At 41.7% G+C, this 72,089-nt stretch overlaps 2 protein-coding genes across 2 annotated transcripts; one reads left to right on the forward strand and one right to left on the reverse strand.

Annotated features, from left to right (window-relative positions):
* The first annotated feature begins 8,486 nt into the window (after positions 1-8,486).
* LOC129677269 (F-box-like/WD repeat-containing protein TBL1X) lies at positions 8,487-37,236 on the forward strand. Its single transcript, XM_055607922.1, has 15 exons — positions 8,487-8,575; positions 19,606-19,719; positions 22,101-22,246; positions 24,949-25,207; positions 26,573-26,705; positions 27,061-27,202; positions 27,480-27,543; positions 27,647-27,744; positions 28,723-28,783; positions 29,275-29,396; positions 31,932-32,006; positions 32,429-32,556; positions 32,843-33,008; positions 36,161-36,262; positions 37,118-37,236. The coding sequence occupies exons 2-15, from the start codon at positions 19,662-19,664 to the stop codon at positions 37,142-37,144; spliced, it is 1,581 nt and encodes a 526-aa protein (XP_055463897.1). The 5' UTR covers positions 8,487-8,575; positions 19,606-19,661; the 3' UTR covers positions 37,145-37,236.
* Positions 37,237-49,577: 12,341 nt separating this feature from the next.
* Positions 49,578-50,216, reverse strand: LOC129677267 (claudin-34-like). The gene has a single exon (XM_055607921.1). It carries the CDS (start codon positions 50,214-50,216, stop codon positions 49,578-49,580), a length of 639 nt encoding a protein of 212 aa, XP_055463896.1.
* Positions 50,217-72,089: the final 21,873 nt, after the last annotated feature.

A 72,089-nucleotide genomic window follows, 5' to 3' on the forward strand; every position in this document is an offset into this window, starting at 1 on the left:
CCTAGCCTATAAGGACTTATCAGGACTGGCTGCATTGTCCTCCTCTGTGGACTGGTAAGGCTGCTCCCCTCCCCAACTCAGGGTGAGGTGATCAAAGAGCCAGCAACAGAGTTAATGTCACAGAGAACCCCTGTTACCCTTACTAGGGAACCTTATTGGAGACTGATCTGCCATGGCCTACATCTGTGCAGTGGTTCTAGGTTATCTCCATGTATGGTCTTTGGTTGAAGTATCAGTCTCAGAAAAGACCCCTGTGCCCAGATTTTTTGGTTCTGTTCTCCTTGTGGAGCTCCAGTCCCCCCCCCCCCCCCAGGTCTTTCTATCTCCCCCTTCTTTCATAAGATTCCCTGCACTCTTCCCAAAGTTTGGCTATGAATCTCAGCATCTGTTTCAATACCCTGCTGGGTAGAGTCTTTCAGAGGCCCTCTGTGGTAGGCTCCTGTCCTGTTCCCTGTTTTCTCCATTTTCCAAGGTCTATCCCATTTGCCTTTCTGAATGAGAATTGAGTATCTTACCCAGGGTCCTCCTTCTTACTTAGCTTCTTTAGTTGTACACCCATCAGAATGGCTAAGATGAATAACTCAAGTGACAACACATGCTGGAGAGGATGTGGACAAAGAGGAACCCTCCTCCCTTGCTGGTGGGAATGTAAACTTGTACAACCACTTTGGAAATCAATCTGGCACTTTCTTAGACAATTAGGAATAGTGCTACCTCAAGATCCAGCTATGCCTCTCTTAGGCATATATCCAAAATATGCTCAAGTATACAACATGGACATTTACTCAACTTTATTCATAATAACTAAAATCTGAAAACAACCCAGATGTCCTTCAGCTGAGGAATGAATACAGAAATTGTGGTATATTTCCACAATGGAATACTACTCTGCAATTCAAAACAAGGAAATTATGAAATTTGCCTGATTTCATCTTGAGTGAGGTATCTCAAAAGCAGAAAGACACATATGGTAAATACTCACTGATAAGTGGATATTAGATATATAATATAGGATAAACATACTAAAATCTGTACAACTATTTTCTTTGTTTATGAATACTAACCCAAATTGGAAGACAATGCTGGGAAATTCTGCATTTATGTTTTCATATGTTTTAAACTTGGCATTGACTTTTTATACCATGTAGACTTGGTTACCAAGAAAGTATTTGTTCATTTGTAGGTAATATGTAGAACATTGAACACTTGTGGCAAGTACTATCAGCAGCAGTTGGTTGAGTACCTGCTAACTCCAGAAAGCTTAAATATTTTTCAAAATCTTTATTTTTATTTGTTTGGATGTTTTTTGCTTCTCCTTTACATATATTTTGAGCACTACAGACATGCCAGTAACTTGAAGTTACTCATAGTTGTGAACCATCATATAGGTTCTATGAATCAAACCTAAGTCCTGTGGAAAAACAGCCAGTGCTCTTAACTGCTGAGCCATCCCTCCAGTCCCCATTTTCCCTATATCTGAAATATATATCAAACATTGCTCAAGCCCTGTCATATTCTGTAGAGTTTCTTTCACATGTTAAGGGAAAATTGATATCATAAGTTAAGAATGCCATCTGCAGATAACGTGATTAAAATGTTACCTCTGCCTCCTAAAACACTCAGACTCCACTTCAGCTTGTGGACATAGAACGGCACTATTTTTATAATTTTACCTATACTAATTTTAAATTAAATTTTCTTCAATGTTCCTTGGCTTAAATTTATAGCTATTTATTATGTTTATGCTGTATAGGCTCAGTTTTTAAAGGACATTAAGTTTAGGCCCTCCGAATTTGTGTACAAAATTAAAGTTTTTGTTAAGAAAGGCAGTGCCATAAATATGTTATGAACTGCAGTGTTTTTCCCAGGTACACAGACTTCTGCTCTTACAGAAACAGCATGGTTTAATTGTGAAAAGCAAAGAGTTTGTATTTTCCTTCATAATTCTCCAGGATGCTAATATCATGTTAGTGTATCTTATGGATGTCTGATCTTAAAAGTTGGTTGAGTTTCTTCTCTCTCCCTCATTTTCATGTGCATTGTATGTGTGTGTATATGCATGTTTGACTGTATGTGTGGAGCACCACGGTAGATGCCAGCAATTATCCTTGATTTCTCCTTGACTGTACTAACTGAAGTGGGGTCTCAAATCAAATCACTGATGCAGCCTGTCTTGCTAACCAGCTTGCCCTGGGAAATCTCAGGATGGAATTATTACAGGTAGGGATCCAAAGTCAAATCCTCACACTTGCCTGACAAGTGCTTTGAATACTGAGCTATCTCCCAAGATCTGACATCAGTTTAATAATAATAATAATAATAATAATAATAATAATAATAATAATACGTTGGCTTAGGAATAAGACAGAATTTCCAAACATTTCTGAATTGCCCTTAAATATTTTGTGCTATGTATTTATACAAAGTGACATTCTTGGCACTGCGGATAATAAATTCAGACTATTGATCAACTGTGAAAACCACTGAAAATACTCTACATCCTACCACATCATAATTCTTTATGTAAAAACAAGCACATCCATCTCATTAGCTTGCAAATCTGCTTTCATGTAAATGACAAAGTTATACCAAAAAACTGTTTTGAATTTTTTTTATAATTTATCATCAGTAAATGTCTTAAATTTCCTATATATGCAGAATTCTGTATATATACTTGGGCAAAAATGTTTCATAAGTAGAAAAACAACAAAAGAAGCCTTGGTTTCAGCAGTGTTTTTTTTCCATTATTGTACATAATTGTCCCATATTTATATGGATTTCTGAAGATACAATATTCAAGGAATCCCTTCCTTTTTTTTTCTTCCTTTGAGACAGGGTTTCTCTGTGTAACCTTGGCTGTCCTGGACTCACTCTGTAGACCAGGCTGGCCTTGAACTTAGAGATCCACCTGTCCACCTCCCTGAGTGCTGGGATTAAAGGTGTGTGTCACCATACCAGGCAGATCCCTTTAAAAAAATTTAATTTATATATTCACTTAACACCCTGATTGTAGGCCCTTTCTTCCTTTCTTCTTCTCCCCTCCCTCCACTTGTCCTCAGAAAAGGGGAGCCCCCCAACCCATCCCAGCACATCAAGTCATATCAGGACTGAGCTCATGGTCTGAAGGAAGAGTAATCAAATTTCAAAAACAAAACAAAAAGGTAATACGAGGAAACAATTCAGATACTGTCATTTTCACCTTCCTGTGCCCATTGTCATATTTTTAAGAGTAAAAAGAAAAGTGAGGGTGGTGACCTGATTTTAATTCCCAGTGGATAAAGGTTCATGGAGACCTGCCCTACTTCTTGGCACTATTATTATACTTATTTTTTAAGCCATTAGCATCTTGGCATACTTTTGTTGCAGTCAAATACTGTCATAAAATTTCAGGCTTGCAGAGCCTATTGGGAATTACATATTGGTTCCCCCACACACACTTTAGAGAATGTGTGGACTTTGAAAGTGTGTATGCATGTGTACTTTTGTTCCTGTTTCAAAAATTAAGTCTTTCTTACTCTTCTGGGGCTCACCTCCACCGGTTCTCTCCTAACATTGCCTGATTGCCCCTAGGTGGGAAATCACTCAACACTAACAACATGGTGCATGGCCATCAAAAGAAATAGTTAGATCCTTGCTGAGGAAGAGTTTTGGAAATACAGTCACTGAGAGGAGCCAGACACAGATGGCCACTGTGTGATGCATATTTATGAACTGTGCTGAGTAGGCAAATCCAACTAGCAGTTCTGATACTCCCAAGAGGAGGAGTGGAATTAATTGTGAATGGACGGAAAGTTTCCCTTTAGTATGATGAAAGTGTTTTGTGGGTGGTAGTTCCTTAAGATGTCATGGTACTAAATACCACCAAAGTGGACATTTTCAAAGTAATTAATTTTATTTCACTTCAGCTAAAATCAAAAAACAGTCTTAAGGATTCTGGAGTATATATTTAGTGATGTGGAGCTTGAATTGGGATGTTCATGTTGTATTGTGGTAAATGAATCTTGAAGGAACTATTTCCTCTTGTGAGGAAAATATTTTTAAATTTGACATAATTTTTAAAGAGAACTCTTTAAATGACTAACACCCTTCTTACAGGCTAAGAAGCAATCCTCTAAAAATGACTGCCTTTGCAGAACACACTTTTAGATATCGTTTACTGCTTATCTATATTATTTCTTAGAGGCATATTAAAAGTTCTGTGAGATCAAACATGGCTCAGGGGACGAACCACTTACTGTAAAAGCATGAGGACCATGCTTTGGGACCCGAGAACCTACTTAAAAGTCTAACTATAAGCCTTGCATAGGAGGCAAGAGGGTCCCTGGAGCAAGTTATCTGGTTAGATTAGCTCAACAGATGCGCTCTTAGTTCAGTAAGGGACTGCCTCAGTAAATAAGGTGCAGAGTAATCAAGAAAGTCACTCAGTGTCACCTTCTGGCGTAGGCACAAGGCACATGTATGTGAATGCACGCACACACGCACACAAGTGCAAGTGCTAAAAAATTTATGCTTGGGCTTTCGCTGGACTAAGTGTTTTGGGGCATGGCCTTAATCCCGTAGCTTGCTGTGCATTCAGTACCTTCACCTGAAATCCCGGGAGCAGCCTATGATCCCCGTGGTCCCAGAGTTCACTCTTAATCTCAGCACTGACTTGTAATCCCAGGTACTCTTTGGAGCACTCATTTGTGATCTCAGCTCTTGCCCACAACCCTTGCACTCATGTTTAGTCCTAGCCCATTCATTCACTTGTGGTTCCAGAGTTGGCATCTGGTCCCAGGGCTTATCAAAAAGCCCCTATAGTCCTAGTGTTTGCCTGTAGCCCTAGTATCAAGAGCTTGAGACAGCACGATTGTTAATTCAAGGCCAGCCTGTAACATGTGAGATCCCTGACTCAAAACAACTAACTGAATTAAAATTAAAATTCTTTAAAGTATTTTTTTCAGTTGTATACAGCTGTTCTGAAGCACTGTAAAGTTATGAAAAAGGTTTAGAGCAAAGTGAGAATGGAGAAACCTACCCGCTTGACTTTAGAATGGACCTTAACAGAGGGTATTCTTAAGTTTGGACATTTGGCTACATCTGTGTGTCTTCTCAACAGTAATTACATGAAGAGTTAGAGCATAGAAAAATAGGTGAATGCTGGCTTACGAGCACTCAAATGGGACATTAATGTACTGAGATTTAACATCAGGGGTGTTAGAAGAAATACCTACTTTAAATCCTGTAGCCCAAGCATTGAGAAAGCTGAAGCAGAAGGGTATCATTTTCAAGGCAAGTCTGCATCATTAATTTAATGAGATGCTGTCTCAAAAGAAAAGTGGAACGTAGTAGGGATGTTGCTTAGTGGTAGAGAACTTGTTGAGCATGTGCAAGTTCTTGGATTTCGACCCACACAGGAAGAATCCCAAAGAAATCTTTCTGAACTCTAGTATCCTTGTGAAAATATTTTACTTCCTTCTGGTATTTTGCAATAAAGACAGACAGGAAGAAAACAAATGTGGCAGGGTGATTGTGTAATTGCTGTGTTAATGTGTGTTATCAGCTACCGCAGTGCTCTGTGACCATAAATGGTCTATCCACCCTCCCACTCTCCCTCCCCCTTCCCTTTACATTACATTTACTGTACGTATGTGCAGTCTAGAATGCAAAAATCAATGTGGGATGGCATTCTTCCTATTGGCAAGATACATAAAAATTCATGCTTTGGATAACATGACAGAAGGAAATGAAGGGTAAGATAACTTATACCTCAAGAATTCTGTGTTCAACTTACGGAATCAGCTAAATAGTAAAAATACAGTGATTCTCTTAGTTATTTTTCTATTATTCTAATAAAAAGCCATGACCAAGGCAAACATACTGAGCCTAGAGCTCAGTGATTGCCTGGACTGTTTGGCCAGTGAGCTCCAGTGATCTTGTCTTTACCCAGCAGCACTGGGGTTACAGATGTTCACTGCCATGCCCAGGTTTTATATGGGTTCTGGGGATCTGGATTCAGGTCCTCATGCTTACAAAGCAAACACTTTACTCACTGAGCCATCTCCCTAGCCTGAGAATATGAACTATGGTTGATGGTTTTGTTGTAGGTACTAATCATGGGGAAATCAGTCTAAAGTAGCTATTAGAAGGATTGGATTCTCATTTTAATTTATTGTTTTCGGCAAAAAACTAATTATTTTTGGTAGGTTGTATAACCAAAAGAATTTTACTAAGCAAAGTCATAAATTCCCCTTTGTGTTTCTCTCTCTCTCTCTCTCTCTCTCTCTCTCTCTCTCTCTCTCTCTCTCTGTGTGTGTGTGTGTGTGTGTGTGTGTGTGTGTGTGTGTGTTGATCACACACAGATGATAAAGTCAATTAGGCTCACAGAGTTTCACAACATATATAAAAGATAGTCTTCAGTTTTGAAACTCTGATTTGTGAGTTACCATCTGTTTTGGATCAAGGAAAATAGAAATTTAGTTCTAAAGTTTTTTCTGAACAGCTTGTAATAGGAACTGTTAGTATATTAATTGCTTATTGAATATGATGGGGTTTAATCTTTTAATTTACAGGCAATTTGGAGCTTATTGTGGTAACAGCTGCTTATATTTTGATACTTTTTGGCATTTAGCTATTTCATCATAAGACTTATCCTCCCCCAACCTCATAATTTACAGCTTACCCTGAGCAGACATTTGCTTCCCCTTCAGCTTTTCTTGAAGAGTTTTGTCCTTTTTCCATCACATTTTTTCCTTTAAAGATTAATTTTGTTTGATGTATATGAGTGTTTGCCTGAATGTACATAGTATAGGTATCAAGTACCTGACATACCTGAGGAAGCCAGTGTTCTCAGGAAAGAGAGTTACAGATAGTTCATTGGAGCTGTCAAGTGGGTGCTGAGACCTGACCTCAGTCCTCTGAGCATGCAGTATGCAGCACAGTACTAACGATGGAGCCATCTCTCTAGCCCCTCTTTCTCAATGGATTTTTTTTAATAACAAAATTTGGTTTTGTTTTATAAGAATATTCCTTTGTGCATTTTTTTCTGATTTAGTACCTTTTAATTTCCATTCAGAGATTTTTGTAGGTGAATTTTGTATGAGACTTGTTTTTATTTTTAAAATCCTTATGATTTCCTCCTTCCTTTCTTTTTAATATGTATGAATGAAACTTGTAGGCCTGTGAACTTGTCTGTCAAAATTCTTTCATTTTCTTCTTTTAAACAACAGAACTATGAACATGACTCTGTAGGAATGATTTGCTTGAATTTCTTGAAAACAGTTTATGATGGTAATAAGCAGCACTTTCCCTTACAACTTCACTGCTGGCTTTGAGTTACAATTAACCCTCACCTTTTAGCTGTTGCTCAAGATGAAAAAGAACTTGAGAGACAGGAGTTCAGTTTCCTTGATTCTTGCATTTTTTCTGATTGTTTTGGATAATTTAAACTGTAGGAAGGAAGCTGTATTCATTCACAGTTAAAGAAATTTTGCAAGGATAGAGTATATCTCTTCAGGCATCTGCTCGTTAGATGATTTATATTCCTAGTTAATGAAAAAGTAACAAATAAAAATACCATTTATGTGTATATGTGTTTCTGCATATATGGGTGTGGGTGCTTGCTAGCACATGCTTCATACCTATAGCTGCCAGAGAGTATCAGATCTCCTGCAACTGTAGTTACAGACAATTATGAGCCACCTCACCATCTGGGTGTTGGGAACTGGACCCAAGGACTTTTCAGGAGTAGCTAGTGCTCTTAACCACTGAACCATCTTTGCAGCCCCTTCAAGCAATTTTTTGATATGATTTAAAGGAAGATGGTTTCATGAGCTAGGAGCTTAGATTCTTCAAAATCACTTCAGGATCCTGCAAGATATTTGGGAGGATAAAGGTACCCATCAGCCAGCTTGTTGGCTAGCCTCAGTTTTATCCCAGTGACACATATAGCAGGAGAGAACTGACATTACTTAAGGATACCTTTATTTTTTAAAGGAGCCAAAGATGTGATACACTTTGCTGTCATACTAACAAGCTGATAGATGTACTGTCAATATTAAACATGAGTGTCTGAGTTGTCCCTGAATTTCATTGCATTGTCTTTACGTGAGGGTGTGCACACATACATTGTAAGTTGCATAAAGCACTGTCCTAAGAACTAAGGTGTCTCCTAGGACATTATTGTTAAGTAATAGCAGTAGCAGAATCTGTGCTAGTAGTGATTTTATCAAGTCAGAATTGCTACATGCATAATAAATACACGCATAAAATAGCCTGGCCAGCTATTTTAATCCTTGTTCCATTTTCTATTCTTTGCATCCAGAACCTGTATCTTCATCTAAAAGGTGAAGACAAAAATGATGAATGAATAAAATGTGTAAAATTTGCCTCAGTATGAGAAAGATCCCTAAGGGAACAGGAAGGGTGAGGTGTGGGTATGCCCTCATGGATTTTTTTTTTTTTTATGACATTCGTTTGCAAATCTTTCTGTTTCTTTGCAGGGTGGTCCTGGTCTTTGTGGGCATTTCTCAAGGTCTGTGATCAGATGCTGGGTAGCCCACTGCTCCAGAAGTCTACACATGCACTCACTGTGACGGTAAGTAGGCCTCCTTCCATAGGGTCCCTTCACCTTGTGCCTACAGTTCATTTGAGAAGTACGCCTGCATTCTGCAAAGCTCTGCACTTGTTTCCCAAAGTATATATTAATAAAGAAGTTTCAGGTACTACTGCTGAAATTGAACTAGGGAGGGAAGAATAGAAGGAACATCAGTAACATACTAGAGCTTCCATGGTTACGTCCCACCTTTTGTGACCCTTTAACAGTTTTGAATCTTGGCTTAGCTAAAATAAACTTCTCCAAGTGTTACTATGAGGAGACAACACTTTCAAAAATCAATCTTTCTTGTCAATATCATGAGCTACAAGTAAGCTGCAACTTTTATTAGAATGGGGAATGGGAGTATAACTTTTATTTGTATCCCATATGTGAATTCTCTACTTCATTAGTTTATGAATATGATTTGTGTATGTCTGCAGATTGACTTGCTGGCTGACTTTGAAATTTTGTAGGAAGTCATGAAGATTACTCTTCAGAAATCTAGTCACCAGCTAGTATTTACTAGACAACAGACAGTGGTGTGTTCGAAAACTGATCATTTGAAATGTGCATCCAAAATAGAGCTAATAATGTGAATTGAAGTTCTTACCTTGGAGTTAGGGGTGCAGCTCATCTCTAGGGCATATGCTTATCATGCATTTAGCCTCAAGTTTCATCCTGAACACTGTAATGAAATAATAAGCCAGCAAGCAAATAAATAATGGTTGGTTTTGATTTTAGTTTTGTTTTATTTGCATATTTTATATATTCGTCTGTATTTTAATGTCTCTTTTATAACTGATCCACTTCTAAAATCCCACAGAGCTTTCCAATTTTTAAAACACAAACTGGGACACTTATTGCCCAGTGAGATGGCCCACTTGGTAAAATACTTTCCTTGCAAACAAGCATAAGGACCTAAGTTCAGATCTCAGAACCCATGTAAATCCATGTTAGGCAGCTGTGTCGGTAACTCCACATGAAGTTGATCTCTGACCTTGTGTTTTTATACACAGATTTACATGTGCACTGCACACACACACACCTTTTCGAAATTCTTGCTATATCAGTTTTAGAGGATAAACCTCTTCTGGAAGACTCAGGCTTGAGTCCCAGCACCCACATAGCAGCTCACAACCATCTTCAACTCCAGTTCCTGGGAATCTGATATTCTTTTCTTGTGGGCACCAGGCACACATGTGGCTTATAGACATACATACAGGCAAAACACCCCTACACATAAAATAGTAAGATTTAAAAAATTTGAAGATCCCCAAATATTTATAGACACAGTAGCTGCTTTAAAAACAATAAAGAGTTCTTCACTATTCCATATCTGAAATGATAATGTGGCCCAGAAACTCTACCCCAAAATAAATACACCAAAAAAAAAACAAACCATGTCCTGATTACTTGCTATCAGGACATCATTTTCCAGAGCAGAAAAAAAGATGCCCATCACTGATAACAGAGAAGTAAGTCCAAAACTTCCTAAAATGTGGTGGTTCTTGTTCTAGTAAAAGCAATTGTTTTCTGTTGTAGAAATGGAAAAACCTGCTTTAGACTAGGAAAGACCCAGAGAGATTAGGAGGTCACTGTACTGGTCTGTTTTTTGTTACTAAAAGGAAATGTGTATGGCTGTCTATTTACTAAAATATTAGAAGTTTGTTTAGCTCACAGTTTGGGAATCTGAAAGTTCAAACAGTGTATATATGTCTGCCTCATGTGTGGGCCGCTGTAACTGTATTGTCTTTGTGGTCATCACATCATGCTGGTAGAAATTCATGCAAGAGGGATTATGTCAAAAGATCAGGAGATAGAGAGGAAAGGGGCCAATCTGTGAACTCAGGAACCCTTGCTGTTCAAATGTGTACAACCACACTGTTCTCAGCATCTAAGTACTTGGGGGCACACTCAAACCGTTGTATTCAGTCCATAGTGGCAAGCAAGCATCTTTCAGTGGTTTGTGTTCTGTGGGCCAGGGAATCTATGTTGAAGTCACTGGAATTTGTTGAATGCCAAAGATCGTGTGTATAAAAGTGTGGTGATGGACTATGGAGTTGCTAGCTTCAAACTGGTGGAGCACAATGGTTTCTCACCGGTTGTAGCTGTTTTGAATTGGAGATTAAAATCTCCACTCTCAGAGACATGCTCCTCAAAACCCTTGATATGAATACCTTTCAACTAAGAATGCTCTGCCTTCTGGTATCAGTACTGAGATCGATGAACTCTGCTCACTGGTGCTATTGCCTTTAATTTTTTTTTGTTAATTACACTGTATTCACTTTGTATCCCCCCTGTAGCTCCCTCCCTCCTCCAGTCCCAATCCTTCCCTTCCTCCCTCCTCTGCATGCATGCCCCTCCCCAAGTCCACTGATAGGGGAGGTCTTCTTTTCCTTCCTTCTGATCCTAGTCAATTAGGTCTCATCAGGATTGGCTCCATTGTCTTCTTCTGTGGCCTGGTAAGGCTGCTCCCCACCTCAAGGGGAGGTGATCAAAGAGCAGACCTATCAGTTCAAGTCAGAGACAGTCCCTGTTCCCATTACTATGGAATCCACTTGGAGACAGAACTGCTATGGGCTACATCTATGCAGGGGTTTCAGGCCATCAGAAGAAGGAGAAAAAAACAGGGAACAAGCTAGGAACCTGCCACAGAGGACCTCTGAAAAGCTCTGCCCTGCAGACTGTCAAAGCAGATGCTGAGACTTATGGCCAACCTTTGGGCAGAGTGCAGGGAATCTTATGTAAGAAGTGGGAAATAGTAAGACCTGGAGAGGACAGGAACTCCACAAGGAGAGCAGCAGAACCAGAAAATTTGAACACAGGGGTCTTTCCTGAGACTGATACTCCAACCAAGGACTATTCATGGAGATAACCTACTGCCTTTTTACTTTACATTTCAGATATTACTAATCTTGGGGTTAGGCAGATGGCTCAGATGTTAAAGTGCATATCATAAGGACCTGATTGGACTCCTAATACTCAAAAGAGTTGGGTGCACTGAATACTGAATACAGTGGTTTGAGTGTGCCCCCCAAATATTCAGATACTGGGAGCAGTATAGCAGTAGACATTTAAGAGGCAAGACCTATTGAGATCACAGAATAACCCCTCCCTTCTCCCCCTCTGTCTCCTGCTCTTGTGATGGTCTTGTGTGCCCACTTGTAAACCTTGTGCTGGGGCAAGGAAGGACTGGTAGATTCCAGAGTCTCACTGACCAGCCAGTGTACCCCAAATGGCAACGTTCTGGTTCAGTGAGACAACCTGTGCCAAAAATTAAGGCAGAGAACAATAGAGACTGTTATCTATTCTCTACGTCTGGCTTCCAAATGTGCACACACATATGTGCCTACACACATCCTCCACACAAGGTAATATTAGTCTTTAGCCAGCTATAGTGATGTACTCCTTTAACCCCGGAACCCAGGAAGCTGAGGTAGAAAATTGTTGGTTTAAGGTCAGTCTAGTGTATATAAACAAGACCCTGTCTCAAGAAACAAACAAGCAATAAAACAAAACCACAAAAATGTTATCAGTTTTTTGACTGTGGAATTTAAACTACAAAACACTTAATCACAAAACTTAGTGCCTGTATGTGCAGGTATAAAAAAGAGTCCCTTCAGATGTTGTGATGTGAATGTCCTCAACCAGTTCATGTGCTTGAACAGTTGGTCTCCAGATGGTAATACTGTTTTGAGATGTTGTGGGCACTTTAGGAAGTAAGGCTAAGGTAGAGGGTGTAGGTCATTGGAGTCAAGCCTCAACAGTTGCAGCTGAGCCTGGTTCACAGACAAGCTTAGGCCTGTCTGTTGTTATCATCGAAGGCACCGGATTTGCCATTCTTGGAGGACAGGAATCAGTGTTTGGAAGAGATTTAAGAATATCTTGCTGCTTGGCTTATGCACATCCTTCACTAGTGTGAAGTGGGCTTCCATAGCAGATGCCTGCTCTTCCTAGGTAAACATGTCCGAGAATGTTTCCTTCTGGGCCTGCCTCCTGCATGACTTTTGTGTAACATTAGTATATTTCATGGGTATGCACATGGGGTCTAGTGGAAAATATTGGGAGGGAAATTTTTAATTAACCCAGGAAGACAGCCAGGCACAATACAAGCCTTTTGGTGGAAATAATCTTAATGTGAAAAGCAGAGTTCTTTTTTAACAGAAGACTCTTTCTCTCCTTTCCCAACCCTGTACTTAGTCATTGCCAAATTTTAATTATATTTTAATAAATATAAAACAGTTCATGTTTATAATAGAAAATAAAAAATGCAAGAAGCACACACAGATTTAAATTCAAAATAAGTTTATCCCTATTGAGCACGTTTTGAATAAAGAAGAGGGTATAAACACACAAAATGTAGTTCCATCCACACACCTCTTTTTCTCTATTTACGCATGGATGATGGGCTGTGCACCCATGTCTGGGGTTGTGCTAGCCCATACAGGCAGGCTCATGTAGAGGCCAGAGATGCATGTCAGCTGCTCTATTGTTTCTATATATTATTCTTTGAGACAGTCAGTCTCTCACTCAACTTGAAGTTTGATGCTTTGCCAAGGCCTGCTGACCATCAATTCCCAGGGTCTGCCTTTCTCTGTCTCATAGCAGTGAGGTTACATTATATTGCACCGGCATGCCAAACTTTTACATGGGTCTGGGGGTCTGATCCAAGGTCCTCATGTTTGCATAAAGGCACTTTCCCTACTGAGCCATCTCCCCAAACCATATCTGCTTTTTCTACACAATACTATCACAGGCACTTTCTCCTAAATATTGTCTTAATGGCTATATCTTATTCCACTGTGTGTTATTTCTTTAAACCTTTCCTCATTTGCATATTTTCCACAGTTGGGATCAAACTATAAAATGTACCTTGACCACCTTTTTGGTTTTGTGTATATCTTTCCCTTCACCCATTGTTAATCAAAGGAACATCTACAGTAGAGCAAGAAAGACATAGAGAGAGGAGCTCATGGGTTAGTCTGTTGTTGTCTGCCATGAGGAAATTTCCAAGGCTGATTACTTATTAGTGAAAAGAGATTGTCTTAAAGCAGCTACCAACTATGAAATGAAAATGAACTTAAAGATGTTAGGGAGAAAGAAGCCAGGGCATTAAAGAGCTGTTGGGACTAATACAGCAGAGAAAACTGGCACTGACAAAACATTATTTGATATTCATACATGCATGCAATGTGTGTGGATTCTGTGCCCTTGATGGAAGGGGTACTTTGAAACCATTTTCTGATCTCTGGTTGCCTGTCTTGGGTCTTCATGGAAATAGGACCCTGAGTCCTGCGTCTCAGTATATAAATTCCTTTGTACAGCAGATTTTTCCAGCATAAAAGCAGCAGGCTAATAGCAAAAGTGAGACACTTTCTTACTTCCCTGAGAAATACAGGCAGCCTGTTATGACCGTCAAAGTTCTCTGAATCATGGGACAAACTGAAAGGAGAATTTTTGCCATAAAATGACGTGTCCGCTGTATTACCCACACTAAAATGTGAGCACCATGCACCATCCTGTCCACTGCAGAACAAAATTGCCCTCTTGTGGCAAGTACTGAATTCGTTCTCTGTGTCTTACAGCAGCACTATCTCTCTGAGCCAGGGAAGTCTTAGGTTTCCATTTTAATGGTACTACATGGCAATTTAGATCTTGTTGATTTTGAACAACCTTCTTGTTTCCCAAGAATAAATGCTATTGAATACTGTAAGCACACCTGAAACCTGATAATAAATAAATCACTTAACCATCTGTGAATACTGAATCTTGACCTATCTTGTGAAGGAAAGGAACTTCTGCAACCTGGAAGTCTGGAAAAGAAGCCAAACAAAAACATTATGTTCTCTTAATTTCTTGAGCTCTCTAAACCAAATTGATATTTCTGTTGATACTTATCTCTAGTGCAGGAGGTTCAGTGACGTCTTATGCAATTTTCTTTTTTCTTTTGTTTTGCAGGGCAGGGAAAAAGAGAGAGGGAATTGATTTAGTTGTGGCTTCAAATCCACATGGAATTAAGTTACTTTTATTATTCTCTTTCCTTACAATCCCAACTCGCCTGAGCATATCTATGAACTTAACAGTGTTCTATTTTGTTTGTAACCAAGAGAGTTGCAGAAAATTTAGCTGATGTTTAGGGTGTTACCCTACTAACTGGTCAAGTGTTAAAGGAGAGCTAGGTATCCATTTGTAAGTGGCCAGAGACAAAATGGCCACTATGAACTGCTGCTTTCTTTGATGGGCTTTGTCAACTTCATCTTTCCTGAGTGACAATCACTGGTGTGAACTATTACTAGGAAACAGAGCCTGAGTCTATGGGCTCTATGACTGTGGTGTTTTTCTTATTCACACAGCTCCTTTGGCTAATTTTAGCAACATTTTCAGAGTTATTAGATAATAATATTGGCTAATATAAGTGGATTATCTATCACATACCCTGTATCCCTAAGGCTCAGAAAATATTGTAAAAGAAGAAATGCAAAGATGGTCAATTCCAGTAATTGGGGGACTGCTGCAAAATAGTATCTTCTGGGCATGACATGACCTTTGAACTCACAAATTCACAATAGTTGTTGCTTGTGAAACATTAAGTCAGTTACCATTCCATCATGGATGGGAGAGGAACTCACAAGGCCCCACCCCTAGGTGAGGAGCTACTGACAGTTGATGGCTACTAGAGGAGGTTGTCCATGCTTCAGTAGATGGCCCCATACCCATGTAAAGATGGACTCTGGGTTATAAAAACAGGACATGAGGCTCTAGAGATGGCTCAGCAGTTAAAAGTTCTGGCTGCTCTTTCAGGGGGCCTGGGTCTAATTCTCACCACACATGCAGCATCCCTTAACTGTCTGTAACTTGAATCACAGGTAACCCGGAGTCTATGGACACTGGAATCTACGGACACTGACATACATACATACTGGCATACATTCTAGACATTAGTGAAAAGGGGGAATATGGGGAATAGAGAGGGATTAGCAGTTAAGAGCATTTCTTGCTTTTTAACTTCCTGAGTTATTTATATATTCTGGATATTAACCCTCTGTCAGATTTAGGGTTGGTGAAAACCTTTTACCAGTCTGTAGGCAGTAGTTTTGTTCTGACTACAGTGTCCCTTGCTTTACAGAAGCTTTTCAGTTTCATGAGGTCCTTTTATTGATTGTTGATCTTAGAGCCTGTTCTATTGGTGTTCTGTTCAGAAAGTTGTCTCCTACGCCAATGAGTTCAGTCCTCATTGAGAAAGGAAAACAGGGTGGACATCAGAAGAGGGAGAAAACAGGAAACAGGACAGGAGCCTACTACAGAGGGCCTCTGAAAGACTCTACCCAGCAGGGTATCAAAGCAAATGCTGAGACTCATAGCCAAACATGGAGCAGAGTGCAGGGAATCTTATAAAAGAAGGGGGGGCGGTAGAAAGACCTGGAGGGAACAGGAGCTCCACAAGGAGAGCAACAGAACCAAAAAATATGGGCACAGGGGTCTTTTCTGAGACTGATAATCCAACTCAGGACCATGCATGGAGATAACCTAGAACCCCTGCACAGATGTAGCCCATAGACTCAGTGTCCAAGTGGATACCCTAGTAAGAGGAACAGGGACTGTCTCTGGCATGAACTCGGTGGCTGGCTCTTTGATCACCTCCCCCTGAAGGAGCACAATGCAGCCAGTCCTAAAGAGACCTGATAAGCTAGTGTCAGAGGGAAGGAAAGGATGACCTCCCCTATTGGTGGACTTGGGAAGGGACATGGAAGGAGATGAGGGAGGGAAGGAGGGATTGGGAGGAGATAAAGGAAGGGGCTATAGCTGGGATGCAAAGTGAATAAACTGTAATTAATAAAAAAATAATTTAAAAAGAATACTTGTTGCTATTACTGAGAACTTAGATTTTATTCTCAGCATCCAAATGGCAGCTCACAAGTCTGTAACTCTAGTTCCAGAGGATATGACATCTTCTTCTGGTCTCTGAAAATGCTGCACACACCTGGTACATATACCTACATGCAGGCAAAACACTCATATACTTGAAATAAAACTAAGTTTTTAAACGCCCCTTTTTTTTAAAAAATAGGAAAAGAGATTGGGATCTTCTGGAGTTGGAGTTTGAGGAAGTTATGAGCTGACTGGAATGGGGGCTAGCACAAGGAGTATGTCACTGAACTGTCTCTGAACTGAAGTCACTGAACTGTCTCTGCATTTCCCTATTTCCTGTTTTTAAGATGAACATTCTTCTGAATCTATTTCAGAGCCTCCCACTTACCATATTCTATGAATGCATAGCTAGCCTGGAGAATAATATTAAAAAGTATAGTTTACTTGTTTTGGTAAGACACATTTTTTTCATATTGTTTCTTTCTGCCACTCTAATAACCCAATATAACTCCTTGTCATAACAAATTGTTGCTAGAAAAATGTTTGCAGCTTTGTAGGATATAGAGAAACCCTGAGACTATAACCCTGTCAGTGTAGCTGAGATTGTCATCATTATGACAGCACTCAGCCTCACCAAGTCTGCAGGTCTGCTCAGGCCCCAGTGTTTTCCTACACACATTTTTTTTTTAGACAGTTTCTCTCTGTAGCCTTGGCTGTCCTGGGCTCACTTTGTAGACCAGGCTGACCTCAAACTCACTGAGATCCTCTTGCCTCTGCCTCCCCACCTGCCGGGAGTGTGCTGCCACACCTACTACATTTTCTAATTTCTTTACGTTATATTTTTGTTAGCTTACATTGTGAATTTATAGCTATTTATGAGTCACTATTTCTTCGCCCTAAGGCTCCAAGTAGAAATTGCAGGTCAAATTTTTGTGACAGTGTTTGCACAAATACATTACTATCACCAAAAAAAGATAAACATTTTTTTTAAATATTTTTATTAGTTTTTTGACATGCAATGTATTTTTATGCGTGCAACATATTTTCTTCTCGTTACTTCATCCGTCTTAACAGAGTGGTATAGCAGTCTGTTTTCATGAGATTTTTCCTGTCCCTTATGTTCCCTGAACCTGTTCACCTGGAACCATGACACAGAAATAATATCAAAGTGACATATATAGCTACTTGGCCCACACCTGCACAGTCTTTGGGGATTTTTATACCCTGTAGGTAGAATGACCTGTAGGTATATGGTAAAGACCCATTTAAACTTCATCAGAAGACACTGTGATGCATTATTTTCCCAGGATCACACTGTCATTCTTCCAAGGAAGGCTTGACATCACTACCTATCTGTTCAGGTAACTTCTGTGTGAGAAAGTGCTGATCCAGCCACATCTGCCCATGTCTGTTCAGGGTTCCATATGTGCAGCCTACCATTTTCATGCACATTCTGAATTATAATGCACTGTGGTTTCACTGAAGTTGGCTGATTGTGTTTTCTTTGACCCTAAATCTGGCTTCTTTGTTATAGTTTACATCATAGTCTATCTTGACCCTAAAATTTATGTCAGCTTTTCTTTTGGAAACCATTTCACCTGGGGCATGTGCAATACACATACACACACACACTCCTGGTTGCATTTCTGTTTCTGTGAGAAGTAACCTTTACAAAACCAGCTTAAGAGAGAGAGGGTTTATTTGACATCTATAATTTCATGATACAGTCCATCATTGGGGAAAAATCAAGACAGGAACTTTAAAAGCTTGTCCACAGGAAAGATCAGAGAGAATTTGAATGGGTGCATGTGCTCAGCTTGCTTTTTCTTTATTCATACCCACAGTTCTACTCACAGTGGTCTGGGCTTTTTCTTACCAATTAAAATTAGCAAGACATTCCTTCTGGGTCTGTGTTAATATTTGTGCCTATGTTCCCACTGAATGCTGGGTGAAGATCTGTGGTTCATACTGTGACTGGAAGCCATGTTGATGTTCATCATCCCAGCTATATCAGAGGGCCTTATTATGTCCATGGCTCTCCTATAGCTGGGGACCAGAAACTACATGGAAGCCCATAATCCATGCTCCCAGGGTCCATAAAGAGCAAATAAGTTACTTCGCATAGATATTTATGACTGCAGACACACAGACGAGAAAGAGGAATATGGAAGACTGCTGTGAGAACCATTACCTCCACCGCACCCCTCCAAAAATAGTAACAGCCTAGACAGGAAGCCATCTGGGAGAACTCTTAGAAACTGTGATAGGATGCCTGGGTGTCGCCCTTCATAGGAAATGACTTCCAGCAGGAAGATTCAGCTCCATTTAAGAAGCGGGCCAGTGAGAATTTGACCACGCCCCCGTGAATCTAGAGATGGCACAAATTGCACATGTTTTGTTTTTGTTTTGTTTTGTTGCTTGGGAGAGGTAACAAGGATGGTGGGGAGGACAGGAAAGAACTAGAAAGTGAATGTGATAGGGGTGTATGATATGAAATCCCTAGAGTCAACAAAAATATTATGTTGGAAAAAAAAAGAGACTCCTTCATAGACATGGCTTATGGCCATGTCTAGATGGTCCTTCATTGAGATTCTTCCTCCCAGGCCACTCTAGATTTTGTCAAGTTGACAATTAAACCAACTATCACATATATGTATTCATATATTTGTGTATGTGCAATTACACCTTTTTTGTATAATACAATCTGATGGTAATTGGTCATCCTGTAGTATGTATATGATGTTGTAATATATAACAGAAAATTCAGTGTTTAGTATTATTATCTGTATATAACTTATAGATTCATTGCGTGTGTTTTGGTGGAAATCAGACAGGGCCATAGGTATGCTAGGTCCTGAACTACAGTGAAATTTTTATATAATAACCTAATTACAAAATACAGTGTGCATCAGATATTAATTTCCATCATGTATATGAAAGCATGAACATTATTTAAATCATCTCAAAGGGGTGTAGCTCAGTAGTGGAACACTTGCCTAACATACACAAGGCCCTGAACCTATCCCTAGCACCCACAACACACACACACACACACACACACACACACACACACACACACACACACCACACACTGCACACATACTCAGAAGGCAAATACACACAATATATTGAAAGCAGTGTTTCTGATGTCTTTCTAACAGAGGGTGGCTGCCACTTGATAGAGACGAAGACCTCATCACCGCAAGGTGAGGCTAAGATGAGCATTACCAGCGACGAGGTGAACTTTCTGGTATATCGCTACCTCCAGGAATCAGGTAACCAGCTTGCTTTTCTGTAGGAAGTTGGTTTTAAATATGCCTTGGGCAGAACACCAGTGCAAGCCAGACTATCGGATCATCAAAAAGACCTAAGGACTCTCTTTGAAAGAGTGTTACAGAGACGGAGAAGTGGTTTGGGTGGATGCTTCATCCTGGGTTGGAGTGGGGTCGTACATGATCTTTCATCTCAGGACAGAAGAAATTAAGAGTCATTGAGCCAGGTATCTTGACACATGACTTTTAATGCTAGCACTTTGGAGAAAGAGACAGATAGATCTCTGAGTTCAAGGCGTCAAAATGTTGCTTCAAGGTATATAGTTAAGAGGCTAGACACATGTCTTTTATTGGCAAAATAAGCCTTGTGGATAGCAGCTGTTATGCTTAGAGAACCTCCGGTGGAACAGAACGCTACTTTGAAATGATCTAATGTGATTTTAATTCTCAAACAAAACACTTTTTTATTCTCACAACTTGAAGATATTTAAAACCTACAGAATGACTAGTGAACCCCATTTTGGTACCAACCCATGTAACTCAAACAACAAGCTACTTCAGTCCAGTTAAAAACCTCCAATGTTCATTTCCCTGGTGGAGAATTGAAGTCTCTGTGACGCTGTTGGCAAGTGTCTCCTTCTGAGGGCTATGTGGGGAGTCAATCCCATGTCCCCCTGGCTTTGGTGACCTATTGGCAACCTTTGACATACCTTGGCTTAAAGCTTTATCACCTTGGTCCCAATGTCCAAATGTCCCCACCTTTCCTTTTACCGGAAAAAAAAAAAAAAGTCATATTGGTCTAGGGTCTCAGCATACTTATTTTAATAGGTTATGACTGCCATAAATCTATTTTCAAATGGTCACTCTCTGAGCTATAATGTGTCCCTACTTTCCAGAATTGCTTTCTTTTGCAATTAGCAAATATCTCAAGCAAATCAAATTAAAGAAGGAAATGTTTGTTTTTGTTTTTTTTTTTTCTGTCTTTCTGAAGTCTTAGTACATGGTTGTTTTGGTTCCATTGTTTTTCGGTGTGTGGTATGAGAGAACATGGTAGGAGTATGTGGTGTGGCAAAGTAGCCCACCTCATGGCATCCAGGAAGCAAAGAGAAAATGATGGAGAGGAGTAGAGTCTCCAATATCTCCTTAGAGGTCACACACTTGATGACCTGACTTCTTCCTATTAGGCCCCACTTCTTTTGTTGTTGTTTTGGTTTTTGTTTGTTTGGTTTGGTTTGTTTTTTCAAGACAGGGTTTCTCTGTGTAGCCTTGGATGTCCTTGGACTCACTTTGTAGACCAGGCTGGCCTGAAACTCAGAGATCTGCCTGCCTTTGCCTCCTGAAGTACTGGGATTACAGGTTTGCGCCACTGAGCCCGCCTTAGGCCCTACTTCTTTTTTCTTTTTTTTTATTAAATTTTTTATTTTTTTATATTAATTACAGTTTATTTACTTTGTATCCCAACTGTATTCCTATCCCTCATTCCCTCCCAATCCCTCCCTCCCTCCCTCATCTCCTCCCTGGCCCTCTCTAAGTCCACTGATAGGGAAGGTCCTCTCCCCTTCCATCTGACCCTAGCTTATCAGATCTCACCAGGACTGGCTGCAGTGTCCTCCTCTGTGGTCTAGCTAGGTTGTTCCTTCCACAGAGGGTGGGGAGATCAAAGAGCCAGCCACTGAGTTCATGTCAGAGACAGTCCCTGGTCCCCTTACTAGGATACCCACTTGGACACTGAGCTACCATGGGCTACATCCAAGCAGGGGTTCCAGGTTATATCCATGCATGGTCCTTGGTTGGAGAATCAGTCTCAGAAAATACCCCTGTGCTCAGATATATTTGGTCCTTTTGGAGCTTCTGTCCTCTCCAGGTCTTACTAACTCCTCCTTTCATATTAGGCCCCACTTCTTAAAGACTCTATATCACCACCCAATTGTGCCACTGACTTGTCACTCAAGCCTCTAAGCATATGGGTCTTTGGAGGACATGTCACAGTCAAATGAGTGCATTCTTCAATGTAAGATATAGTTAACTCCTGTTAAATCCTCTTATGTTGAAAATGCCAGTCAAATTCATTTAAGGCCTGGGTAGATGGTCTGATGGGTAAAATGCTTTCTGTGCAAGTATATGGATCTGAGTTCGATTCCCCACCTCCCAGGTAAAAGGCAGGTTTGCCATCAAAGTGTGTTTCTAATCACATATTGGTGCTCCTTGCTTCTCTGTGTCTCCTGATTTTTCTCCTTGCCTGCTCAACTCTAATTCAGAAGCTGAGCTTCTATTCTACAGCTTTTCCCACACCCCTTGTCACTCACAGCTCCATGTTCACATTTCCAGCCCACACCTCCCTCCCTGCTTGGCTCTCACCTACCTCTGCTTCCCTCTTCCTGCAGGTTTTTCCCACTCTGCCTTCACGTTTGGGATCGAAAGCCACATAAGCCAGTCCAATATCAATGGGACACTAGTGCCACCGGCTGCCCTGATCTCCATTCTTCAGAAGGGACTGCAGTATGTGGAGGCAGAGATCAGCATCAACGAGGTATGTTCATTTCTCAGAATATGGCAGAGTTCTGGCTTCCCTTAGCAGATCTGGAGAATGTGTCTATGATATGATTTCAGTACACAGGTCTGGCATACATACGAAGGTACCTGGGGAAAAGTGGAGCCTACAAACATGACACTACACCATCAGCTAGCTTTTGGTGCCCCCTTGTGTGGGTTTGCAGAATCTCAAGATGTTGGCTGATAAAAAGAACCAATTCATTCTAACAGACTTTCATCTATGCTGGACCAGGGTTTTGCATGAGCAGACAAGCTCTCTTTCTGATTTCCCTGGGCAGATTGGCCAATAAGGGAAATCCTACAGACTACTCATGGAGAATCTCTATTTTCTGTGAAACTGACAAGGGCCATAACCAGAGGGAAATTTGGACAGCAATTATGTTCTCTCTCTCTGCCCCTCCCCCTTCCTCCATGTTTCCTGACTGAGCCTTGGAGCAAGTGGTATAGTTGTCCAGTTTATAGCTTTGCATTCAGTGTTCATTTGTTTTTTTGAATTTTTATCAGTTATAATTCTCTGTAGTGATTACCATCCCCTGGGGGAAAGAAGCTTCCCTGACCAGAGCTAATAAAAGCAATAATCTATGGACTTAAACACAGATATTTAGCATTTGATAAGCACATCATGTCCATTTAGCAAAACCATACAATATCTTCCCCAGCTGCAGGGTTTTGGCCAAGTTTACAATACCAGGTATGAATTCCCACTTGGGAAGCAGTTCTCAAATCCAATCAGAAAGCAGTTCATTACCCTCATAACATCCAGGCCACTGTTGCAGTGGACACATATTCCCTGCCAGGTTGGTGGTATAAAGCATGTAGAGTTCACAGCTGAGTGGCAACTCTTTCTTAGCAGTACTATTGTTTTAGTAGTCAATGGCTTCTAGGAGCAGCTTTAGCTATGCATGCAGGATACCTCTGTTCATACTTTGTTTTGTTTTATTTTTTTTAACTTAGAAAATAATATGTTTCTTTACTGATATGTTTTATACGTACTTCACATGCCACCCCTCTCCTTCCCTGAATGGGATCCCACCATTAGAAATTTTTTATCTTCCAAGAGGCTTTTTGTTTGTCTGGGGTTAGATAATCTTTATCACATGTTTCCAGGCACTGGAAAAAAAAAAAAAGAACTCAGACAATACGTTTTAAATGTGGCAGTTTTTTTAAAAAAATATTATTATTATTATTATGTTGACAGTGACCTCTTTTTTAATTCATTAGTCAACTTTTATTTTGTGTGTACGTATGGGTTGCCTATAGGTGTGTCTGCGCATCATTGAGTTTCTGGTACCTGCAACAGCTAGAACAGGGCATGAAGTTGCCCCAGATTACAGCTGCTTGTGTATACTGGGAACTGAACAAAGCTCATCTAGAAGAGCAGTTAGTGCTCTTACCTGCTGAGACATCTTCCCAGCCATGTGACCATGTTTTGTGACACCATCATCTATTTGCTGTGAGTCTCTATGGAAGAAGGAAATGACATGGAAGGCTCAAGACTTGTCAACCTCAGTCATGCAGGGCCAAAATCCAGGGCCAAGTGGCTGATGGGTGAAACTGTATGTGCTATGTTGAATTATTTTCCACATTGTATTAGAATTTTAAAAAGCCCACCTGGGACAATGTGTTGTTTAGCTAGGATTCAGCTGAAACTTGTGCCTTTCCATTTCTGAGATAATTGAAGTTCAGAGCATATGGGAACATGGTTTTTCATCCAGCAGACAGCCTGGAGGCATGTGGAGATTCATGATTAAAATATTTGGAGTGTTTCCTAAGGAAAGAACTTCCTGTGTTTTTTGTCTTTTTTTTTTTTTTTCCAGAGCTGAGGACCGAACCCAGGGCCTTGCGCTTGCTAGGCAAGCGCTCTACCACTGAGCTAAATCCCCAACCCCCTTCCTGTGTTTTTAAGGATGTGTGGAAATGTGTTCGTGGTAGATGGAAACCAGACAAAGTACAGGTTTTTTAAAATTCATTTTAGAATCAAGTGACCATGTTGCCTAGTTGTATTATGATGATAATTTCATCTCTACACTAAGCCTAGAGGGTCATAGAGCACAGTCAGGTGGACCCGAGTACCAGGAGTTGTATTCTGAATGGTGCAGTTGTCTTTACATTGGGCTCATTCTTTCTTCATTGCTAATAGTGGTCATTGCAGAGATGCCCAATCTGGTGTAGCATCCAGTCCTAATTTCTTTCAGTCTCAGCAATATACCTTTGCGGTTCATGGTTGCCACCAGCCTTAGCACTACACCTTTGTGGAGCAGAGGAGGGATTTCCAGATCACCTAGGGATGATAAGCAGCATGACCTGCTTCCCCACTGGATGACAGTATAAACCCATGTTCCCAGTGTTGACAACATTGAGACTTGCCCTTTAAGGAGGCAATTCTACTCTACTGGTTAAATAACCACTACATTGATGGTAGTAGATTTTGTCATAGTATAAAAGTAAACCTGTTCACATACTCTTAATGCCCAAATTTAGCTAGGCATGTATCATATCTCCACTAAGGAAGATCTTCACTGCTAGCTCCCCATGAACAGTCCTTCTCCTCATCCACTTACCTATCCCTCTTTGCCATCTAACCCTGTCCCACCACAAAATTTCTTGTACTTTATTCCTAGTCCATGCCAACTTCTGGTTAATGGCAGCTGATGGGTAACACGTCCCTTTCTTTCCTAGGATGGCACGGTATTTGATGGGCGTCCTATTGAGTCCCTATCGTTAATTGATGCTGTGATGCCCGATGTGGTCCAGACAAGACAGCAAGCCTTTCGGGAGAAGCTTGCCCAGCAGCAAGCCAATGCAGCAGCTGCGGCGGCGGCTGCAGCCACAGCCACAACCACAGCAGCTACAACACCAGCAGCTGCTGCTCAGCAAAACCCACCAAAGAATGGAGAAGCCACCGTGAATGGGGAAGAGAATGGAGCCCATGCAATAAGTAAGTGAAGAATTTCTGGACTTTAAGAGACATGATTTTGTTTGTGTGTTTTTCCTTTCCGATCTGTGTTTAGTTGAAGGTATGCTTAAAGTGCTGCCTGCTGCCATTCTGTTAAATTGCTTTCTGGGCTTTGCTTCCTATCTGTCCACAAGATCTCCATCTTCTATGATTTCACTCACATCCCTTGGTTTCAGGAAATTTTGCACCTGTGGCTATGTCCACATCACAAGGCAAGCTTCCATAAATATGTTACCCAACATAAAAATACATCATTTGCAGTGCTTTTCAGTCTCACCATCCCACCAGTATCCCATGCTCAGGATCTTAAGATAAACTGTGCTATAAATCAGCAAGTCAAGGTAAAGTTCAAGAGCAGTAGGCTCAGACATGGGCCATTACATTGCTTTTTCTTTGTAAACCCCCATCAGTTTAGCCACTATTAGGTAATTGTCAAGAGCATTTATTTCTAGAGTAGAGTTAGCACAGGTGAAGTGGTGTCCACATCAGCCCTGCACCTGGACAGAGCAGAAGTGAACGTGTGCCTTAAAGTACAGTGGCAGCTCAAACACATAGAGCAGGGTTGTTCTGTGTGCACCCACAGCTCTGGCGGTTGTACATTGTGCTTCCTAAAGGTTTAAGCCCTGGTGCCATCTACTGAGGTTTATGATTTCCACAGCGTCTTGGGCCTGGTGCACCTGGGGTGCTGAACTTGGCCTTCGTGGTCTGCTACTGCAAGGAAGCTTCTCCTTTCTGTTGCAGCAATGGCTGATCAGGCTGTAGACAGAGGACAGCGTTCAGGAGTTGTTTTTCTTTCTCAACCCAGGGTTTGGAGCATTGAACAATGAGATGGCTAAGCCATCTCATTAGCTTTCTTGTGTGAGTCTCTTGAGGGTGGCAGTATGAGATAGCTTTCTGTTCTTGTAATGGCATACCTGAGGCAACTAGTTTAGAAGGAAAAAAGGCTTACTTCAGCTCGTAGGCAATGCATACACGTGGCCATGACCTCGGTGGAAACTTATGGTGGAGGGCCATCCTGGTAGACAAAACAAGTCAGAGCAGACTACAGATGGCTAGCAGTGACTTTCTACTAGGCACCACTTCTTAAAGGTCCCATCACCTGCTTTTGTATCCACATGTGGACAGCAAGCTTCCAGCACACAAACACTTTGGAAACAAATATACAGCATAGTACTGTCAAATCAGAAATACAAAATGTACACCAAACTGCAGAAATTCCCACTTTTGTGCTCATCATGTGTGCCTTTGACACATGACAACAAAGTACTTTTAAAACAGTAGTGCCTAAGGATGCATTTTTTTAAATGGGTTTGGTGAGCCATGTATATTTTCATGTTTGCTTGGTAGATAATCATTCAAAACCAATGGAAATAGATGGAGACGTTGAAATTCCATCAAGTAAAGCCACAGTCCTTCGAGGCCATGAGTCGGAAGTGTTCATTTGTGCCTGGAATCCTGTTAGTGATCTACTTGCTTCTGGGTAAGAATTTGGGTCAGGAATGCACCTGGGTCTGGAGGATGTGAGGAAGCTCACTCTTCCTTAGAGTGCTGCATTGAGAAAAGCACACTTGTTTGTTATATCTTCCCAATGTGTGAAGAATAAGGAACAAGCTGTTTTGTGCATCCTGTACTGTGGGAAAGCCAGTTAGTGGTCTCAGCCATTTCTCTGTTTGGTGGGGAGAAAGGCAGACACATTTCAAGTCAGCAAGCAGAAGGAGGTGGGTGAGGAAGAGGGGTGGAAAAGCAAGGCACATGCTAATGATGTGAGAGCTAGCCATACAACAGTCACATTTTCCTATTGAACCAGAGTCAAATGCTCTATATTGGTTCTGCAGATCTGGAGACTCCACTGCAAGGATATGGAACCTTAATGAGAACAGCAACGGGGGCTCCACACAGCTTGTGCTGAGGCACTGTATACGTGAAGGGGGACACGACGTTCCCAGTAATAAAGATGTCACGTCATTGGACTGGAATGTAAGCAGCTTTTGCCATCCACATGTTCAAATGAAGTGAATGCAAACACAGAGAAACAGTTCTGTTGTCGTATCTTCCACCTTGGGATACTGGTACCAGGGGCTCATGATCAGGTCCCAGTGGGCTGACAGCAGCCTGGGAGTGGGAAGTTGTCCCCATCATCGTGAACTTGTGTTGCCTCTGTGAGAGGGCTGGCTCTGTCATACAGGCCCATGTGGGAAGGAGACCCAGGAAAGCACCCAGATAATAATGCGTATTGTCATTTTCTGTCCGCCAGAGCGATGGGACACTACTGGCAACAGGTTCCTATGATGGTTTTGCAAGAATATGGACAGAAGATGGTAAGTTCTGCATCCCTCATGTTGAGTTCTGAACTTTGTGTGTGATCCTGGAGTAAACAGTTTGTGACTGTGAAGTCACCATGCCTGTGTTTTCCTATCTCAGGTAACCTAGCCAGCACCTTAGGTCAACATAAAGGCCCCATCTTTGCCTTGAAGTGGAACAAAAAGGGGAATTATATTTTGAGTGCTGGTGTAGACAAGGTAAGTATCAACTTTAAATACATACCTTTTTATCTGTGAATGTGGATTTGTTTTTTAGTTTGTTGGCTTCTTTGGCAAAGTAACTCATTTAGCCTGCTTGTATCTTAGGTTTGAACTTACTGCTGACTTTGAACACTCTATCACCCCATAACACATTTACCTCTGTAGACCTTCATGCAGAATGTGCTCTTGGTCCAGTGATGGAAAGAGAAAAGCACTCCAAATGGAGTTTATTAATACAGGAAACATTATACTGTTGTGGGTATTTCTCTGTTGGCTTTCATCCACTGAGCAATTTTTAGTCATAGGCTCTTTTTTTTTTTCACTCCCCTGCCTTTACCTTAGTTCGCCTATTAACCCCTGCTTCCCACTGTAGATGCCAGAATCCTCTGAGACCCAATACAAGTTTCACAGAAACTCATGGAGCTGACCTAGAGTTTGATTTTTCTCAATCCACACCTTGGATTTTGGATTTTAGGGCTGTTCTACCTGTTCTCCCGGTTCATGGAGTGACAGGGGATTGTTGGAAATGTTCATTTCTGCAGCACGTCCTCTGGAACAAGGTTCAAAGGACACATAGATGTGCCTTCTTATCTGTTACTTAATGGTTTTCTGGGTATGGGAGCTGAGGGAAATTTTCCATAAATTTTGGTAGATTTCTCACATACATTGGTGAAGGCTGCTATTTATCAGTTGCTCTCATTAATGTAGCATCCACATTACTGAGTGTGACATGCACATTGTACATGAGAGACTTAGGTCAGAGCTGTAGAAGTGACAACTGTTGTATAAATGTTTTACACTGTTGCATGTATAGGTGATAACAGTTTGGCTATATATAGGCATAAATATGATAATGTTAACTTAATTTCTTAGGAGGAAAGGGGGCAGATTGTCTTTTATGGTACAAAATATCCTTCTAGATAGTTCTTTGAGAATAATAATAACTAACTTTTTCCCTCCGTTTGCAAAACACAGACAACAATAATTTGGGATGCCCATACAGGAGAAGCCAAACAACAGTTTCCTTTTCATTCAGGTGGGTTTGCTCTTGGGGTTATACAGAGGTAGCCCCAGGAATTTCTTAGTTATTTAAGCTTGTGTGATATTATAGAAGAATAGAGATATATCAAGACTTTGGGACTTAGGACTACTGTGAAACAGTATTGGCAATAAGAAAAACAAAACAAAAGCCAGAAAAACAAAAACAGACAAAAAAAACAAACAAACCAAAAACAACAAAAAAAACTTGGTACTTCCCTTTTACACATAACTGGACCTGTCCCTGAGGGCATTTTTTTTTTCATAGAAAGGTGGGGGTCTCCAAAGGCATTTTATGCTTGCAAATTGGAAGGACAGGGTCTTTAAGGTCTTTCAAGGATGTTTTTCATGCTATCAGTACAGCCAATTCACACTGGAGATGTTATTCATGGTCAATAGGCATAACTCCTGGAGATGCTTTTATCTGAATCACTGAGCTCTATATTCCATTAATCAGGCAACTGTCCTCTCTTTCCTCCTGCCTTGCAGCACCTGCCCTTGATGTGGACTGGCAGAACAACACTACCTTTGCCTCATGTAGCACAGACATGTGCATTCATGTATGCAGGCTTGGCTGTGATCGCCCAGTCAAAACCTTCCAAGGACATACTGTAAGTTTCAGTTCAGATGCTCAGGGTTAGGGGTTGTGAGAATGTGGTGTGGGAACCCTCTTTTCAGTGCCAGCATCAAATTAACTGTGTAAGGGAAACTACTACTCATCTTTGCTGCTGAGAATCTGTGACTGCCCTGAGTGGTGGAATTAACCCAGCTATGGTGTCAGTGGTCCTGGGAATACCTCAGAGTAGCTATCAACTAACCTTCTCTTTGTTATGTCCTGTACCTGTTTCTCTAAACCCAGTCTATTTCCCAGCTTTTACTAGGGGCACATGTTTTCAGTTTGATTTCTGTTGTTCCTGCTTAGACTTTACCTTTCTCATACCTTGCCTCCTGGCTCCGTAAATGGTTCTCACTGATGCTGATTACTGGGAAGTGGTCTACCTACATGTATCTGAACCTGATGCTTCTTGAGACCTGTGTGCTGGTTCTGGTTGCTTCCCTGGATGTTTGACTTGAGATGCGGAAAGATGGCAAGAGAGAAAGCTCTGCTCCCAGGAAGGAATTTGTGCCTCCATGGGGAATTGAAGATGGGTCAGCTGGGGACAGACAGGTCATGGAGAGGTCTGCCTGTGAGGTTTTTCTACAGCTGCAGTTGGAGACATGCATACTGCCTCATTTACACTTGGGCTCACAGATAAACGCGCACTGACATGTACACCATCTATGCTGCTCTGTAATCACACCCTTCTTATCCTCTGGTCTGATCACAGAGAACTTTGCTCCTTGTATTCCCAGCTTCTTCCAATTTCACACCCTTCAAAACTTGGTATGCTTACAAAGGGAATCAACCACAGCATTTAGAGGTATGAAATTATTTAGAAAATAATCTGGCATATGAAGTTGTTTGTTAGGCCAAGAGAGCTAGCTTGACAGAGGAGTCAGTTAATGGCAGAAGTATTCCCAAGAGCACTCTGAGGAAGCTCCTAGACAATAAATTTTTCCATCTTTCCCTCTGCCTCTTGCTCCTCATGCTGTCCCTGCATGTGTTCCTTTATATAAATACATCCCCTTCTCCCATCCGAAATAGAAGCCTCTCTCCTTCAGTCTTTGGGTCTCTGGTACTCAAAAACCAAGAAAACCTGGCAGTTTCCTTGTTGTATGGCCCCCAGAATCCAGATGATGAACCCAATGAGTTTTATTGGGGTTACTTACAAGAATTTGGGTGAAAAGTTACTTACAGAAGTAGAAATGACTCAAAGACAGCTGCATCACCAAAGCTCACCCTAAAATGGGTGACAGCTCATGAAAGCTAGAAACCTGGAGCTACCTGCACAGCCATACGCCATTTTCTGTGTGGCTCAGTTGATCAGGCAGCTTGTCTTGTCTTTGTTTCTTCTAGGCAGTTCATCTGGCATATGCTTCTAGGAACCTGTGCTTTTTCTGAGAGTGGTTCAGCAGGCTTTTCTGTTTATACATATAATCCTATGGTGAGAGTTGGGGAGCTAGTGAATCTGGTCAGTTTGAAGGACTTCCTGGAGGTTTTTTGAGTTGCTCACTTCCTGTCTTAATGAGCTTCCTTGTAGTATTTCACCTCACTTACAACTCCCTGAATACATCCTATCTTAAGAAGTTTCCCTTCAAAATGGAAGCTTTTGCTACACAGCAAAAATCCATGGGGGCACGGATTTTATTTCTCGGTTCCTTTTCCTAACTATAGTTCTGACTATCATTTCTCTGCACATATGAATTGCTTGTGTGTGCCTTCGGATGGCTTTTCCTTTTGTCTGTCTCTGCCTTTGTTCTGTCTAAGCCCTTCTATATCTTACCTCACATCCAGCAACTATTTCAACAGAGTAAAGAAAAACTGTTGTATTGAAAGCACATAGGAAAATGATCAAAGTCCACACTTAAAAATAACTAGTTTTAACTGGGCATGGTGGTGCACGCCTGTAATCCCAGTACTCAGGGAGACAAAGGCAGTTGGATCTCTGAGTTCGAGGCCAGCCGGGTCTACAAAGTGAGTTTAGGACAACCAAGACTACACAGAGAAACCTTGTCTCAAAAAAACAAAAAATAAAATAAAATAGAAATACCTAGTTTCAGCTCTGCTTTATGGCATATCCTTGTACTTCTAGTACTGAGGAGGCTGACAAAAATAGTTCTAGTCATCCTGGGATGCATAAAGTGCTTTTGGCTTGCCTGTCTACATAGTGAGACCTTTTCTCAAGCAGCAATAAATAATAACTGATTTAATTTACTCTGCTTATTGTGTGCAAATTCTTCATTTGGCTTCCTTAATAAGAAAAAAAAATTTCCTAAAGGAGTATGGATGAGAGTATGGCTGGTCCTTTGTGATATATTGCAGTGTTTTATTTTTTTGTTTGTTTTTGGTTTTGGTTTTTTTATGAATGAAAAGCAAAATGAGGATCGTGTAACTGTGACTGGGTTCTGGTGCTGTGGTTTCTGAGATCCTGTGAACACTCCAAAGGCCCTCTGTTCTGCAGTGCTTACTACGGTATGGCCACTTAGTAGATGCCTGCCTTACCTACTTAAAGGTTCTGATTCTGAAATTCTGTACTGTCTTGCAGAATGAGGTCAATGCTATCAAATGGGATCCTTCTGGAATGTTGCTAGCCTCCTGCTCTGATGACATGACATTAAAGGTAATGTTGGTGCCTAAAGGGATGAAGTGTTTAACCTTAGACAAGTCCCTGTACTGGCAAACAACCCCACCCTCATCATGTGGAACTTTACTTTAATGCTGTCTTTTCTCCATGACTTTCCTGATTTCTAGAGTGTTTTTTCCCTCCATGGAACTTTGACATATTGGGGCCACGGTTTCTACTGAAAGACCTTGTGGCCTGTCCACCAGCAGCATACTTGTAGACTTAGCTTGACTCTGTGCTTTCACACTTCCTCGCAGTCACTTGCTAATGTGCCTGGTTGACTCCTTGCTGGCTTGTGAGCCTCTCCCAGATCTGCCACCTAAGGAATGCTCCCTTAGGTGCAACAGAATAAATGGTGCTAAACCATTCTCAATTCGGGGCACAGTATTAGCTCACACTGTGACCAATGCCTCTTTCAGATCTGGAGTATGAAGCAGGATGCATGTGTCCATGACCTCCAAGCTCACAGCAAAGAGATATATACCATCAAGTGGAGTCCCACAGGACCAGCCACCAGCAACCCGAACTCCAACATCATGTTAGCAAGGTAAGGCAGGGCAACTTCACAGCTCTGTCTCCTTCCTGAGCACAGCTTCGTTCACTGCTGCCTAGTGAGTAACTCGGCTGGGGAGACTCAGACCTAGAGTCAGCAGTGCCGATGATCTTCCAAACTAAGTTCCCTGTGAAGCCGGGCAAAAAGATAGAAGTATATCTTCCCTCAGTATCCATGGAGATGTTTCCTGAACCTTGTCTGGGTATGAAAATCCAGGAGATCATAGAGATTTTGAATAACCAACCTTTTTCTGTGGTTGTTTTCTCTGTTCTCTTCCTAGTGCTTCATTTGATTCTACGGTTCGACTGTGGGATGTGGAGCGAGGTGTTTGCATCCACACACTGACCAAGCATCAGGAGCCTGTCTATAGTGTAGCATTCAGCCCTGATGGGAAATATTTGGCCAGTGGATCCTTTGACAAGTGTGTCCATATCTGGAATACTCAGGTAATGTCTTGACTTCCTGGCTGAATCCTTCCCGAAAGGCATGTTCTCAGTTCTTTGGCTGTCAGGAGTGCTGGAGAATGAGTTATCTCAGTTAGAGAGTAAGTAGGGCCTCCCCATGGAGACTGTAGATTCTATGTGATCTGCTGTGTGTACCTCAGTGATATGATGCCTTCCCCACCTATAATGCCTGGAGTATGTCCTCTGGATTCTTTCTGACCTCAAGCCAGAACTCTCTAGCTTGTCATCTCATGAGCATTCTCCTTTGTAATATCCACTGTCTTCTGTTGTCTTATCCTGCCAGGGACAAGACCTACATCATACTGAAGAAAAAGCACTACCTAGTTCTGTCACCTTAGAAATGCTGCCCTTTGTAGGAAGGCCCAATAGGTGGCTGTTTATAGAACTTTATTTACACTAAGGGGATACTGGGACTACCAACTTGACCTTCCCCTTGTCCACTGTGGTGCATCTCAGCACGAAGAAATACGAGGCTTGGAATTTTCACATTTGAAAATGTTTTATATTTGTTTAACTCGGGATTTTATGGATATTGGATTGTCATTTCAGCAGGGACTAAAAAGGGAAGGGGTTGGAGTCAATACTGCCACTGTGGGTACCTCTAGCCTTATACAAATGAGTGAATTCTGAATGTCAAGAGGAGAAGTGGATGAGAACTAGTGTGGTAGAATGGGAGGAAGTCATGTACTGGGCTGTTCTTTGTTACTTTGGGGGGACGGCAGGCAAACATTCTGCTTTGAGCTACATCTCAGCCCTTGGTCACCATTCCAATTGAGATAAGTAAGATGAAAATACGTAAGGAGTCAATTTGCTTGACCTCAAGAAAGATTCAGTGCCTCACATTTGTGTAATTCATCTCTTACTCATTTTTGATTGGTTGACATTTAGAAGTATTTGAAAGCTTAAGTTTATGACCCCTTGTGACAAGGGAGGCTGTGAATAAGCCATGTTCCAGGAGTCCACTGAGATCACAGGCTTTTCAGGGACATACTCCAAAAGTTGGCAACATGTTTCTGGGCATGCTGATAGAAGCCTCTCATCCAGGAATTGAAGCCAGCATGGTTTGTGTTATCACGAAGCAAAACTGAACAACAAGTAGAAATATGTGTGGGAAGACTCAAACAGAGAGAACAGATTTTGCTAGTGATAAGCACAATTTGAAGGGGCCAACCAGTTGAAATACAAGTGCCTCAGTAATATCCTTGAGGGAATGGACTCCAGACCCCTGCCCCTGTGGATACCATAATCTGTGGAGCCCAATTCATATCTATAAGATGGCATGGTATGTGTGTAGAATTGACACACATATACTTTTACTAGGTAACTCACAATACCCAGTACAATACAATGTGAATATTATAAGAGTGATGGTTAGACTTTTTGGTTTTCTCCCCCCCACACACACACATACACACTTAGGAATTGAATCTAGGGCCCTAGAATTCTGTGTAGGGCCCAGGTTGGCTTCAAATTTAGAATCCTTCTCCAACTTTTAGAGTATCTGGGATTGCAGACCTGTGTCATTTATAATTGAGTAATTATAGCGGGGAGGGTGCTATAAAGGTCTAAGATTATTGAGTCTATATTGAAGGGATTTATTTGAGACACCGTAGAGCCTGTTTTAATCCTCTTGTTATAAGTGTATCTAATACTGTTAGCTTGCTGTTCTCTATAGTCACAAGGTATACTATACTTTTATTTTTTATGTAAATAGAAATATTTATATAAGTGCATGTTTCTTATGCTTTGCTAATACGTGCTATAGCCTGATAATGGTAAATATATATTTTATAACAAGTAAATATGTGTATGGCAAGGATACGTTATTCCTGTAGGTAAGAACTAATGAGTAGTTGGTGGCCTCTGGGTTTAGTGACTTTGCTAGTCAAGGTTCTCCAGAGGATTACAACTGATAGAATAAATCTGTATCAAAAGGGGATTTGTTAGAATGGCTTACAGGCCATGGTCTGGCTAGTTCATCAGTGTCTGTATGATCACAAAGAAAAGGCCAAGTATCTGAATGTCTTCAGTCTACATTAGGATCCTGAAGGTGTACACTGAACTACTACCAGCCAAGTAATGCCTTAGCAGCAGGATAGATGAACTTGTCAGTGAGACTGAGGGCAAGCAGGACAACAGCAAAACTTCCTTCTGTGTCTTTTTATGTGGGCTGCCACCAGAAAGCATGGCCCAGATGTAGGTTGGGTCTTCTCACTTCAAATGACCCAATCAAGAAAATGTATGTCCCAAATGCTTGGGTTTTAGTTGATCCCAGATTCATGTTGTCAAACAAGCTATCACAGCGACCACTCATACCATGTTTTATAAAGACAGGTTTTATAAAGAAGGTTTATTCAAGTCTTGAGAAACCAAGACTTCCTACGTCTCATGATGCATGTCAGACCAACCACTAACAAATACCATAATATGCATTCATTCATACAAATTACGTATCCAAAATTGATGGGAGTTTTAACTTCATGACATGTTAATACATGTAATTGTCTAATTGCTAGTGGGAGGGGTCCTTATGCTCACTCAAGTGTTCTGAGGAACCAAAAGAATTAGATGATGTTTGATAATAATCAGAACAGGAACTAAGTAGTGGCTAGAGCAGGTGGAAAGACCTCAGCCCAGGAGGCTGATCTACACCCTAGGAAGAAGACAAGAGAGGATGGCTTAGTAAGGTATGTTCATACCCCAGCACCATGGAGGTTTAAGAATATCTTAGCAGAGCCACTGGGGAAAGCAGGGAATGTGACTTAGTGGTAAAGCTCCTGCTTAACACACCATGATAACACAGATTTCAAATCCAGCACTCAAGGGTGGAAAGAAAGAAAAAGGTCATAAGTCAAAAGTCCCTATCTGGCAGGTATGCATCATCTCATGGAAACCCACTGTCTTGTGCTTCCTAGTGCCATAAGGCATTGTTGGGGATAGCCATGGCTTTAACTGAAATGTGGTGGCAGTTCTGTGGGTGGCAGTAGATTGGTGTTTATGGAAATTCCTTTGACTTCAATGTGCTTCAAAGCTTCTCAATCAAATAGATCTTTATGGAGAAAGAGCATCCCTCTTTTATTGCTGTCACTTTGGGGCCTCCTCCGAGTTCTCATGACAGATGTTTTGCTTTACAGAGTGGAAGTCTCGTTCACAGCTACCGAGGCACAGGTGGCATATTTGAGGTGTGCTGGAATGCTCGAGGAGACAAAGTGGGTGCCAGTGCATCTGATGGCTCTGTAAGTGGGTGTCTCTGGTCTGCTGGGAGTGAAGGGAGGGTGCAGGGTAGCTAATTCCTAATCCAACACCAGGTTCTTCCAAAAGCATTGTGAGGCTTCCCTGTCCTGCTGAGCTTCTCCCATAACAGGTGCTTGCCACATATATGTGTGTTTACTTGTATTATAAAGGAGGCTTCTGTTTGGGTTGGAAATAGCCTTGTCTTTGCTGCAGAATATCAGTGAATTTGATTGATCTAAGATGCAATGACTCTGCACACATGTGTACCCCAGGACATAAGAGAGAATCTAGAGACTTAATAGGTTGTGACTACTTTGGTGCAGGGTGCCATTGACATTTCCTGGTGAAGTCCAGGGATGCTCTTCGGCCAAGAAATATCTGGCCACAACTAGCATTAGTATGTAAAGTAAGAAACTTGCTCCTGTTGTGTCAACATGTGCATGTTCTGGCTAAACAGTGCCATTGCAAGACATAGTTTTCATCAGACAGGACTTTTGGTTTCTGTAGCTCTTGTTGTGTTCCACTAGCATATGTCATGTTTAATTTGCCTCTTAACTTGAGGTTTCTTTCTGGCTAATGGACTGAGTCATTGTTGTGACCTGAGATCTGATGACCCAGTTACTCTGTGAGTTCCTGGAATGGTTCTTGGCCTGGCTTTCCCCTGCTCTTTGCTAGAGTTTGTTTTTTCTGATGTTCAGAAACTACCCTGTTTATAGAGTTTTTTCCCTCTCTCTCTCTTTTCTTGACTTTGTTCCATTAAAACTTTACAAGGTGGCTAGGCTGTACCTTGCCAGCATATGTTTGAAGGCACCTGATACTGCCTCTCAGAGTAACAGAAACTTTATCTTTCCTTTCAGGTCTGTGTCTTAGATCTCCGAAAGTAAACACAAAATGTAGAAACAAAACCATTCTAATGGACCAGCAGTGAATGTGTGGGATTGCAGCATCCTTCCTATGATGGGCTCCAAACTGTGTGAACATGACTTGTTCGAGTCTACTTGGAAATCACCTGTCCCTGGCCACAGGATTCTTCCCCCACCCCCTAATCTCCATCCAGAAGTTTAAAACACAAACAAATACAAAGTCATACACATGGTTGTATCACAGGAATATGGTTTCCACCTAGAATGCTCAGCTGGGGAAGGATGAAGCCATCAGCTACATGGTGCATGGTTTGGTTTCCATCCAAAACAGGCTCTAATGACTGAACAGGGAAGGAAGAACATAAAGCTGTGCCAAAAAAAAAAAAAAAAAAAGAAAAGAAAAGGTTAAAGAAAAAAAAAAAACAAAAAATGCTGTGATAAACCAACAGGGAGGAAAAACCTGCCCCTTATGGTGTTTCCCTCCCATCAATTTGGATACTACAGTTGCTCTCCAAAAGACCAGTTTGTACCAATGAAATGTGTGACTTTGTAATCCCAACGCTGTATTTTCTAGAACCTTCTTTGGTGGTTTTTCTATCTGCTAAAATTCTGTGGTCTGGGTCCTCCCACCTCAGATGAAAACTGTTTTTGGCTTAGTCCTTCAGTCCTCCCTTGTTGTTCCCCACCCCTTCCTCTGATGTCCTTGCTCTGGTGTGGTCTCACTTGTAATGAAATCCTGCATAGATATGGCCACATGCGCACAGTGGATCTTTAACGGACAGCACTCTCCCTTCCTCTCGTCCCACCCCTCCCTGTTGCTTACTCTTCCCCTTTCTCATAGTTGCTTCACATTAGGTCCCAAAGGCACTTTCAGAGCATAGTAAAGTGCTTTATGTAAGAAGGCAGGGAGGGGGACTTTTTACAGAAAAAAAAAAAAAAAGACTTATAAGAGAAAGAACCTGGAGTATTTTTTGAAAAAAAAAATATTTTTATGTTAAAAATGACTTTAAAATCCTAAAATGGCCATCAGACATAGAGAGTTTTGTGAAATTCATATTTAAGAGACTAAGAAGATACTGGCAGAGTCTGAGGTGTCTAATTACCCCTTTCCCTTCAGCTTCACACAAGGCAGTTAGGAAAACTGTGGATTTGGGAAGCGTCCTATGGAAGAACAAGGGGATTGTTTTGGCAGCTGGTGGGGAAGAGCCCACTGGTTTGGCACCACGCAGAAATCTGAGCTGTTTGGTGCACATTTACTTCAGCAGCCAGTAGGAACACAGTGAAAAAGCCACCCTGACCAAGTGTGGTTCATGGCACCTGCCAGCTACATCTTTCTCACAACAGTGTAGCTACAGATGGACACTTTATCAAGAGTATGCTTGGTAAATCTTGCAAAATCAACCCAAAGGCCTCAGTGTCACTCAGTCTCATGAAGACAATGAATCTCAAGGGAGACTTTCAATGCTAAAAAGAAATTATGACCCAGGTAGAATGTTACTAATCATTTCTGCCGACTTTCCAATTTCTCTTACAGAAGATTAGGACAAAGCTTTAAAAAAATGAGAAAGAAATAAGAGGGTTTTTTTGGCATTTTGTTTTTTTTAACTATTAAACAACAACAACAACAAAATAAGGCATTGTGTGCCTGGTAAAGTTGCCATCATCGAATCAGGTGGCCTATGTTTGCTTCTTGTCATAACTTGACACCAAGTTGTTTTTTTTAGTTTAGTAATGGGGGACAGACTATAAGGGGGCTGAGCCAAGTCACTGGGGCTGCAAATGGCGGTATGCAGGGTCCAGTCTGCAGCTGAGGCAAGTGTTACTTAGAGGAAAGTATCTATGTTCGGAGCCAAAAATCAGCCAGCAGGGAAGGTTAGGTGCTCCGTACACAACAGACAAAGGTTAGGACCAACAACATGAATCAGATTCCACTTTGATGTGTAAATTATGTGAGCCCTCAAAATCCAAGTGTGGTGGTATTGAGTTGAGCGGTAAGTTTGGACTCTGGCACCTAAACACTTAACAAAGAAAGCCCAAGTTCTGTGGAGAATTTGATCATATTAGATGTCTCTGCGTAAGTGGATATGAAGCTTTCCTGCCCTGAGACTGCTTTAGCTTTAGAATATAATTTTGGAAGTCCAGATAAATCCTATCTTTGTTCCCCAAGTAAAATTCTCTTCATCTCTACAGCAGATTAGCTGTTAAAAGTCAGTCTATTGTACAGTATGACTTCTATTTGACAAGTTCCACATTGCTATATGGTGGTGATGGGTAGATAACACATAAGGGGTTCATCAGACAATCTCTGGGTGTCCAGGCTACACCCTCTAGATGAATCTAAGCCACATAAGACTTACTATTTTGGAATCAATGGCTGTGAGACTAGGACAAAAGTTTCAGTCCATGCAGGAGAAACCTAAAGACCATTCGCTTCCCTGGTCTTGCAGCTAAACATGTATATGAACTTCGCGCTGGCCACACCAGGACCAAGCAGAAGAATGCAGCCCACACCCCTCAAGTCCATCCCCATAAAACAGCTCAGTCTGTAGCTGTTTCTGAAGTGGCCAGCGCTTGGACGCCATCATTTGCCCTGCTGTCATAGACCAGGTGCATCACTTTTGTGGTCAAGGGGTGGCCTGTGTGTAATGCTGTTACCTAACATTGTTTATAACTCCTAATACATTGTGGGGAATGGTTAGTCTTGTGACCAAATTCAACTTTGAAAGCAGTGTAGTCACACAGCAGCCTTTCCAGGTATTTTTCCTTGAGTTTGAAGTAACCACATACCATTCCCAGCACATCCAGGATGCTGCCTTTAGAGGACCGAAGGGCCAGATGGACATTACAAGGTTCAACTCTCTGACCCTACTCAACACCATAGGACTTGACTTTTTGTTCTGTCTGACTAAGAAATAGATCATGGAGCCAAGTGAAGTGCACTTTGTCACATGTAAGGATCTGCTTTGTTCCTTGTTGCTTTTCCCTTTTGAAACCTTTGTTCTACTTTCCGTTTTGTTTCCTGTCAAATGCATAAATGTCTGTTCTGCAACTCACTGAAGTTTTGAATTCTGGCTTGTGCAGTTTTTATTGTCTGTGTCAGACGTACAGCCAGACATGGTCCTCTTTCAACATTTTCCACATTCTGTTAAGCACCATCAAAACTCCCCTCCCCTTCTGTCCTCTATCCCCAACTCCCACTCACCCCTCACGCTCTTCAAGAAGAAAAAAAGAATCACCTTGTGTGTTGTAGCTCATTTGTTTCAAGAGAATCAACAGATCATATTCAGTGTCTTGAATAAATTGCTCTATTTTGATATTAGAGAACATAGTGACTGTGTTTTTCTTTTTGTTTGTTTCATCTTGGTTGGTATCTCTAACGTCTGCTGACAAATGAAGGAGAGAACAATGTGGATCACTTGTTTCTGTGACAGGATATCTGACAAAACTTTAGAGAGGGAAGACTTATTTTTGGCTCTTGGTTTGAGAAGGTACAGTCCATCATGGTAGAGAGGTTGTGGTTGTCTTGGCCCCATCTGTAGTGGCAAGAACATGAGGTGGCATGTTTTATGTATCCATAGATCAGTAAGTGGCACAGGCTTAAACTCTTAAGCTTCTCATCTTAAGTCAGCCACCTAGGCCACACAGCCTCCCAGTGTGAGGCCATTATAGAAGACGGGAAGCTCCAAGGCCCCCATGATTAAAGGGGTAGCTCTGGAGCTCACTTGAACAAGGGTGAAGATCTGAGACACTCTCAGATCAGATGGGTAGGTGTGACACCCCTTTGAGCATAAGGGAAAGAGGTCTGTTGCTTCGGTGGGAAGTCTTAGACAGAGTAAAACAGAGCAGAAAGAGCCTGGAGTGGTGGCACACTCCTTTAATCCCAACACAGGGAGACGGAGACAGTAGGACCACTGAGTTTGAGGCCTGCCTGTTCTACAAATGAGTCCAGGACAGCCAAGGCTACACAGAGAAACCCTGTCTCTAGGAAGAAAAAAAAAAAAAAGCAGAAGGGTCTTGTATCCTATTCTGCTAAAGGTGAATAGGATACCTTGTGCAGCCTAACTACTTAGGTCCTAAGGGGAAGATTTGAGACCCTCTTAAGATAAAGGATAGGTCTTAGGCCCCTATGTATATGAGGCCCCATGGAGTAATAGGCAAGCTCTGAATCAGAGGGACATGTCTTATGTCATCCTGGACATTAGCGGAAGTTCCCCTTGGTCAAAGAAAGTAGCTTTTATACCCCCTTGGGAGAGGGGGTGTCTGAGTTCACCTTAAGAGAAGGAATGAGGCTAACTCTGACCCAAGAGTAGTTCTGGTTGCCTCTTAATCAAATGAGGAATGTGTGTCTCTTTTTTAAAAGAGTTGGATTGGATCCAACCTTGTCAAAGAGAGACATTCTGAGAACTTAGAAAGGGGGGTCAATCTGAATTTCCTTGGAGAGAGAAGTAAAGTCCTCAGCTGACTTGGCAGAATAGGAAGATACAGTTCCTCGGGCATGTGAAGGTCCCAGTTACCTTGCTCAGTAGACAAAGGTCCCAGCACTACCACGTTAGCTTCCAGCAATTCCCATCTCCAAATACCCATACATTTCATGTAATCTCCAGAAGACAAAGCAAACAACACTTCCAACAGGAAGAGTGGTCGTCCCAACCTTTGATGTTAACTCAAGATTTATGTTTAGTTGTATAGATCTATGAATGGAAAATGGGAACATTTCATTTCTAGTAACAGCCTTGAAGACAGATGGCCAGGTTCTTTCAGCTTTGTGATCTAAACCAAGAATATTCTGAGGTCCCATGGGTCTCAAGAGTATTTGACTAGCTATCTTGCTGAGGCACGGGCACTCTGCAGCCACCTTCATTAGAAGGGAACAGGTGTGAGTTCATCACACCTCTGTCATCAGAGGGCTAGGACTAAAGCCCCCTTGAACAGAGAATACAGGTCTGAGGCCTCCTTGTTCACAGGGGCGCCTTATCAGAGTGGCACACTCTAGACCTCCTTGGGCAAAAGGAGAGTCTGAAGTTCTCTTATTCAAAGTGGGAAGGTCACAGACCCCACCTCTGTTTTCTTGTGCAGAGGGAGTGGTGTAAGTTCCTCTTGGTTTGAGGTCCTTTTAATGAGAAGGAAATAAATGTCTGAGGCCAGCTTACTAAGAAATTGTGAGGGCTTCTTCACAGAAAAATGAATGATTAAGACCCCCTTGGGAAAGTAAGTATGGTCTAAGATAGAATTTGGTCTGAGAAGTGTGATAGTCTTCCAAATAAGTGGGAAGGAGCAAGGCCCCTTAGGAATAGAGGAAGTTCTGAGATCCTCTTGTGAGAGTAGAAAATTCTGAAGCTCAGTTGGGCAAAGGTCAAGTTCTTGAATGACCTTGGGCAGAGGGGAAAAGTCCCATATAGCCTTGGGTGGAAGGGAAATGGATATGGACTCTGTACCTTGTAGAGTGGAGGAAGTTCTTAAGCACTGACTCCACAGGTTCCAACTCTTCACAGTTTAGAATATCCATCTAGAGAGCATTCAGCAGTCTTGAGCATTCTTCCAGAAGGTTATATGGCTGTCACTGGCCAGATTTCTTCCTCTACTTTGTGTTCATCTGTCCAGATATGGGCAGGCTTCTCCAATTTTCATGACTAGCTTGAAGGTGAATAGCTTGCAAGATAACTCTTACTGTTAATTCCAAGCTTGTTCAGAGAGAGAATCTCTCATGTCAGAATTATTCAATGGAGGACTCCCTTGGTTAGTAAGGAGAAGGTTTTAGGCTAGTTACATCATTCAAAGAGGAAAAGTGTTGGCCAGAGTAAGGCAGGGTAGGAAGGGCCAAGACCTTCTTGAGCAAAGGATGAATGTTCCAGGATATATTGAACAATGTGAAATAGGGCAGGCAAACCCTCATCAATTTCCAAATCTTCATTGAAATCTAAAAGCTCTATATCCCTGGGAACTCTGTTGTAGGACTAACAGCAATTTGAGCATTCTTGTAACAAGGTCAATGACAGTCCTTTGTTCTGTGTTCCCCTTACGCTTATCATCAGCTGCATGGGTGTTGGCATGAAGGATGGAACCTCTCCACTTCCCATGACCAATTTGAATGTACATGGCCCGGGTTCCATGCTAAGCTTTTTTTATTTTCTACCATAGAACCTCAATCCAGCATTGTCTGAGATCACATTTGTATTTGCATGGCCACCCAGTTCAGGAGTAGATATTTTAATGTCCTCTTAGTTGAAGGGGTAGATGTGAGGCTTCCATGGAAAGAAGGCTCTTAAGCATCGTGGTCATGTGAGAGATGTTTGGAGGTACCCTTGAGCAGAGAATAAAGTTCAGAGACCCTTTGGTCACAGGGCCTGGTCAGTAGCTCACATCATCAAAGGTCTTAGTCCCTCCTTTCACAAAAAGGAAATGTCTGAAGTCTCCTTGGTTAAAGGAAAGAGTTCATAGGTTTCCCTTAGGCAAAACACGAGGGTTTTAAGTTCTCTTGGTTAGAGAGAGTAGGTTTAAGGTTCCTTTTGGCAAATGGAAAAAGTCTAAGACCTCCTTAGTTACTAGAGTAGGTCTGAAGACTTCTTATACATACGTGACACTTCTGAGACTCTTTCAGAAACCCTTGGTAAGAGGAGCTAGGTCTCAGGTTCTCTCGTGCAGCTATGGGAGTTTTGAGGTCTCCATGATGAAATAAAGTCTAAAGTCTCCTTAGAAAGAAGGTATAGATATGAGGTCTTCTCATTTAGAGAAAACACTTGAGGAAAGTAGACTATTCTGGGGGCCACTTGGTATAAGAGGTATATCTGAGTCCACCTTCAGCTGAAAGGAAGGTTCTGTGGCCCTCTTGCATATGAATGGAATGTATGAGGGCTCTTTGGTCAATTGAATCAGGTACGAGTTCCTGTTAAGGAGAAGGAATGTGTCACAGGCTCCCTTGCTCAGACTGATTAGATCTCTTGGCCTGTTGATCCTTTTTACCATGTCTAAAGATTTCTTGGCAATAAAGATCTGAGTCCTACCCAGTTCACCCCAAGTTCTGAAAGTATAGGTCTGAGGCCTCTCTGGTTCATTGAGAAAGGTCTGAAGCCTCCTTGGGTGAAATAACTCTGAGTTACCCTTGACAAGAAGTGGAGGATCTGAAGCCCTCCTTGATCAGATGAAGCATGTCTGAGATCCCTCTGGTATCGATGGGAAATGTCTGAAAACTTTGGGGTAAGAGATTATCCTATGCTCCCTTAGTAAGAGGGAGTAGGTCACAGACTCCCCCTCTTGGATAGGACACATGTAAAACCCCATTGCACAGAGTGGGAAGATCTGAGGCCTCCACAGGCAAAAAAGATGGTCTGAAGCCCCCTTGGGCAGAAGTTGAAAGTCCACTCTTAATCAGAGGGGACATTTCTGGATGCTGCCCACACACACACCCAACTTGGTAAAAAAAAAAAAAAAAAAAAGCATGTCTGAAGTCCAGTTTTTTAGAAGGAGCAAGTTTCATGCTCTGAAGCCTCTTTTATTACAAGGGCTATGTCTGATGCCCCCTTTGTAAGAGTATGAAAGCCCAAGGCCCTGTTGATTGGACAGAGATCTGAAGGTTCCTTGGGAACAGATGATAAGTTTCCATGTCCCATTTTCTAGTAGAGTTCTTTAAAGGCCACATTGGAAAATGTAGAAGTATTTGTGGTCCCTAGGTGAGAAGGAGCAAGCTTAAGAACCCCTTGTTTTATATGGGAGGGATTGGTACTCCCTAAGTAAAAGAGGGCAGATTTCAGCCCCCTTTTGAATCCTCCTTGGTTAGAAAAGGAAAAAACTATGTTACCTTAGTGAGGAACATAAATGAAACCCTGTTAGATGGAAGGTGGATGTTTGTGTCTCTCTTGTTAGATATGAGGTCTCCATGGGCATAGAGGCCATAGAGGCCATGTACTCTGGCTCTCTATGCCAGAGTACAATATTCAGAGGCCCCTATGATTAACAGAGGTTGTAGGGGTGCCCTCTGGGGCAGAATGGGAAGCCCTAAGCCCCTCTTTTGCAGAAATGCAATGTTTGAATCTCCTTGAATTGAAATAAAATGTCTCAAGACTTTCTTGACTGAAGCCCCCTTGGACAGATTTGATAGGTACAAGGTTCCCTTGAATAGTGGTAAATCTTATTTCAGCAGAAGGAGAAGATCTGAGCTTTCCTTTGGCAGAAGCAAAGAAGGATTGAAACCCTCTTAGTCTGACGGGGGAACATGGATCAATCTCCATTTGCTATTAGAATGAGAATGCCTGGGACCCACTTAGGGAGAGGGGAAATGTCTAAGGACATATTCATGAGAAAGGGTTTATCTGAAGCCCTGTTGTGCACATGTGAATTATCCTAGAGCCTCTTGAGCAGACACAGAAGGTATAGAGACCCTTGAGCAAATCTGAAAGATTTCAGAGCTCCTTACACAGATGTGGAAGGTTTCAGGGCTCCTACTGAAGATGCAAAAAAAAAAAAATGTATGTGGCTTTCTTAAAAGTAGTGGTAGTGTTGTCAGCTCTTTTTGTAAGAAAGAAGAATATATACATGGGAGTTACAAGAGCCAAGATGGGGAAGGTGTAGAGGCCTGCTGTATATGTGGAAGTTCATAAAGCCCATTGAACAGATGTGGAAAGAGCTAAATCCCCTTGTGTAGAAGCCACCAATCCCAGAGCACGTGGAGTGGCAAGGAAGTTCCTAGAGACCCTTGTGTGTATAAGGCAGTTCAAGAGCCATTTCAGATGGTGAAGGTGCTAGAACCCCTTCTACATATGTGACCAGCCCCAGACAGAGCCCCTTGGGTTATAGGATAGGTCACAGTGCATCCTTGGGCAGATATCCTAGAGACCTTTTAATAATCTGATCTGAAAAACTGCAGCTTCTTCTATGCCTTTGCCATAACATTAAGCTTCCTCTGGTTTTCTTCTCCAAACTATACATTTTTGCTCCATTTGTTGCTTTTTCACTGGAGATCTGCCTGAGCATAATCCATAAAAACCATGCCACAGACTCCCATATGGTCCTGAAGTTTCCTCTGTCAAATTAGTTCATTTTTTTTTAATTTAACCCCAGGCAAGTTCTTGAGATACTGGAAAAATTTAGCTGTACTATTTGTCAAAATGTCATATAAATAGCTTCTCTCTCAGTTGCCAGTAGAGACCTTGCTCCCCTCTAAAACTTCACAAGCTAGGTCTACTGTTCCATTATTCTCGGCACTACTGTCTTTTGGGATCCTAGGCTTGTTAAACTCTGCTTACAATATTTAACTATTTTTCTAATCCAAAGTTCTAAAGTCTTTCACATTTCTCCAAAAACAATATGGTCAGGTTTTCACAGAAACAACCCACCTTTGGCACTAACTTCTTTATTAGTTACTTCTCTGCTGTTATGAATAAATACCATGACTACAAGCAACTTATAGAAGAGTTTATTTTGGCTCATGGTTCCAGAGAAGAGTCCATAATAGTAGGGGAGGCATGGCAGAAAGAACAGGAAGCTGGCCGATCACATTTTCATATGACATTCCCATTTTCACACAGGCACCAGAGGGAGGGAAGAGAAATAAGACATGGCTGCTAAACCCTCAAAGCCTGCCTCCAATTATTTCCTTATTCTAGCAAGGCCTTATCTTCTGGAAGATTCATAACCCCCCCCAAACTGAACTGCATGTGTGGAATATTTGGTTATAGTCTCACGTATTGGAACAAATACATTTCTCATTCAAACCACCATATGCTTGTCTCTAGAGAAGTCCAACTAATCTAGGCACAAAATATTTAAAAACTACAGTGTTGAGGCAGTAATATGGTAAAGTGAAAACTATAGAAAGAAAAAAAAAACGTTAAAGACTGTACAAGATTAATTGACTCATTCAATTTTATTTCCATGGTTGTGGAGAGTTGGAATGTTGGCTGTCTAGAGACATCTTGGTCAATGTTCAGCTCCCTTGCTAACCATTCATTCTCACCTCTTTTTGATCTAGTATTCTTTTTTGGAATGTACAAAGAGACCACTAGCTTCTGCCAACCAAAAGGGAAAGATAATATACAAGGCCTATAGTAGCAGTTTGTTTTTACTTGGCTTGATGTTCTCACTCATCTTTTTTTTTTTTTTTAAGTTGCCTTGCAGATGGACCTCTGTAAATTTGAGGCCACCCTGGTCTACAAAATGAGTCCAAGATAGAGAAATCTTGACTCAAAAAAAAAAAAAAAAAAAAAGAAAGAAAGAAAAAAAAGTGCCATAAGCTATTACTTTCTTTTGTTGTGTAATAATAAAAACTTGAGGACTTTGATATTTGAATCCATGTTTCCAGACATTCATATTTGATTCCATAATAAACTATCTCTTATTCCTTTCAAAGTGAGAACTATGTTTTTGTGTAAATAATGCATAAATACACAAGAAACACATATTGTCTAAAAAGTATTATATGTAAAAGTTCTCATCTCAAATGGAGGCAAGATAGCATGGTAAGGAATTGTAATGACATTGTTAGGGTCAGATTATGCATACTCAGGGACACCTTAATTATTTAAGTCAGGACAGGCTGTGATTACGTAGAACTAGAATGGCATATAACCTTGTTTCTTTTAAGATGTATTTATTTTATATATGTGAGTGCTCTATCTGCATGTACAGCTATATGACAGAAGAGGATTTCAGATGCCATTATAGATGGTTGTGAGCCACCACGTGGTTGCTGGGAACTGAACTCAGGAGACCTTGGACAAAGCAGTCAGTGTTCTGAACTGCTGAGCCATCTCTTTAGCCTCAATCTTATGTTTATAACAAGCCCCTGTACTAGACCTAAATGATACCCCACATAAATTCACCTTACAACTTTGTTTATTGAAAACATCAAAAACAAAAAAAATTAAAACAAACAAACATCTGTTATCTTTTGACCTTGCTACACATTACATTCTTTAGGCAATGTTAGAAAATGAGGACATTTCCTTAGCAACCTTCAGATATGTAAATTGAAAGTCACTTAAATCCTTATATTTCAGTGCTTCTCAACCTTCCTAATGCTGTGATTCTTTAATACAGTTCCTCATGTTGTAGTGAACTCCAACCATAAAATGATTTTAAAATGATTTTTTTTTTTGCTACTTCATAACTAATTTTGCTAGTGTTATGAATTGTAATGTGAATATGTTTTGGAGACAGAGGTTCAAAAGGACTCAGAGATTGAGAACTGCTGCCATATACTCATTGTAAAAAAATGAAAAAAAAAAAAAAAAGGTCCTTGACACCTTTCTTTCTGTTTTTAATAAATGCAGATTTTTTTTCATATTTAATCCATCCTGTAATTAACAAGCTTAAGGGCAGTTTGTGTGGCATAGTAAGACCCTAGCTCCAAACAAACAAAATAAAAAAGAAGGTAAGGAGGGAATAAAGGAAAGGAACAGGGTGATAGAGACAATATGATTGTAGAGGAGGATCAAAATGTATATTGCATCCTCTACTCCTGCAGACAGGACTTGAAGCTGTTCTTTCTCCACCATCCTTTTAAACAAAGTCCCATAGATTACTAAGAATGTGTGTAAGGTAAGGTATATGTGCACAAAGAGGTGTTTCACCAAAAATATTATGTGGGGCTCAGGCTCACAGAGCTATGAATACTACTGTGTGAATGGTGAGAGTCTAGATCTCCAAGGACAAACAGACCCTTGAGGAAAGGGAGAGGAAACATCCCCATCAATACAAAGAACAGAGCAACATCATGGTTACCATGAGGAAAGAAGCCACTACTAAAGGAGCCCTACTCTGCCTCTGTGCATAAAGAAAGCATTAGAAAACAAAAGTGTCTTAAGGGTATGCTTAAACATATGTTCGAGAAATATGTCATCAAACAATCCAATATTGAGGTTGGGGGCTGAATAACAAAGGAGAATTGTTAAGCCTTTAAAAGCATGATATGGTCAGGCAAGAAATGCCCATTTTTAGAGAATAATATTGTAGTATATGGGGATAAAGGGGTATGATACACAGAATTTAAATCACTCTGGAAATAAAAGAAAAATGGCTTAAATGGGCTAGAGAAAGGAGGAAATATGTAAATCTTAAGACTTGTTGAACCTTGTAACTATAGATGAGATATGGAAATGATCACAAAGATAGTAGTATCATGACAGAGAAAATAGGCCTACTTTTGTTTTACCTTGGATTCAGAAAGTGATGTGAGAGATAAATGAACTCTAACTTTCATTTCCATGTATAGACCACAGTAGTCAAAACTCAGATATCATAAAATCAGCAAGTGAACAAGATTTTATTTCATGAAATCCCACAATCCAACCAATGAAATAATGAAACAAGACAGAAAATAGGCCAACTTGGCCATTTTTAGGTCATGGGCTATTTGGGTGTGGTTCTGAGTCCTTGAAAAACTTAAGTAAAGGTCTTAAAAATGCCTGCTATAACCCCTGGGAATTGGGGATTTCAAGGTGATGAAAGTGTAAATTAATTTTCAAATCTCAGGAAACACTTGGTTTTCCATAGGAGAAGTGTAAGAAAAGAAAATAACACCACTGCCTAAAAACATGAGGGCAGCTATACTTGCCACTACATTAGCAATTCCAACTCTCTGATTAGGTGGTTGTGAAGGTATCTGGAAAGATACTGGGAAGGGAATTCCTGCTTTGTGGATGACAGAGATGTAATTGCATAAGACGGCAAGGAAGATGAAGGCACTAGCAATGGTGTTAAAAATGGCTGAAATGAAGAATGGATTGTATGGGATTTTCCTCTGTGGTCTCCCTGTATGCACATTCCGAAGAGCAAAAACGGTGGCAACTGTCCCAATTAATCCGCAAATGTTGGAGATCTTTAAGAAGCATTGAATGACTCGGATATCCCAAGGGATAAATCTTTCATGGTAGGTGTATTCATGGCACCTTCTACCATTGCTGGGTTGGATGGTTTGGTGGTAAAGGCAGACTCTCCACATCCCAACAAAGGCTCTGGTAGGCTCGGAGAACATGGTTTCGTTTATGTACCAGACTCGCCACTGTGGGAGGCCTGCAGAGATGGTACAAAGGATCCATGCTATGGATGCCAAAACAAAACCTCCGACTTGGCAGTTGGAACTTTTACTGAGCAGCAACATGACCGCAAACACCGGACAACTGCAAAGAAATACATACAGTGTAAGGATGGCTTCCTTAGGCCTAGGACAGGGTTCCCTGGGAGACCACTACCAGGAGGAAAGCCTCAGTTCTGTTTGAAACAGTGAGGATATGCTGTTATGGGTGTGATCTTAGCAAACTCAGAGAAGGAACATGTTTACTGACAGCTTGACAATGCCTACAACCTCTAAGAGTTCTGTTTCTGACTATTGGTCCAGATATGCATAAACATTTGACCACAACCGTTTACCTATAATGACGGTCATCACAGCACTGTTTGTAGTAGTGGTTATGTTGAAGGCCAGCCTGGCTAACATAATAAGCTATCTCTGAAAAACCAATGTATCTATCAATACATGAATAATCGGATGAATAATAAATTAATTAATCATTTTAAAAGTAATAGATTATTATGTTATTCTAGAAAATATATACAGTTCTCTCCTGTACATTACCCGAAGCAAATTTCTTCACTTATCACATGTCATACAGAGAACCAATGAAGAGAGAATATTAGGAACACACTATATAATGATTATTTATCTATTTATTTATCTATTTATTTATTTATTTAGTATATCATGAAACCTGTTGGGAAGATACAAAATAAGATTTGTCTGAATTTACTGGTAATCCTTCCCTTTAGATTAAAAAAATCTATCACACTTTTGTTGTTGTTTGTTTAGTGCTTTTTTGGGGGGGGCAGGGTCTGACTAACATGCTAGACTTCTCTCAAACTTGTGGCCATGGTTGGTTTCACACTCAAGGCAATTTGCATGCCTCAGACTCCTGAGTACTGGGATTATAGGCACACGCTGCCATGCCTGGCCTGTGTGAGGTTTTATATTATTGGCATTGTTTGTTGTTGCTTTCTTTCCCAAAGATTTATTGATTTATTTATACGTGCATTGCTGTTTTGCCTGCATATATGTCTGTGTGAGGATGCTGGGTCCCCTGAAACATGAGTTACAGACAGTTGTGAGCTGCCATGTGCGTGATGGGAATTCTCTTAATCTCTGAGTCATCTTCCCAGCCCTCTTTTTTATTTAAAAATTTGAAATTGTTTTGAGATTTCATACACTGGTACTAGATTTACACAATTTATACCCCTCCTTTTCTGTCCAAATGCTTCCATGTGACCTCATCCCTTTCAAATTTATTACTGAAATGCTAATAGATCTTAATGATCTGTGCCTGCTCCGCAAATGCTCTATCACTGACCTGTGCCCTTATGCCCTACAATATGTTTTGTGGAGTTTATTTTCAGATGTTCTCTATGCATGTACCCTTTCTGGTGTTCTAGGGGGAAAGTGGTAGGAACAAACAGCAGGATGAGACCCAAGGGAATTCATTTCCCTCAAGTTACCCATCTATAAAATGAGTAAAATATATTTCTTGGAAGTGTCTGAAGACATCTCCATCTTCATTGCTAAAAGAATCACCATTTGGGTACAACATGGTTTTACCTTTAATAACCCTCTGTTCAATAGATTTAAGTTATGGGATGAATCCTATAAGTCAGCCACTAAAAACAGTCTCTCCAGGAGCCAATGCGGGAAGTTGTGTCAACATATGTCTCAGAGGAGCATAACATGAAGAGATGAAGCCATATGGTTGTTGGGAGGCAGTGAAGGTGAAAGGAGTTCTTTAAGGAACTCCTTTCTAACTCAACCAAAGAAAGAGTCCAAGTTTTAAAAACAGGGAGAGGGCATACCACCATGCGCCTGAGACCTGTCTGAATGGCAAGGTCAAAACGCACAGCCTAACCTTGGAAGTTGGTGAATATTAGGTGAGTGTTCAGATGAATGAAGGCTGATCAGGAGAAGACCTCCAATCTGTGAAGAAATTTGAGGGGTCTGGAGATTTTTATTTGAAATACTATGGATGAGGTATGAGGGAGGGAACACTTAAGGCTGTTACTGGAAATTTCTTGTAATGGCTAGAGCAATTTTCCCAGCAACAATATTAATAAGCATCATTCTCTAACTGGAAGTTCTAACTCAATCGGTAGTGCAGATTGAAGCTAGAGAATCATGCAAACTAGGCAAGCCTGCTACCACTGAATCTTCTCCCCAGACTTTTTAAAATGTTCACTTTGAGATGGGGTCTTGAAAGCTACTTAGGCTGGATCTAGATTTTCCTAAGTGGTTCAGGAAGACACATTGTCTTTGCTGTTGTTTGTCGGATTTGACATATGGCCAAATTAGGTAGCTCACTGTACTGGTTGCTTTGATGTCAACTTGACACAAGCTAGAGTAATCAGGGAAGAGGGAGCCTCAATTGAGAAAGTGCTTTCATAAGACAGGGCTGTACGCAAGTATGTATGGCATTTTCTGAATTAGTAGTCCATGGCAGAGGGCCCTGTCCATAGTGGGTGGTGCCATCTCTGGGTTGATGATCCCGAGTTCTCTAAGAAAGCAGGCTGAGCAAGCCATGGTGTGCAAACCAGTGAGCATCACTCCTCCATGGCCTCTGAAGCAGTTCCTCACTCCAGGGTCCTGCCCTGTTTGAGTTCCTGTCCTGACTCCCTTCAGTGATAAACAGTGATGTGTAAGCGTAAACTAAATAAACCCTTTCCTCCTCAAATTGCTTTGGTCATGGTGTTTTAATCATAGCAATAGTAACCCTAAGACAAGTTGATACCAACATAGTGGGGTATTGGTGTGATAGACCTGACCAGGTTTCAGGGAGGATTGTGGAAGGACTCCAGAATTTTGGTCCAGAAAAGCCAATGAATGTTGAGATCTCTGGCCCCACCTCTCAGCGGGGCATCATGGGAGAGATGGCCCTGGTGGTGTGAGAACAGGAAGGCTGTCCATTCTCCTAGCAGCTGAGGTACTCAGGGGAGCAGGGCCTGCACACTGCAGAAGGAAGTTTTGGGATCATGAGAATGAGGGTTGTCCCTGTCCCTCCCCAGCTATAGCACTTGGGAGAGCAGGCCCTGCACCTCAAGTGGGCCACAAAGTAGAGCTGATCCTGATGGCAGGGTATTGGGAGAGCTGGCCCTGAGAGTTGGCCCCCAAAATCTTCAGCTTTGTGGCGATGTGAGTGAAAAAGAAATGCCCTGAGGAAGACATGAGCACAGGATAACCAGTCCTGCCTCTTATCTGCTGTGCAGTGGAGTGGATAAGAAAAAGACACTCTCCTCCCTTCCCTTGTCCCTTACTACTTATAGACGGCAGGAGAGCTGGCCCTGGGGTCATAAGAGTAGGAGAATTGGCCATGTCCCTCACCGGCTGCAACACTCAGGAAAGTGGGCCCTGCATCTTGCCTGGGCAGTAAGGTATAGCTGGTCCTGGTTACCAGGCCTGCCAGTGAACTAGCCCCGAGGACATGAGAGATACACCCAGGCCCCAATCAAGGGCTTTAAATTGGCCCACCCCAACAACTAGCCCATCAGTGAGCTGCTGGAGTGCATGAAAGGGCCAGTCCTACAAATCCAAAACTACAGTATCTTCATGACACAGAGTGACAACAGGATATCCCAGAGGAGTCCCAGTAAGGTTCCAGTATTGATAGAGTAGCAGAAGCCAGAGACCTAGTACCAGACTGATGATTCATTGCAATGAACACACTATACTACAACTTCCATAAAGATTTCTTTTTCTCTGCTGGGTGTGAGGTTGCAAGGGTGGAGGGTGGGTACAAGGAGAGGGAGAGATGAATGGTGGTGGGGTGCATGATGTGAAGTACACAAAGAACCAATAAAAACTGAGGTGAAATCATCTGGGAAGTGTTTCTTGAGAGCACAGAGAAGCTGTGAGGCCAAGATTAGGCCTCACGTTGGCAGCTGGGCTTGGTAATGTGCAAGAGTCACCCAGGTGATGCTGGTTTTGGAGACATGTAGGGGTCATGGAGAGCAGCTGAGGTTTGGTGCTATGTGAGAACAGGAGAGGCTATTGGTGAAGGTGCAGTCTCAGTGGCAGTTAAAGGCCCAGGACTTAAAAAGGTCATGAAAAGTCAAGGCTTGGCACCATGAAGAGAGCCTATCAGAGGATACTGGTGAAAGTGCAGCCCATTTGCAGCAAGGAACTCCAGCAGTTTAGAGAGGCCATTACCATGGGATGACCACAAACAGCAGCAGCAGCAGTGACGTGGAATGAGCCAGAGCCTAGGAGACAAGCTTTGTGTGTTGCAGAGGGCAGAGCCAGAAAAGTGACTCAGACTCCTTGGATGAGGCCAGAAGATCAGAACCAGATCCCAGACACTGGGTGACTGGAGTTTGGTTTTGCTTTAATTTGATTGTGACTATGCCCTGATTTTTTTCCTCTTGAAGTAAAAAGTTTTTTTTTTTTTTAATTTTACTGGAGTCCACAGTTGAGAGACTTTGAATTTTAAAAGACTTTGGATTTTAAAAGATATTGGTTATGTTAAAGAACTGAAATTTTCATGTGTTTGAATTTGTAAAGACTGTGGGACTTTTAAAGTTATTTATGTTTTTAATGTGAGAGCTTGGTGATGAATAAGAAAGGAAGGGTGTGGCTTAATAGTGATATATTTGTGTGTCAAGTTGATAAGGGGTCAGTTGTACTAGCTAGTTTCATATCAACCTGACACAGCAATAGTAGAAAGGAGCCACAGTTGAGAAAATGCCTCCATAAGATTTGTCTATAAGGCATTTTCTTCATTCGTGATCAATTGAGGAAGGGCCAGCCCATTGTGAGTAAGGCCATCCCTGGGTTGGTAGTCCAGGGTTCTATAAGAAAGCAGGCTGAGGAAGCCATTGGAAGCAAGTCAGTAAACAGCATCCCTCCATGTCTCCTGCCTCTAGGTTCCTGCCCTGTTTGAGTTCCTGTCCTGATTGTTATTGGTGATGAACAGCAATGTGGAAGTATAAACTAAGAAAACTCTTTTCTCCCGAACTTGATTTTTGGCCATGGTGTTTTGTTGCAGCAATAGAAACGCTAACTAAGACAACCATGTTGGTTTCAAGCTTATGAGGTAGCCCAGAGTAGAATTAAAGTGGTTTTCCTTTTACCCATCAGAAAGGTAACTGTGTTAAACTGACATCAGCACAGATTCAACAAACTAGCTGTGCATTCCAGGCCTGATGTTCTTGCCCCAAACTTCAAAGTAATCAAATGTTCTAGGAACCTTGGGTCCTATCAGATGGGAAAGAATAGTGAGAAAATTCAGGAAGACCATAATGGAGTAGTAGAGGGGACATGTATCACACTTGCGACCAGAAGAACCAGGAGGGCTGCTTAGAACATGTTATCATAAAAGCTATCACAAAACAGGAAGGTTTTCATATATATAACAAACTTTTTCTATAAAGAGGCCTATACCAAGGAATAAAGATGTCCAAATTCCACAGATATCCTGGCTTTAGGGCAAAGAATCTAGGAGACAGGGTAGTGGGGCAGAGAAATCAGCCATGTGGCTGATCTGATCACCAAGTTAGAACGTGTACCTTTCACACCGTGGTAATATTGGAAGGTAAATATGAAGTAGAAATTAGCACAGCTCAAAGTCTCTGTGTGACCAAATGCCTGGGAGAATGAATTAAAGAGATGAATTACTTGGTTTGGTTCAGTTTCAGAGATTTGAGTCCATAGTCCTTAAGCTGTGTTGAGTTAGGTGTGTAGGTTAGTCAGGAAATCCCTGTAGGGAGAGCAGGAGGCAGAGGTTACTCACTTCATGATGGGCCGAAAATAGAGAGACTGAGACCACAGATGAGGTAAAACCTTCAAAAGCACCCTCATTGGTATCTACTTGCTTCAGCTATGACCCAGCAGTGTCCACTACCTTCCAAAAAAGTGCTACTGACTAGAGACCAAGCTGGGACAGATCATATCCAAATTTTAAAACTATCATAGAAGTTTAAACATCTTGTGATTTCACTAAGGAGGTCTCTGGAGGTCAACTCCAGATATAGATGGCACATAGGCAGTTGCTAAGGGCTAGGGCAGTGAAAAGGGAGAAATGATATTCAACGAGGACAGCATTTTAGTTGGAGAAGATGGACAGTGTTGTCCTTTCCACAGCACTGGCCCACAGAACTTTACAATTAAAATAGTGAATGGTGATTTTGCTATAAATATTTAACCCCATTCCATTACTCAGAGTAGTCAACAAAGATGTATAGCACCCCTTCTAACCTGGGATGTTCTCTTCAACTCAACCATTGAACAGCAGTGTGGCACCGTGTGCAGCTAGCTGTGCCAGCTGGGCAGACGAGAACACAACTTCCCTTATGTGTCCTTCAAGTCTTGTGGCTGGCTTCACAGTCAACTGTGAGCTCTTGGCTCACTACGGAGTACTTCAGAGTTCTGAGGCCTTTATTGTGTCATCAAATGTCAGGTTTTAGTGACCTCATCTTTCAAGTTTCAGCCATTAACTCATGAGTGCAAGGACACTATTGGAGGCTAATCTTGCAAGGCCTTTATTTGCTTTGGTAATGTATTTTTTATGTTGCCTTTGTGGGATACAGTACATTTAACAGTGTGCATCCCTGCTTATGGTCCAGACCCATTTTTGTTAATTTAAACCAACCTGATGTTCTTCATTTTGTTCCTTCTCTTAGAGGCTCAGTTTCTAACCCTGTCATTGGAGGTGGTGACATTTTAGAAGAATCACTGCCTTGTATAGATACAGATGGTAGCAAAGGTGGCATCACACACTAAGAAAGGTCCTAGTTAACTCATCAGAGCTGGGCAGGCATGGTAGCACATGCCTTTAATCTCAGCACTTGGGAGGGAGAGGCAAGCAGATCTTTGTGAGTTTGAGGCTAGTCCGGTCTACAAAGCAGGATAGGCATGGCTATTATACAGAGAAACCCTGTCTCAACAGAACAAAACAAAATTCATCAGAGATATGCACTAAGATATAGATGTGTGGAACAGCTAGTGAGATTATAGCTGTCATAAAAGGGAAAACCTAAAACACATTGAGGAAATTCCTTTAGTAAACCACTATAGCTCCGAGTGTCACATGCCCAAAGCTATGACAGCCATCTTTATGACTGAGCTTGTGCTCTCTTTTAACTGCTAAGGACATGTCTAGTCACAGGGGTGAGTCCAGAAGCACATGGCACGCTGAGTGCAGCTTGTATCAGCTGCTGGGCCTATAAAATTCTGAGATAAGTCAAGAATTTTGACTATGCTCTGCTGAGATTTTACTGTTACACAGCACAGTTTTGGTGACAGTTAATCAATACAAACTGTGCCTCTCACAGTTGGCTTATTATAAGTTAAAAACATATAATCAGTAGTGTTTATTCAAATGATTTAAGAATCAGTCACATGGTTAGGTTCTTTCTCTCCCTTTATTTTCCTTTTTTCTTGTTCCTCCTCCCTCTTCCCCCACCCCCACTCCTCCTCCTCCACCTGCTCCTCCTCTTCCTCCTTCTCTTCTTCTTCTTTACTTCTTCATCTCCTTCTCTTTCTGCACAGGACCTTGCTGCATAACTCAAGCTGGCATTGAATTATCAGCAATACTCTTCTCTGAGTCCCTCAAGGCAAATGCGTGGTACAATGCCTAGTTTAACATAGTCTTTTTTTTTGCTGAAGACTGCTGCTAGTATTTGAACCCAGCAATTTGTGCTCATAGTCTCTTCCCTTGAATAATCCACCCAGCACTGCTATTTTGATTGTTTTTTAAAGCTATAATATATGAAGTAAATGCATTCTCTATTCATTCTATTTTACACAGTTATTTTGTAAAACTCAAGCAGAAGAAGCTATTGATATGTAGCTAATGTCAAGCATGAAATGTGCACACATTTGCCGGGGAGGAATGCAGAATGAAACCACAAACAACACTGTGCCATACCTTAAATGCCTAGGACTGACCATTACCACCAAACTGGTTTTTATTAGTGGTGTTGTTTTACTTTTAAGGTTATACTATAATTACAGCATTTCTCCCTTCTTTTTAACCCTTCCAAACTATCCCATATACCCTTCTTGGTTCTCTCTCTAATTCCAGGCTTTTTTTCATTAATTGTTAGCATATGTGTACAACACACACACACACACACACACACACACACACACACACACATTCTTAACTACAATCTTCTCAGTCTGTATAAGGTGACTTGTATGTATGTTTTCAGGACCGACCGTTTGATACTGAATAACCAGCTAACATGCTCTTCCTTGGGGGAAAACTATTTTCCAGATCTCAACATTATTTAGTTGTCTGTTGTTCTCTGTGTAGGGTTGAGCCTGGTGGGCTTTCTCCATCCACTTGGTCATGTCTTTCATTGAAGACCTTGTTGTGCTCATGTTAAGGCAGTCCATGTTGAAAAGACTTCATATAGATCCTTGCTTCATAATAACCAGACGTAGAACAGGAAACACGGGAATGGGCAGGCAGATGTGTATTTCACAGTTGCACCAAGTAGGGACTGAGCATTCAAATATATGAGTCCATGGGAGCCATTCTTATTCAAACCACTACATTTCACTCCCTGCCCCCATAGGCTCATGGTCATATCTGTAAAATACAGTTAGTCTAACTTCAAAAGTCCTGAGAGCCTTTCACAGTTACAACACTGTTTAAAAGTTCAAAGCCTTTGCTGAGATTCAAGGCAATCTCTTAAATTTTGCCTTCTGTAAAGTCAAAAAGCAGATCACATACTTCCAGCATATACTGGTTAAGACTTATACATTGTCATTCCAAAAAGGATGAATTGTGGTTTCAACCAAATGTTGAACACTCCAAATCCGGTAGCTCTATGTCCATTGTCAGACTATTTAGATGGTTCTGCCTTTCCAGCTTTGTTGTCTGCAATAGAAGCATTGGGGTGGATGGTTAAGGGAAGGAGGTCAGTTGCATATTGGATATATTGTAGCCAAGAGAGGATATTTTGGAGCTCCTTCTGAGTTTGATTTTCCTTTTGAAGAATGTTAACATGGGCAAAGACTGCTTTGGAGGCAAGAGACAAGTAGATCAGCTACAGGGTATTTGACATAGCCATTAGGGTAGAACTTACTTGCAGCTCCCATTCACCATCTTTTGTTCTAGGGATCACTGATGGAAAGCTGAAAATGAGTATTAGGATTGGCACGCATGGTATTCATTTTGGTATGTCCAGCATCTACAACTTCCATATGTGGACGCCTTCTGGAGGCAGTCACCTGTGTTTTGGTGAGGAAAACAGAGGAAAAGGATGGTAATAATAGAGATGGAATTGGGGTGTAAGGGGAGTGCAAGCCTCGTCCGATATCCTTCAAGTGGACAGCCTTGGGTTCCTATGAACTTGTTGTGTCCTTTGTAGGTCTTCCTAGCAAAGAATTTCTAGTGGTGGGTCTAGGAGGGCTAGGGAGAGGCTGGGCAGTAACAGGGTTAGAATGAAGAATTATGAAAACATCCATAAGAATAGAGGGAAAAGAAGACTGTGGAGGGCATATGGCCTGGGTATCAGCCACCAGGTCATGGATGTTTCATCAGGGGTGGCACCTCCTCTACCTGCTCTATCTCTGACTAGTCTTAGACGGTGGAGTGATGTTGGACACATCTGGCAGGGACCCAAATAGGCCTAGGCTGTTCCTGTGGGGGAAAAAACACACACACACACAAGAAAAAGCTCTTCCAGTTGTAAGGAGGAGGTCAGGTCTCTTCCAAATCCCTTCTAAATGATCTCACCATCATACTAGGATAGGAGGTATGTACCAATGGAGGGATCTAGGAGGGTGTTTGGAACTCTTGTAAATGTTAAATATACTTAGGATAGTTAGAACCATCATTAATTGTATGTTAGGGCCGTAGGTGTTTGCCCTTTGTTTTAGAAGCTGGACTTGTAGGGTTTGATGTGTTCTTTCTATTATTCCTTGGCACTGAGGATTATGGGGACTCCCTGTGTGATGGGCAATTTCCCATTGTGAGCAAAAGGTTTTAAATTGGGAATGAGTAAAGCTGGCACCATTGCCAGTTTTTTGAGGAATGCCCATGATGGCAAAGGTGGAGAGCAAATTCTGAATTAACCTTTCTGAATTTTCTCTTGTTTGGGCTGTTGCCCAGATAAAATATGAGTAGGTGTCTATAGTAACAAAGGTATATTTCTGTCTGCTGAATTGAGGGATGTCAACTTGCTGTAAGGCATTGGAACTGAAATCTTGGGAGTTAGTGGCCATAGTTTGTAAAACTGCAGCGATAATAAGGAAAGCACAAGAGGAACATGCTATTATTCTTTGGAGTTGAGCAAGAGAAATGTGGGAGAAACAGGCATGAAGCCCCTTTATATTTGTGTGTGTGTGTGTGTGTGTGTGTGTGTGAATGGGATTGGTCTGCTTGCTCAACAGAGGCTATGAATGTCCCTCTTAAGGTGGTCTGATCAACAAGGGAATTTCCCTTAGATATTGGACTTGGCAGGGAACTGTGGGATTTAACATGCTGGATATAAAGGGGAGAGGCTGTTTTCTGAGAAGGAGTGAAAACCTACACAAGCAGAAGGGAAAGTGGATTGGCATCTTGTTTGACAAAAGATCTTGATAACCAGGGGAGCAAATTAACAACATATACACTATCTGAAAAGAGGTTCAAGGGCCTATATAAGGCTAAATATATATAGCTCTTTATATTGGGAGCAGTGATGGGGCAAGTCTTTGAATCGGATAACAGGGATTCATTCCCAGACGAGTAGTATATTATTTCTGCAGCTCCCCTCTTTCCTCCATCAGTAAATATTGAGGGGTCCCCAATGTTGGACTTCTTCGTAAACAGTAGGGGGGATTAGCCATGGCAACAGGGGAATGGCAGAAGTCCATTTTTTGTTATCACTTTGTCCTGGAAATCCTATTAAGCTAATACCAAATCTGGAGTTATTTCTGAGTAGTCACTGAATACTGTAGAGAGGGAAAGAGGTGAGAAGAATATTAGGTTCTTTTCCTAAGGTTTGTAGGGCTCTATCACCGCCATTTTTAGTCATAGTAGTGAATACAGCCACCTCAGTTAGACTTCCAAGGGCACTGCCCAACAGGGGGTGTATCCCTGGGGCTGATACAGAGCTCCCAGAAGTGTAGGAGAGGACTTAAAGATGAGGAGCTGTATGGGCATTGCTGGGTCATATCTAGCGAGGGTTGTGTCTTTTAGGGCACTATTAACAGAATTTAGCGCTTGGACTGCCTCAGGGGAAAGAGTTCCTGGAGAGTAGGAGCTCTTATTTTCTTTTAAGAAGTTAAAGAGATGATCTCACAGAGGAGCCTGGGCCCTAGCTGCTTCAGTCTTTATCCTCAGGACACATGGGCATGCATCCAAGCCAGCCAGGGCCCTCCCAGGGTCTGAATATGGACAGCTGGGGATCTGGAAACAAGATTTTCCTTCTTCTACCTTCTTTTCTTTTTGGTTTACTCCGTGAAAGTCTAGTTGCAGTGGTGAAGCTTTGACACCACTGAAGAAAGGATTCTCTGAGTTAACCAAAATAAAAATAAGATTGCTGAGCAGAAAAAAAAAAAAAAGAAGAAGAAGAAGAAGAAGTCAAAGAGGGGCTAGAGGGTGCTTGTGGGAAGGAGGAACCAGGGTCAAAGCCATTAAGGTTACCCAAAAAGCTCTGGTGGGGGGAGTGAGAGTTAAATTTTGAGGGAAGAAAAGGGTGGGTTTAAGAGGGCATATTGAGGTGAGGGGAAATTCTGTTCCTAAAAATGTGATGGGTGGAATAAGCTGTATTTTGTGAGGGGCTATTTTAAATCCTAGAGAAGATAGGGAAGGTATTAACTGGTCTTTAAGTTGGGAGGGAGAAGTGGCAGAATTTTTTCATATTAGGATGTCATCTATGTAATGATATATATTGAATCCTTTTTCTATGTAAGGTTTTAATACAGTGGCCCCAGCCTCCCTGCAAAGGGTTGAGCTATTAGCCATACCCTGAGGGAAAACAATCCATTCATAGTGTGAGGCTGGCCCAGCCTTGTTAATAGTGTGTGTGTGTTGGGGGGTGGTGGTGGTGGTGCTGAAAATGCAAAGCGTTCACAGTCTCAAAGATGGAGAGGAGCAGAAAAAAAAAGTCTTTGCTATGTATCACTAATAAAGTGACATTGGCAGGGATGGCTGAGACGTGGGATAGCCCCGTTTGGGGAGAACCCCAGACTTGCACGGTTTTATTAAGACTTCTACCAGCCTCCATGCCCCTGCACTCATTTTTATAGCAAACACAGGGGTGTTCCACGGACTGTGGGTGGCAGAGGTGAATGTGTTGTAGTAGGAGCTGCTCTTCTTCGAGTTACATGAGGGCTTCAAGTTTCTCCCTTGATAGAGGCCATTGTTCAACCCAGACAGGTTCATTTGAGAGCCAATCGAGGCAGGGAGTATTAAATTTGACAATGGCCCTTAGGATAGGGGGGTGATTTTGAAGGGAGATTTTAGGGTTTTCTTGGGTATTGCTTTCTTTACAGGTATTATCATCTATCATGATGTAATTTCAGATTGAGTGGTAAGCATTACTTCTAAGACTTGTAAAATATCTCACTAGAAGATCGGGAGCTATATGAGCCTTTAGGGGTGCATTAAACCAGTAGATCCATCAGGGTCTTCCCATCTATAGGCCTGCTTAGTGAGACCCATATGCCTAGAAGTTGGGGCCCAGGGACTGGCTGGCAGTCCTGTGGGATCTCTATTGTCTCACAATTGTCTTGCCTGCTCCAGTATCAATAAGACATTTAAACAGCTTGCTAACTATTTTAATGGTTATGTTTTAGGAGGGAGACCTCCATGATGCTAGCTAGATACCCATAAGGCCTCCACGGAATTATTTTCCCTTTTACTGTCAGGCCTGAGGGTTGCCCTGTTTTAAATTTAAAGGCTCTAGTTGGTTACCATCTTTATTGTAACAGGAAAGACAATCTTTTTTTTTTTTTTCAATGAAAACCTTTACGACACCAGGGGCAGATTGTCTTAAGGACTTTGGAGTCCTTCATTTGTTGGGGGGAGGGGGGGAAGGTCTAGTTTGTACATTCTTTTTTTCCAGTATCCTGCCTCTCCACAGTTAAAGCAAATCCCTTCTGTTTTTAATGCTGCTGCAAGAGGCTGAATCTGATTTGATGTCCCTATATCTTGGGTGGCTACTATCCACCAACACAATAGTGTTCCTCCTGAGGACAGGCTAGCCTGGACTCAGAGGTCATACCCTCCCATACGTTGTTTTTAAGAAGGAGAGCTCTGGCTATGGAGTCAGGAAGTTTTCTTTGTAAGTTTTAGTTCTAAGAACAAAATCAGATAGGGCCTCCCCTGGCTTTTGGTAGAGAGAGCTCGGAGGAGGTAGATTCTTTTGAGCCAGAGGGAGGATTATTCTATCTCAAGCTTGACTTGTGCAGAGAGTGAATCTGGTCAAAACAATCTGCTGGCGATGACACATGCTGGGCTTCTGTGGAAAAGGCCCCCTTTTCATCAGGTCTCCACAGGATGTCCTCTCAGTCCTGATTTCTCATAACTTGCTGAGACATTCATTCCTAAACTAGACTTCTCACTGCTTAAAGATTGGACAGGGCAGGGAGGAGTAACAAACGTCCTGCCAATCTCTGGGCAGATTGAACATGGCAATCTGGCTCTGGAACAGTGATTTTGTCCAAGGTGCATGGATGCCAACTTCCTTTACTGTGTGTCTGAGTTCTTTGAAATCTGAAGCTTGGCAGGGGTACCAGTTGAGTGCTTGATATTAACTGGGAATGCTTGGGATTCATGAAATTCTGGCTCCAAATTGGATTCATGAGTAGAAAGGCAGAGTTCATGGGGTCTTAATTTGAGTTTTTTTGTTTTTGTTTTTGTTTGTTTATTTTTGTAACAGAAACACGGAATTTGCAAAGCTGTTGTATGGTAGTGGGCATGAGAAGCTATGGAGTTATGAGGCTTCTCATTTATTTATTTGTTTGTTTGGTCTGTTTTTGAGTTTTGTTGGCTAGGGGAAAGAGAAGCAGGGATTGCTTCCTTCACTTTGGTAGCCAGAGGTGGAGTAGGGGAAGATGAAAAAGAGGGTGGGGGGTCATCTACTTTTATTATAGAGTCCTGCAGGAAGCTGGGTTGGATGGAATGAAGAGAGACATATGGGGCTGATGACTTGTATGGCATTCCCTTCAAGGAGTCATAGTTAGGTAAGGAGGAGTATATGGTTTTGATTTCCTGTATTAATTGGATGAGGGCTGTGAGATCTGAAATAGGGCAGTCTTTAGGGCCCTGATTCTCAGATTCATCTGACTGAGGGGAAGCAGTATTTTTGGCAGGGCCTGTTTTAATCAGTCCTGAGCACTGGCAGACTGTGGCTATGATAGGGAGAAAATGGGGAGAGGAGATTTTCCCATCCTGACTACTTTTATTTTGGGTGAGAAAAGTGACTTGGGTCCATGGGTCAGGATTGTAAATATTACCTGTGGACATGCAAGGTGCTTTCTGAAGCATCTCTTCCCAAAAAGAGATTTGTTTGTTGGTGAGTTTTATCCCATGTAATTTTAAGATGGTACATATCTCCCTAATTCTAGTTTTTTTTTCTATGTGACGAATTATTTCCCATGATAGATAAACATAAAAAGTTATGCTGTCGATGGTCAACTTTCTCAAGGCAATAGTCTCAAGGGATTGGCACATCCCACCAATCACAAGCCTTCCTGCAGATTTTTTTACATGGCTGCTGTGTTAACAGATATTTTTTTTCTTGTTATTTCTGAGAGGCTAAAAGGTCATTACCTACACCCTGGTTGGGTTGTCGGAATCCAGAAAGATGGTAAGAGAACCTTAGGCCAATATCAGGGAATGCCTCTACTGAGAGGCTTCAGTTGCTCTGCAAACTGTATCCAGTCCCTCTCAAAAGCACACACAGAAAACAAAGAAAGACAGACAGATAGGACTGCTTCTTGGGGCACCAGCTGTGTTTTTGCATCTCCTGGAAAGGCCACCAGGCACCAAGCTGGAAGTGCATACATCTCTGCCAGAAGGTCTGAGCACCATCATTCTCTGGGTGGAAAAGGATGAAGTGCACAGTGTTCCAAGTTTTCTTCCATTAGGAACATGGGGCTCCAGAGATTATAAATCTCAAGTTTGAGATTTCTGGGGTTTGAACATGCTTCATTTTGCTAGTTCCATGCTAATTTGCATGGGGGCATGGTCTATGAGCCCCACAGAGGAGCTGAACAGTCATGTAGATATCATGGCCCATTCTGTGGACAGTAAACTTTTTTCCCCAGACCAATGTATTGCCCAATGGATCCATGAACAAAGCGGCCATGGTGGCAGAGATAGAGGTTTTTATTCATGGGCTCAATAGCATAGACTTCCATTCACCAAAGCTGACCTGGCTACAGCTAATGCTGAGTGCCAGATCTGCCAACAGCAGAGTTCAACCTTGAACACCAGATATGGCAACATTACCTGAGGTAGCTAGCCAGCAAGCTGGTGGCAGGTTTACTAAATTGGATGACTTCCTCCTTTGAAACAACAACAATTTGTCTTTAGTGCCGTAGATACTTATTCTGGTTATAGATTTGCCTTTCTTGGCTTCTGCTAAAACTACCATTCATGGACTTACAAAATGCATTATCCACAGTCATGGTATTTCACACAGTATTGCTTATGAACAAGGAACTCACTTCACAGCCAAAGAAGTGAACCAGAAGGCCCATGATCAGATCATAGAATCCACCTACCATGTTCCCCACAATGATGAAGCTGGCGTTATAGAAAGATATACTTGCATTTTGAAGACACAGTTACAATGCCAATTAGGTGACAGCAGCCTGGCTGGGGCAGAAGATAGTATCTCCAGAAAATAGTATATGGTTTATATCAGCATTCAATATATGGTATGGTTTCTCACATAGACAGTATCCACAGGTTCAGAAATCAAGGTGTGTAAAAGGGAACAGTTCTCCTCACTATCATCCCAGTGACCCACTGGGAAATTTTTTTGCTTCCTGTTCTTGCAATCTTAAATTCTGCTTAGAAATTTTGGCTCCTGTAGGGAATGCTCCTGACAGAAACCACAACAAACATCTCATTGAGCTGGAAGCTAACACTTCCCCCCTGGTCACTTTAGGCTTCTAATGCCCTTAAATGGTCAGCCTAAGAGAAGAACAGTGTTATGAGAGAGATTGATCCAGATTGCCACGGGGAAGCTGAATTGCTTCTCCACAATGGAGATAAGAAAGATTATTTCTGGAGTGCAGGAGATTATTTACGACATCTCTTGGTGTTACCATGCCCTATAATTAAAGTCAATGGGAAATTACAATAGCCTAATCCAGGCAGGATGACAAAAGGCACAGAACCATGACAAAGGAAGGTATGGGTCATTCCTTGTCTTAGGGTTTCTCTTGCTATAAAGAGACAACATGAGCAAGGCAAAATCTTTTAGAGGGAAACATTTGATTATGGCTGGCTTACAGTTCAGAGTTTAGTTCATTATCATCATAGCAGGAAGCAGGGACGAATGCGGGCAGAAATGGTGCTGGGGAAGCAGCTGAGCATTCTGCATCTTGATCCTCAGGCAGCAAAAAATATGACTGGGGGCCAGTTGGCCTGGTTTGCGCTTCTGAGACCTCAAAGCTCACCCCCTAGTGATGTACTTCCTCCAGCAAAGCCACATCTACTTCAACAAATCCACACCTCCTAAAAATGCCACTCCATATGGACCTACGGCTCATTTTTTTTCAAACCCACGCACTCTTTCTGGAAGGGAGCCAAGATCTGCTTAGGTACTTACTGAGGGTGGAGGGAATACAGAATGGGTAGTAGAGGAAGGTAGTTATAAATAACAGTTAAGGCCACATGACTAGTAATAGAAATGATGATTATAGTTGACATGAGTATTTTTGTTGTATTTTGTTAAGAATGATTTTGTATAGATATTTATTTCTGTTTTTTTTTTCAATTTCTTTATCATGTGATGTGACATCAGTTAAGAATATCAATAGTTATTGTATTTAAGCTCAAGATACTAAAGGAATGCCAAGGGACTTTGACACCTAGTCTATTTTTAAAAATTATTTATTTAATATTTATTTTATGTGCATTAGTGTGAAGGTGTCAGATCCCTTGGATTGGGCATTACAGACAGTTGTGAGCTGCCACATGGGTGCCAGGAATTGAACCTGGGTCCATTTGAAAAAGCAGACAGGGCTCTTAACCACTGAGCAGTCTCTTCAGCCCCCTATTCTAAATTTTTAATGTATTTATGAGGGACAATTATGTTAGGCATAATCATGACCTGGTTAAATACATAAGGCGTTTGTGATTATACATGGGATAGTTGTGTTATGTTTAGGTGTTATTGTGACCTAATTATTGTATTCATTTGGAAATTAATCATGATATAAGGAGATATGATTGTATGTCAAGGTGACCAGGGGTGGACTTGTGATGGCTGTTCATGGTTACCAATCTGACTACACGTGGAATGAACTACAATCCAGAAATGCAGGGAGCAACTATAAGATTATTTTTGCTTGGTTTGAAGTGGGTGAATCCACTTGCAATCTGGATCTTGACAAAGCTTTTATAAGGACATGGCATGCCTGCTTGCCCTCCCTTCGCTAGCACATTCATTCCTTCACTGGCACTGGGGCCTATTACTTTGAAATTCCACCATATACAGAAGACCAGATGAGAGATCTAGCCTTGTAAGACTGAGCAACTAGTGGATTCTTGTCTTTCCATTCACGGTAGCTTTCTTTAACCATAAAGAAAGATTCTGTGACCTCTATACTCCTGTTTTCTTCATGGCCCTAATTCCAGAGCCACATGGGTGGCCAGTGCTGTCAAATTTTTCTTGGTATGGAATGTGAGCCCCTCCTTGAATTATATTTGCATAAACTTTGATTTTTTTTTCTCTTTATTAAGAAATAATTCCTTGGGACTTTTCACAAATTGCTGAATTAGCTGGGTGGGATCTCACCCTGAGGGCAGCCCTCACTTTATCTCTTTCAGCACAAGTCATGGCTGAGCTTTAAATTTCCCGGGGCTCTTTTTCTCCTCAAACTGTACATTATGTTCCTTCTTGTCCCATTTGCTCTTTTGCACTGTAGACCTGTAAAAGACTGATCACTAATAACTAATGACAGAGTCAATATTAAGCTCTCTTGAAATCTTCTATGCCGATAAAATTAATCCAAAACTTTTCAATTTAGCCTTAGGCACACTCTTATGAAAAGGGCCAACCATTCATAAGACTGGTCTCTAGCAGTTGATCTTGACTAACCCTGTCTGACAGAATGAAAGTGCTGGAAACTTGACCTCAAAATGTATATATTGATGGTATTTGGAAAGTGAGTGGTGGCAAAGGATTAGTATCAGTCAAGGTCATGAACCTGGTGCTTCAAAAGGTGAAAAATGAGATAACTGAGTGAATACATTTACTCCATCATCCTACATGGTGCCCTCCCTCTTGCTTTTAGGCAAAAACTAAACAGAGGGATTCTGGTGCTAAATGACATCAGATATTTACAAAACATTAACCCAAATGCAAAAGAATGTACCTTCTCAGCAGCTCATGAACTTTCTCCAAAACTGACTACACACTAGGACACAAAGCAAGTATCAACAGTGTCAGGTCCCTCAAGAAATTCTTTTTCCCAAGGTTGGGCATTTAGACAAAAGCCAGAATTTCCTCAGGGTCTTGAAGAAAGTTCCTACTTCCTAAAAGAAACAATTCTCCTTATCTCTGGCAAAAAGGACATGTAGCCCCTTCAATTGACATATAACTGTAGTGCCTATTAGCACGTCAAGCATGTCATGCTAGTTTCTAAGCTTCCTCAGTTCTTCATAAGCCTCCACCCTAGTCACAGGCACCTTTCCTCCCAATACCTACCCCCATATAATCATGAAGACTCCCCACTCCCAACCCATAGCTTCTTTCTGCTTTTTTTGGGAAATGACCTTGGCAGTTTGGAATAAACTTTTCCCTTCTCACCCATGGGGTGGGAAGTTGTTTTTTGTTTGTTTGTTTGTTTTGTTTTGTTTTGTTTTGTTACTCCCATTTTTTATTAACCTGGTGCTGAAACATGGGAGGAGTATAAATTAGCTCCTCTTCCAAGGGTCTAACCAAAAGGCCATTTTTTTTGCCTTCCTGGGTGTGAATCACTTACCCATGCTGGTTACTGCCACTCAACAGACTTGACTTCAATTGCCCTCCAGGGCACCCACAACATGAACATGACACTTATCCCTCTGCTTTTATTGGATTCCCCCCCCCTTTTTTCAAACATCTCTCCCAGTCCGCCTCTTCAGCTGTTTTCTCCTCTACCTGTTCTAACCACTTATCTCTCTTCTACTGGGTAAATGTCAACAGAGAGCTGTCTGCTTTGTCTACCATTACCACGAAAGTGACACCAGTGGGCCAGGAAGCTCCTCTTGCCCTTCTGGGCCCCACTCACATTGAAAAGGATGCCTCTCCTCTGTGATTTGGTAATTTTTTTTTTCTGACAATTCTCTCAGTCCACTTGGGGATGCCACAGATTGGAATTCCTGTCATCATACTTACCCTTCTCTACTGCCTTTGCCTCTAATTCTTCCTTTTGGAGGGAACAAAGGATGGCTCTCTTCCTCCCTGCTCTGCCAGTTAGGTACCTACCTTTTGCTGGGCAGGGCTGGCAATCCCCATCCTCTACCCTGAACTTTCCAGGGGAGGAGCTTCCCCTCCTCCTCACCATGTGACCTGGACATTTTGGTACTCTTGTTTTTTTTTCTCTTTCTCCAACCCTTACAAATTCCCCATTTTTAATTAAACAAAAAGGGAGGAGTGTTATGTTGGTGTGCAAGCAATTCAACTGGCCTGCCCTCAGGGTCCTGGCAATGTACTATGTCACTGCACCAGGCTCATGGGATATAATCCACCCACCACCCCACCCTTTCTCTTTATGTCTCTCTCTTGCTCTCCCTCAGATCTCTCTCTCTCTCTCTCTCTGGCTTTCTCTCCTGGGGATCCCCCACCTATCCCCCTTTTCTCTTCTCTTAAGCTCTCACACTTTCTCTCTATGTCTCTGATAAACCTCTTTGCATCAGACCTATTGCACAGTGTATAATTTATATAGTATTACGCTGCCTCTCTTACTCTTTGACCTTGGGTTTGTCCCACTCAAAACCTAACTCCTCAACTCCACCTACTTACCTATTCAAGTCTCTACACACCTTTGGATTTAATGATTTCACTAACTTTTGACACATTTTATTTTATTTTTCCTGCAACACAGCCTGGTCATAATTCAAACTTGGCAATCAGTCTCAATGGCCAAAGGATAGCATATTTGACTAGCAAACCCTCAACAATCTTGACACATACCGCCAATGCATGGCAAGTAGTCTGAATCTGCCTTTATGAAGGCTTTCTTCGCTCTCTGTTCTCATCCTTCCTCAGTACCTCATGCCATGTTCACCAGGTTCTCCCTGTTTATTTATTTAGTGTTTATTTAAAAAGATGCCACACACACAGCAGATATTATAGGAAAGAGATTTATTGGATGGAGGTGGAGAGGTAGAGAGGAAAAGGAAAGAGAGAGACATGGTGGGGGGAGGAGAGAAAAGAGAGAAAGCAAGAGAGAGGAAGAGCAAGAGAGTGAGGTAAAGAGGCAGGGGTCCACTTATAGCTCCTGCACCACTGATTTGCACCTTGCAGATTCGTCTACCTGGCGGGTGACACATGATGACATCATAGGTTGTTGGTCAACCCAGAAACAGGCTGCCTAAATACTAACATTCCTCCCTTTTTTCTATAATTAAAAAATGAGGAGCTTGGGCTGCTTCTTGTGTAAAGCAAGTTAAAGCATATAAACGTAGGTTCATTGGAAGCAGCTCTTGGTCACCGAGAGAGAGGAAAAAAGCAAGGAAAAAAGCCAAAATGTCCAGATTACATGGTAAGAAGAGGAAGGGAAGCCCCTGCCCTGGAAAGTTCAGGGTAGAGGGTGGAGTTTGCCAGCTACACACTGCAGCAGATAGGGACTGAAGAATGCTGGTAGAACCTGGAGCTACTTGTCTTAGGCCTGAAGCACACCATTCCAGCTTTTTGTTAATAATAAGTGAATAACAGGTGGAGATTCTCTTCTGGCTACTTCCTGCTGACACTGGGGACACTGTGCAGAGGTCAAAAGGCTGAAATGCTGGCCAAGTCCAGGAAGAACAGACTGTTTTGATTGCTGTCCAACTTCTGTGAGAACAACAGTGGCTAGGAGGGAACGTGCAGGTCCAGCTTGACGCACTTTGTGAGGTTAGACTGGAACACCTGTGGTAGATGCTTTGGCGTGAACAGAGGTGAAAGGTTTAAATAAAAGAAGAGACTTAAACATGGAAACCTCCGTTTACCTGAGGGAACCTCTATTTACGTGAGCACTGGCAGTAATTAAAAATGTTTTATTTTGGATTTGTCATGTAAGGGAACTTGAGGCCAAGTTTGATTGCAGAGGTTTGTAAGCTTAGAGGCCCTTAAAGTGGGCTCTAGGTGTAGAAATCTGAAATTCTCCAGAAGAAATCCCAGAGGAGAATCTGCAGCAACGGACGAATGGACTATTCCCTTTGGGCAAGTAGGAGTCAGTGACCTGTCAAGGTGTCCCAAGAGAAAGGTTTGACTCAGTAGATTAGTATGGTACAACCTGTTCCAAAAGCTTGTCAGTGTTGGCCAGAGACCAAGGGCACAGTTGCTGTAGCAGACATGGTTTACCTAGCCAGGATTTTGTAGACATGCGAGAAGGGGAGGAAGCAAAATGGTGCTAGTAGAGAGAAAATCTCACCCAGGAGAGAAGAAGGTCTTAGATGAAGGGTTTGGATGTAGGTTGGCAAGAGCATTAGGATGTATTTGTGCCAACCAAAAGTGAAGACTCACCTATAGGCTGGTGCTGGGTGCAGGAATGTAGTGATCAGGTAGCCAGGAATTGATGCCAACCAGAAGGGAAGACTCACCAATCAGCCGGTGTTGGATGTAGGAATGGAGCAATTGCGTA

The sequence above is a fragment of the Psammomys obesus genome, unplaced genomic scaffold (genome assembly GCF_907164565.1).
Source record: "Psammomys obesus unplaced genomic scaffold, mPsaObe1.curated_primary_1811, whole genome shotgun sequence".
Lineage (NCBI taxonomy): Eukaryota > Metazoa > Chordata > Mammalia > Rodentia > Muridae > Psammomys > Psammomys obesus.

Excerpts from the sequence above, each read along its gene's own strand:
- LOC129677269 (XM_055607922.1), top strand. The coding sequence starts at position 19,662 with ATGAGCATTACCAGCGACGAGGTGAACTTTCTGGTATATCGCTACCTC. Across the intron at positions 22,247-24,948 it reads CAGAGATCAGCATCAACGAG|GATGGCACGGTATTTGATGG; the intron begins GTATGTTCATTT and ends TTTCTTTCCTAG. Across the intron at positions 26,706-27,060 it reads AGTGATCTACTTGCTTCTGG|ATCTGGAGACTCCACTGCAA; the intron begins GTAAGAATTTGG and ends TTGGTTCTGCAG.
- LOC129677267 (XM_055607921.1), bottom strand. The coding sequence starts at position 50,216 with ATGTTGCTGCTCAGTAAAAGTTCCAACTGCCAAGTCGGAGGTTTTGTT.